This window comes from Haemaphysalis longicornis, unplaced genomic scaffold (genome assembly GCF_048455015.1).
Source record: "Haemaphysalis longicornis isolate Haplotype H1 unplaced genomic scaffold, Haemaphysalis longicornis Haplotype H1 scaffold_7, whole genome shotgun sequence".
Taxonomy (NCBI): domain Eukaryota; kingdom Metazoa; phylum Arthropoda; class Arachnida; order Ixodida; family Ixodidae; genus Haemaphysalis; species Haemaphysalis longicornis.
The window spans coordinates 181,682,605-181,743,552 of record NW_027526422.1 but is presented as its reverse complement, the minus strand read 5'-3'; the positions used below and the strand labels follow the sequence as shown (position 1 = coordinate 181,743,552).

The following is a 60,948-nucleotide window of genomic DNA, read 5'->3' as shown; positions in this document are numbered from 1 at the left end:
CAAAATAAGTACCGAGAAAAACTTCTCGCCGCCGGCACGACCTCCTCGCAGCTGCGTACGCAGAGCCAAGCCTTGCCTAGCAATGGCGTCACTGCGCCGACGCGGCGGCTTGCGTCGGCGACGCACAGCTCCTCGGGACACTGTGCCGAGCACATCGATTAGACTGCCGTGCCCTGGCCGAGCAGAGCAGGTTTACTGCCGTGCGAAAGCGCACCGGCATCATGTTCTACGATATGGTGCGGTTGACGAACTTCGAGTAGCACCGAGTTTCTGCGGAAGTCGATGCACCGACAGGCGTAGGGGGTGGCCGAGCAGCTGCGTGCCTCCTAGAGCGGTGCCTTTGAGGTGCGGTAGAACGCTCCTGTTTTAACTGGCCATGGACATTTACAACCGCCTAAACTATGACCCGCCGTACAACGACTACGTGATTTGCGCTAGCAAGGGCATGGCCGACGTGGCTGTCGGCAGAACCACCGTGCACTCGGCCTTTGAGCATTCCCGAAACCGGTGCAACGATGGAGGGCTGCGGGACGGCGAACCCAACACGTTTACGACGGTGCTCAAGACGGGGTGTGCGTGATAGCCGACGAGATTAGCATGATATCCCCAGATCAGCTGGACGCCATCAACACGAGGCTTCGCCACATTATATACGCAAACGTATACGGTGAGGCGTTTAGCGGGTCACAACACTTAGCCTATCCTAGCGAGCTCATCGCAGAACCTAACAAAGCTTAGAAAAGCCTAGCATAACCGGAAGAAGCTAGGTCGACCCCCAACTCCGCTGTTTGTGCATCCTTGCACCACTAGTCCAAGCTGCGGCATTTTTTTTTTCAGTCAACAGGCTGTTTATTTCGAAGCCGCCTGTAGAATAGCGCCGCACATTTCTTGCCTAACTCCTCCCAGGTGGCGCCTTCTTCGCGGAGAAGATGCGCGAGACGAAACCCGTGACCATGCTGGACCCGCTGCAGAGCCACTACGGTCGCTGGGTGGGCTCCCTGATGTGCCTGCCAGCCGTCTGCGGTGAGGTCTTCTGGTCAGCCGCGGTTCTGGCGGCCCTCGGTGCGAGTGTTTCCCAGGGAGGGCCTTTCTCGCGTTCTCTGCGTTTAGGTGCTTGTAAGTGTGGAACAGTTACCGCGCAGTTAGCCCCGTCACTTCGCTACTTTTGCGAAAATCACTTGGGAGCTGCTATTATGACCTCGGCCTTATTTGTAACGTGCAGTAAGCTGCTCTCGGGTTCAATTTAAGAACGGCAACGGAAGTTGCTACTGTGTCTCCGGATTTTACTCCGCACGGCGCAAGTAGTGCGTTACTGGGAATATTTTGGACATGGCACGAGCTGTTTCCGTGATTTTTTGGACTTAATATGCTTATAAACTACTTGAGCGACGAGAAACAAGCTACGTCAGAAAAGGCAGACGATATCACGCATTCAAAGTAATGTCCTTTTAAAACGCGCGTCCCCGTTGACATCCGGGTCTGTCGCTTAGGCGGAGTGACACCGTACATCAGCTAGTGCTGTTCTTAACTTGTTTCCGAGTAGAGAGACAGCAGAATAGTAGAGGTAACTCTTCTACTGCATAAGTTGCTACCCTACTTCCATGGCCGAATATTTTGACGAAGCTGATGCTCACTTGTAGGTGACACTGCGCGGGCCATCATTGAAGTGGACTCGCGGTTTTTCATCGTCGTGTCAGCGATGATCGTCTTCTTCTACACGTCCCTGGGAGGTCTGTACGCCACCACGTACACCGACCTCTACCAAATAGGCACCACCGCCGTATGCCTGGCAAGTTATTTCACGTTTATGATGCGTATATGAGCAGAATATCCCTGCCTTAATCATCCTTATCCAGAGTAGCTTGTTGTTTCTTCTTGCCAGCTGCCTTAGTCAGAACTGGCTCGTCACTTAAGGCTGTCATGATGAAAAAAAAAAAAAACAGCGCAAAGACGACGAACTCAAAAAAGAAGGGAGGCAGGACAGCGGGCGTCGTGTGTCCCTTCTTTTTCTAGTTCGTCGTCTTTGCGCTGTTTTTTTTTCCATCATGAACAAACACCAGCTAGCCCAATTGAGAGCCCTTCTTGAAGCATCGCCTCCTGTATTTTTACAGGAGGCGATGCTTGAGGCTGTCCCTTAAGCCGGGAGCGTTATCAACGCGATAGCGTTATTGGGCTCATTTTTCAACTTCCCCGTGGCTGCTAGTCGTCCGTTATCAGCCGCGCTCATCAAACGTCCAGGGAAATACGTCATCGCTGCCAACCGGAAGCTACGGCTGAGGCAGCCAGATGCGAAGGCTCGCCTAAATATTAGATGCAGAGCATCTCATTCACTCGCCTTGTCCCTCCGGCGTCGTCGTCGTCGTCGGCGTTGTCCGCCCCTCCCCCATTCTCCTCGCCGCGCCAGCTGCGCTCTCCGCCACTCACCCCCTCTCCTCTCCGATAGCGAACACTCTCTCGCGAGGGGCATTGGATTGGATTGGCTTAACTTGGCTTGGCTTGGCTTGGATTAGATTGAATTTGGATTGGATTAAAGTGGATTGTGTTGGATTGTGTTGCGTCATAGCCGCGGCACGTTGCGTCATAGCCGCGGCAGACGCGCTGGGGCCGGCGCATGTGCAGTACTCTCTCTTCCGCGGTTTCCTCTCCTTCGGGCGCGCTGCGCATATAACCGGTGTGCCGTTCTCCGGCGAAGCAACATCCACGCTTGGCTCAAACACCTATAGTCCACGCCGCTTTACAAGTACGCCAACGTCGTCATCGACTGGGACCGGCTTACGCAGTCCCCTCAACGTTATGCGCGCTATAAAACGCGCTCCCTTCGCCGCTCCGCCTATGCGTCGCATCTACACAGGGGTTCCCGCGAGGCGAGGTGGGAGTTTTTGAATATGGCGTAGCGGCAACTCAAGTTTGGAGAGCAGGACAACGATATTACGGTGGGCCGAAAGACGGGACACGCCTTTTCGGCAGGTGTCGCGTCTGCGCAGTGAAGTTAGTTCTACGCCCTGTCGGTAGCAGCACGCTCAGCAGACCGGATCGCCAGCCGTGCCCGCAACTGACGCAATCACACCAAAGCACCTGTCCAACGGAAACTCACGTGCCGAAGCCACCCTGGGCTACAAGGCGCGCAGTGTTGGAGGGCTCCGGATTAATTTCGATAAACTGGGGATCATTAACGTGCGCTGAGATGTCGACACACTGTAGTTTTGTTTTCGCCGTCCACCATGAAAACTGCCGCCGCGACCGGTAATCGAACCTTCGTCCTTGGGCTCAGTAGCGAAATGACTTACCACTGAGCCACCAAGGCGTGTTTTCCACCGGTACTGATACCGGCACCATCATTGGGACACCAAAGTCAAACATGGGGCGAAGGAATAACGTCCGTCTCTCAAAAACCAAGGAACGCATACATTACAACAGATACGATCTAAAGTAAAACCCAATATACAGCGTTCGTTACATAAGTTTTCGAACTATTTCAAGCTACTTACCAATCTGGACGACTCATCCATAGAAGACCTCACAGCTTACATGAACAAAGTATGGGACAACGGCCGTCTTCCTCCTACGTGGAAAAGCGCTCTCATTACGTTTATTCCCAAACCCGGAAAGCAACTGAAGCTTGAGAACCTTAGGCCCATTTCTTTGACCTCGTGTTTGGGAAAACTGCTCGAACACGTAGTGTTGAACCGCCTGCATCGGTACATGGAAGAACACCAACTCTTCCCCCATACCATGGTGGGCTTCCGGCCATCACTATCAACACAAGACGTCATGCTCCAGTTACAGCATCAAATCATAACTGCGCTGTATCCCCACTAGACACTCGAGCAATCTTGGCCTTAGATCTGACGAAAGCTTTTGACTCCGTGCAACATAGCGCTACTCTCCACAACTTGAGCGACCTCCACGTGGGCAAGAAGGCCTACAACTATATCGCGGATTTCTTAGCGCAACGAACCGCACAACTAACCGTACCAGGCCCCCAGTCGGACCCCATACGCTTGGGCAGCCGCGGAACACCACAGGGCTCGGTCTTATCGCCCTTTCTTTTCAATGTGGCAATGATTAAGCTACCGGTTTTACTACGACAAATTCCAGATGTAAATCACAGCATTTATGCTGATGACATCACGATTTGGACCGTAGGAGGAAGCGATGGGGACATACAAGAACGCCTGCAGCAGCCGCTGACACGGTTCAAGAATACGTAACCCAAAGAGGCCTCAAATGTTCACCACAAAAATCGGAAGTCCTCTTCTACAACCCAGCTAGGCCCGGCCGGAGACAAAGACATGACCCCAACATAGAAATCCTGCTGCAGGGCAGCCCAATACCCAGAACTGAATGCATACGAATTCTAGGGCTCAGAATACATGAGAAAGGAACCAACACGGTTACCATACAGGCACTGCACAATGCAGCCGTACAAATCGGCAGACTCATCGCCCGGATTGCCAATAAACACCATGGCCTCAAGGAACATAATCTCCTTCGGTTAGTTCAAGCCTTTATCATCAGCAAAATAACTTACGTTACTCCGTACCTGAAACTCAAGAAAGCAGAAAAAGAGAAAATAGACCGAATTATTCGCAAAGCCACCAAGGCGGCTGTAGGCATTCCAATGGCTGCCTCCACAGAAAAATTACTGGAGATGGGCATTCACAACACGTTGGATGAACTTATAGAAGCACAACGCATTGCCCAATACAACAGGCTGGCGGGGACCCCAACTGGGCGGGCCATTCTGGAGTCGCTGCATATACCTTTCGCGGACCAAAATGGAACCAAAGGCGTCATTGAAGCGGACCTACGAGACAAAATAAGTGTGGCCCCACTGCCTAGAAATATGCATCCGGAGTACCATCAAGACCGCCGGCTTGCCCGTGCGAAGGCGCTCCGCAAGCAGTAAAGTGCCAACCCAGCGGTATGCTATGTCGACACGGCGGGCTACCCTGGCCAACGTGCGGTAGTGGCCGTGGTGGTAGATCAGCAGGGAAATGCAACCTCATCTTGTTCAATCCCTACGTCCAACCCAGAAACGGGTGAAGAGGTGGCCATAGCTCTTGCAATTACGGGCACGCAGGCTACTACCATCATCTCGGACTCGAAGGCCGCCCTGCGCAACTATGCGCGCGGTAGGATCTCCACCACAGCCGCCAAAATCCTTACGAACAGCGCGACCCCAGTTTCAAGGCACATCCGCTTGGTATGGACGCCAGCTCACTCGTCTCTCCCGGGGAACGAGATGGCACATGAAGCAGCCCGAGGACACACTACTAACCGGGCTGACTTCGAATCCGACAGCGTGCCGTCTGTGACGGGGGGGAGGGAGAGACTGGCAACTTACCGAGAGATTACTCAACATTATAGGCTGAGCCGAATGAAATTTCCGGCTGCCCACACTGCTCTAAATAAATGGCAAACAGTTGCTTGGCGCAGGTTACAATCAAATACGTTCCCTCACCCCACCCTGTGTCACCGCAGCTATCCGGATAGGTACACGGACAGATGCAAGTGGTGCAACATTGGAGCAGCCACACTACAACATATGGTCTGGCAATGCCCCAATAAACCACGGGCCTTTGAACAAGTAATACATATAAGAAGTAGTGAGCAGTGGGAGGCCGAACTGCTCAGCTCTCTTCCCGGGATACAAGCTGCTGTCATCCAACTGGCAGAGGACGCCGCCAGGGACCACGGGTTCCTGACCGCCGTCTAATGGGACGAAGATACCGGACTTTTCCGCACGCTACATTCGTCTTAAAAGGGATGACAATAAAGTCTGTTCTCTCTCTCTCTCTTGATATTCCCGGAGTTATGCTTCCACCGCAAGCTGTGTTTTGCGAACATCAGGAGGCGCTGGGCGGGAAAGATGGCGGATTACCGGATAGGTATGCAGGGCCTGATGGACATATGCGGGGAGGAAGCGACGCACCTTGGGCTATCTTTTAGCAGAGAAAAATCAGGGATCGTGGTTTTCAACCACGACACGGAGCACAAATCAGTATCAGCTCAACAAGTAGAACTACCACGGGTAAAGTAGTATAAATATTCAGGAGTATGGCTTTACGACGGCACAGATTACACGCATGTGCATGAGTCCCACCTCAAAACAAAATAAAGGCGGAACGCGAGTATAATGAAACACTGTGGGGCTACAACAAATGCGAGGTGGTAAGGGGAGTCAGGAAGGGGGCCATGGTACCAGGATTGACTTTCGGAAATTCGGTTCTGTGCATGAAACCAGAGACCCACGCGGGCCTGGAGGTAAATCAGAGGGCCGTAGGTAGGCTGTCCCTAGGGGCCCACAGCAAAACTACAAACGAAACGGTACAGGGGGATATGGGCTGGTCATCTTTCGAGGCAAGGGAGGCGCAGAGCAGGATAAAATTTGAGGAGAGACTACGTGACATGGAGGACAAAAAAAAAAAAGTGCCCCCGTCGCATGCCCCCGGGCGAGGGACACGAGTAAATGCAGAGCATTGGGGGTGGTCACGTGCCGTAGGTTGTGGTAGTTGGCAGTGGTAGTTGTAGTTGTTGTTTTACGGGTGCGTCGACGGCGCTTGAAGGGCAAGTACGACGAAATGCACGAGGCGTTGGAGCACGGGGAGTTTGCGAGCTTGGACGAGTTCCTGCGCGCCTTCGACGTGCGGTCCGGGGAGGAGTACCCGGAGATTCTGCGGGCTGGCGCGTCGCGTCCGTGCGTGCTTCACGCGAGGACCCCCGCCGAGAAGCGCGTGAACGCGTTCAACCCGTGGATCGGAAGGGTTCTCGACTCCAACATGGACCTGCAGATCATCTTCGACCACTATGCGTGCGCGGCGTACGTCGTGGACTACGTCAACAAGGCCTACCGCGGCATCTCGTTCTCGTAACGCGGGGTCCGCCTCTCGCCGCTGACGTTTCGAAGCCGTGTCTCGCTCTCGATTCGATGGATCCGCAGCTCGACGCTGACGTCTGGCGGCGGCCTCTCGTTCTCGACGCTCGGGATCGGCCGCTCGACGCTGACGCTTCGCCGCTGCCTTAGCGCGCGCAGTAGAGGGAGAGGGTGTAGCACCTGCTGCTGCAACGCCTCTTTCAGCGCCGGAGCACGCGCATGCGCGCCCGCACCTGTTGTTGAGAGCGGACAACGCCGAGGGACGACGGGTGACAGTGCGAGTTAAAGAAATGCTCTGCATTTAAAATGGGCCGCCAGGGTGTTTAAGTACCTGTATATGAGGGGCATGGACACGAGGTGGAGACGGAGGACCAGACAGCTGACCAAGCGGTGCGGAAAGTCGGTAGAGGAAAGTGGGGTATACACAGCAGTTAAAAAGCAGGTAAGAGCAGCAGAGACGACGAATTGGGTGCAGAGAATGGAAGGGAAAAAATCCCTGGAGCCCTATAGAACAGAGAAACGAGAAATCAGAAAGGAAGGTTTCTACGGCAATACGCGTGGCAGTGCATTGCTTTTTGAAGCACGGGCGAGGTGTCTGAAAACACGGGCATTCACGACTAACTACAGGCAACAGGACGAAACTTGCGTATGCTGCGGCAGAGATCGGGAAACCATAGCGCATATTGTCATAGACTGCACAGAGATACGACGGTGACGGGGCGATGGGGAAGCGACGTTGACGGAGGCTTTGGGATTTGGTGTGACGGGGAGTCTCAACTTCAGGGCCATAGAGGTGACGAAGAGGCGGCTGGAGTTGGGGTGGAAGAAAAGTAGGGAAGAGAGTGGGACGTAGGATGAGTAATATACCGAAATAGAATCAGAAGGGGGGAGCTAAACAGGAGTGTAAGAGCAGGAAGGGGGGGGGGGGGAGGAAGCGATGGTAGATTAGAACCGGGGGTGAGGGGGGGGGGATAACCGATTAAGTTAGGGAAGGGTAGGGCAAACAAGTAGAATAACACAGGCAAGTCGGTTGGTGACAACCGACGTCCCGATACAAATCATCATCACCATCAAACGTCACCTTAGTTAGTTACGTATGTCCTCCTAGAGAGCAGAGATGTACGAATGCTCGGGGTGGCCCTGGAGTCGATCTCTAAATCGACCTAGGAAAACTTTAGCTAAGTTCCCACATTATGAACGCTCAAGCAAGAGAAGAGCATCAATGAGAGAAGAAACTGTAAGACTCAGGCGGCCACTCATGAGCCGGATTTCAGTGTTCCTACCGTACCACTAACTTATCCGAACCGAAGAAGATCAAATAAACACCATCACCACGACAGCGTATAAGGCAGCCGTCCACCTCGAAATTTTTACCGTGAGACGAACGGACACCCGGTGGGCCACCAGGGTAATAATATGGACACTCAGAGACGGGTCTAGAAGAAGGTGAAGGCTATGAAAATTCGGAGTCAAAGAATAAGTCGGCCAGCACAGGAGCGGGTTAACGTCAGTGGTAGAGGCTTTCGTTCTGCCGTGCACCTAACTAGGCTTAATAGGCTGTTGATGATGATGGCGGCGATGATGGTAGCGATGAATAGGTCCTTAAATCGTCTTTATAACGCTTTGGAAGAAATCAGAGAAATCACTTTCCTGGCAACGGTGTGGCATGTAAAACAAAATCGAGGCGGGCCATATCGTATGGAAGACAGGAACGCCCCCTTTCCCCCCCGCCCACAAAATTATCATGGTCATGTTACCGATCCAGCGAATCCGCATAAAAACTCTTATAAAATCCGCATTAAAAAAACGAAAAACATGGTTCCAAACCTACATGTTTGAGAGGCGATATGGCAGGATCAAGTTACTCCGAGGAAAGTCAAGCTTCATGAGAACACGGTATAAATCGATTCCGGTATGTACGAAAGTAGGAGGCAGGAATTGTAGTTGACTACTCTTGCAATCTTTGTGGCTATATGAACCCTCCCTTCCCCCCCAACATACGGGAACGAAGAAGCGGAAGTTGGAGCCAACGTCTCGGCAATCTGACTAGCGGAAGTATCAAATAGAAGCGTAACACCATTACACACTCTCAAAGGGCGTTATACTGCTGGTGGCAGGCGAAATACCTAAACGCTTTGCTAAGATACTACCACCCACAATGAAGAAAGTTAACGACGACACCAGGAAACCCGGGCACAAGGGTTTGAAGAGATCGAAGCACCGACCAAGAGGCGCGCGAACTCGCACACCATGCTACTTGCGACCACGACTACCGCACTTCCCTCCCAGAAAACAAGTTAAGAACGTCTCGTATCGCCTAGGAACACGGTTTTCTCCCCTGGCTACAAGGGAGTCTCAATGCAGAAGAATGGCAAACCCTGCGGAGGATAAACCAACACAAGTATCTACAAATAAATGCGGGCGAAGATGTTGGGTGGGAACATATCATACATTAACTTGTTACTTTGCTAAATTCGGGGAGATATCCACCCTCTTTCACCCCTCTTCCATCCAGGAATGGAATGGGAATGGAATGGGATGTTTTTAGGCTAGCTGTATCGATCTTAAGTTGCGGCTTACAGCCCAACCTGCTCTTGAACTGGCATCCCTACAACCCAGCGGCCAATTGCGGTCTTTAGTGTTTCGACGGCTGCGGTGAACTCGTGGATGAAAGTGGTGACTCTAGCCGAATCCGCCAAAAGAGAATCTCTAAACAGGTAGAATGTTTCTGGCACCTAAAGAGTGCACTAAAGCGATTATCTATGCCGTATTCTGCAGCCGCGCAATCGCCAAAACCCAGAGCAGCAAGTACGGCCCCTCTTCTCCGCCACTGATATTCCAACCTCTGCTGCCATGGACAGTGATGCTCCGTACTGCGGCGAAAAATTCCCATTTCTCTGTTCGGAAATTCCCTATGTTTACCCTATTTTATCCGCAGGTTTCTCAAGAATTCCCTGCAAAATTCCCTGCGTTCTCTTTTTTCAGCTGACAGACCCTTACTGGCATTTCTATTCGGCTGATGATGATGATGCTTAGTGGCTTCCCCTTTGTAACGGGGTGGCGTTGCACAGCGGCCTTAGTCGCAACGCCACTGTAAAATCACCTCGCCAAAAAATACAAACAAAATAAATAAGAAAAATTATGTTAAAATAAAAAGAAGATACTTGTACGAAATTTTTGTGCTAGACTGGCTTCTTTGTTTGCATGTCTTCCCAGATTGTTCTCTGCTCTTTTCCCACCAACATTCTAACCTTCTTTTACTAACCTCTACTGCTGTCCAATTCACTTTTCCGCTAACCTTAAAGCCAAGAGCTTCCAGAAGCTGGATGGCTCCATCACTAAGGACTGGACGGATACTTTTGCACTCCTTTACAATACGTCGCATGGTTTCTGGCTCATTTCCGCAGCCTGCGCATAGTTCTTCCTGTACCGGCTCACGGATAAGTGTTTTTGTCCGCAAGCAACCCGCCCGGGCTTCAAAAAGCAATGCACTCCCTTTGGTATTATCGAATAATTTTTCCCTTGTGATCTCCTGCTTCCCGATCCTGTAGATATCTAAGGACTTTTTCGCATCCATCCTCTTTTTCCAGGTCGTTGTCTCTGTTTCTTTCACTTCATTTCTTATTGCCTTGGTCGTTTCCCCTGCATTTCCAGGTTTCATATACTTTGCCCTGAGCCTTTTGGCTCTTTTCCTCTATTGTGTGTCTACGCTTTTCATGTAAAGATACCGTAACACTTTGGCCGCCCATCTCTGATCATCCATATTTCAAGGTCGTTCTTCAAAACATATTTTGCTCTGTGCTTCTCTCACTTTGAAGGATGCCCATCCCATGTCTCCCTGCACTGCCTCATTTGTTGTTTTACTGTGTGCTCCTAATGCCAATCGACCTACGGCCCTCTGATTTACTTCTAGCCCTGATTGAATCCCTGATTTGACACACACTACTGCGTTTAAAAAGGTGAGTGCTGGTACCATTACTCCCTTCCAGATTCCTCTCACTACTTTATATCTGTTGAATCCCCACAGTGCTCTGTGCTTCATGATAGAGGCATTTCTTCTGCCTTTGATTCTTAAATGCTCCTCATGAGTTTTTAGATACACCTGACCTTCGTTTAACCATATGCCCAGATATTTGTATTCCGTTACCCACGGTATTGCTGCTTTTTGAACGAATACCGATTCGTTACGGGCGTTGTCATTAAAAACTAGAACTCCCGACTTAGCTGTGCTAAACTCTAACCCCAGTTCAGTGGCTTCTTCCCCGCAGATATCTGTGAGCTGTTGCAGACACTGTTTGCTATCTGCTAGTAGTACTACGTCATCTGCATATATCAGTCCCGGGATATGAAGTTCCACTTCGTGTCCTTTGCGGCTATAACATAGATTGAAACCTATTTTACTGCCTTTCGGCGTTAGCCAGCGCCACCTATGTCTACTTTACGTAGCCTTCCGGACGCAGACGCCGATCGTTCAGAGAACGAGGGTTTCAGCGTGAACTGAATTCCACTACATCTGCCACTCAGCAACCTGTGACAATGCATTTCACGTTTTATAGCAAACAGCATGGTTAATTTTTATGCTGAGGATCTACATAAAAACTGCCCGTATGAAAAAAAAAAAAAAACAAGACATTGCTGGGTAATAGAGGCAAGTTTAGCAGCTCAGCGCTGGTACTCTGGCGCCATATCTTGTTGACTGAAAGCACGCGGACTACGCCGCACCCGATTTGTATATTGCGCAGAAAAACATGCGAACAAGCTCCAGCCCTTCCCCCGCCGCCGCTTCAGGCTTTAATAGCTCTTCCTCATGGAGTGTTCTTCCCTCTATGCTCACTTGGATGCGTGTGGCTTGCGGAGACACGACTGCGGACATTTGAACACAAATCTCACGAAGTGTTAAGGAAATTTCTTGAAAGAAAACAAAGTAATAAATGATGCGAAGTCCGGTGACTGACATTATTTTCTCTTTTACCCCACGACTCCGAAATTTCCTGCATCTATTAAAGATTTCCTCTTTCCCTTTCGGCCAAAATTACAGCTGAAAATTCCCCGAAAAAGGGAAAATTCTCGGCACGGAACATCACTGCCCGTGGATATCTCATCTTACTAGGAGCATAAATTAGCAATTTTTGGAATGCCAGTTGCGAGCCTCAGACAAAACAAAACGTAATGCGCCCATTGAAAAAATACATTTCGGTGGATTGGAAGTGATTATGACACGGCCACACTTTGAAATTCCAGAGCAGCCGCATTATTTCACAACGTTAACAGAGCCGTGATGGTATTTCTCGCCCCCTCACGCTCCGACATTTCGGCTTAGGAGCGCGCGTTTAATTCAACGTTTTACTTTCCTCGAACGAGATGCGCTGTGAGACATGTGACATGGATTGCTGGCTGCCCGTGCCGTGAGAAGCGTGACACGCATGGAAGACTTTCAGGGATTGATTGATTGATCAAACTTTATTATGCGAAAGAGTGAGCCCCCTCCGGTGGGGGGGGGACCCGTCGACGGGAGCTGAGCCTCATTCACAGGCCCCGTACCGGGCTAGCAACTCCCGCCCACGGGCCGCTAGGCTCGCGTGGACGTTTGCGGAGGGCTGAGCCGAAGGATCTCCCATCGCTCATTAAGGGGAAGGGGGTAAGGGTATTGGTGTCGGGTATTGGTGCCTTTAGTGCGGTGCACTCTAAGATGACGTGTTTTAACGTTCCTTTACTAGTGTTGCAGAACGGGCACAGCTCGGAGTATTGGTGCGGATACATCTTATGTAGTAGTGTTGGGTGGGCCAGAGACCCTGCCTGTATTCCGCGTATTATCGTCTGGTCCCTGCGGGTGAGGGAGTGATGAGGCTCAGGTAGCGTTTGTCTATTTTCCCTGTACATTGTAATGATATCTGTATACGCAGTGATTGGTGTCAATGAGTCGACCCCCGTCTCCTCCACCTCCCGGCGGGACATGTCTCGGGCGTAATAGTCGGCGATGTTGTTGCCGACCAGGGAGGAGTGCGCGGGGGTCCAAATCAGTTCGACTTCGTTGTCTGGTGTTTTGTGCCGTTTGAGGACGCGTGCCGCCTCGGAGGAGATCAACCCCCCGCGGTAGTTCGCGTAGGCTTTCTTGCTGTCTGTCACGACGTGCGTCGCCCCAGGTTGGATTAGTGCCAATGCGATCGCCATCTCTTCAGCGTTTGTTGCGTTTCTTGTCCTCGTGGACGCCACGGCGACGAGCCTGTCTCTTGTTACTGCCAAAGCGGCCTTGTCGCTTCCCTTGACCAGGGCAGCGTTGACGTACATGACATTGGGGTTGCCTTCCAAGCGCGTTTCCAAAGCCTTGGCGCGCGCTTTTCTCCTGTCGTCATCCTCCCCCGGCGCCATGTTGCGTGGGAGAGGTTTTGTGTTGATCTTGTCTCTCCAATGTTCGGGGACGCGGCCGGACGTTTGCACCGGTTCAGGCCTCCATCCGATCTTTTCCAGTATCCTCCTCCCGTGTTCGGACCCGCTGAGACGTATCATCTGATTGGAGAGGTGCGCCTCCACGAGCTCGTCCACTGTGTTGTGGACCCCCATCTGGTACAGCCGTTTGGTCGACGTGTACGCGGGTAGTCCAAGGGCTTGCTTCGTGGCTTTTCTCAAGATGACGTCTAGTTTTGCCTTCTGTGTTCCGGTTAGGTTAAGGTATGGAGCCGAGTAGGTGGTTCTGGTAACCACGAAGGCCTGAACCAAGCGCAGCGCGTCGTTTTCCTTGATGCCCCGATTCTTTTTTGCTACGCGGCGGAGCATGCCGAGGACCTGCTCCGACGTTAGGCATATCTTGTCCACGGCCGCGTCCGCCTTGCCGTCGCTGCGAAGCAACAGCCCCAGGATCCGACACTGTTGAGAGGGTTCGACTTGGATGCCGTCGATCTCGATCTTCAGGCCGCATCTGCTCCTCTTGCCGACGCCCGGCTGGACTACTAAGAGCTCGGACTTTTGGGGGGCGCAGCTCAGGCCGCACGACTTGGCGTACTTGTGGACGGTCGTCGCTGCGCGCTGCAGTGTTTCTTCCATCCACCCCTCCGATCCGGCCCTGTTCGTCCAGACCGTGATATCGTCGGCGTAGAAAGCGTGGTCTAACCCTTCAATGCGTTCCAGCAGTTTAGGCAGGGGTAGCAGGGCCAGGTTGAACAGCAGGGGCGATATTACGGATCCCTGGGGTGTTCCGCGTTCTCCTAGCGTTATCGGGTCCGTCTCCGCGTTGCCTATCGTCAGAACGGCCGCTCTGTCCTCGAGGAAGTTGCGGACGTAGTGGAAAGTTCTGGTGCCACAGCCGGTCCCGTTCAGGTTGCGCAGGATGCTGGCGTGGGTGACGTTGTCGAACGCCCCCTTGAGGTCGAGGGCCAGGATTGCTCTAGGGCTCAATCTGGTTGCTTGTTTGATGACGAGTTCGTGCAACTGAACCATGACGTCCTGCGTACCGAGATGTTTGCGGAAACAGAACATGGTCGCCGGCATCTGTCCTGTTTCCTCGAGGTGTCTCTGCAGCCTGTGCAACACCATCCTCTCCATGACTTTGCCCACGCAGGACGTCAACGATATGGGTCGCAGGTTCTCGATCGACGGTGGTTTCCCTGTCTTCGGGATGAAGCGGACCTTGGCCGTCTTCCATTCTTGCGGTAGTCGCGACGTTTCCCACGCCTCGTTGATGTGTTGCAGTAGCTCGTTGGCCGTTCTGCCGCACATGTTGAAAAGCAGCTTATAGGTAATGTTGTCCGCCCCGGGCGCGCTTTTCCTGTTGCTTTTGTCGATGGCGGCCCATAGCTGTGAAATTGTGAAGGGTTTGTCCAGCTCCTCGTTAGGGGTCCCCTCGTACACTTGTGGTGGCAGATACCGCCCCTTTTCGGTCTGGAGGAAACGCTTTTGGAGGTCCCTGAGCAATTCGGCGCTATCCCCGTCGTAATTATTGATGACTTTGGTCAGGTTCCGATTCATGGTCGACTTGCTTTGTGCGGGGTCGATGAGGTGACGCAACAATTTCCAGGTCTTGCCCGCCGACAATTGCCCTTGTAAGCCTTCGCACATTTTATGCCAGTTTTCCCGGCACAGTTTGGCTGCATACGCCGCTATCTCTTTGTGCAGTAGGCCGATGCGCCTAGCCAGCTTCCTGTTACGCCGCTGGCGCTTCCACCTGCGAGTGAGCGAGTGGCGCAACGCCCACAGGTTGGAGAGCCTGGCGTCCACGAAAGGCGTGTCCACCGTCGTGGTGATCTCTTGCGTGTACTTTTGCAGCGTGGCCTGCTGTCGTCTGGCCCAGTCTTCGTAGGATTCCGCAGACGGTTCGGCATCTTCTTTTTGCTTCCTCTCACTCGTGTGCTTTCTCATCTTATCCCAATCCGTTATCCTCGCCTTCCCGTACACCGCCTTATACTGAGGCCCGAGGACATCGATCTTGATGATTTTGTGATCCGAGCCGAGGTCGGCGTCGTCGCACTTCCACCGCGTCTCCAGCGGCCCCGAGGACCACGTGAGATCGGGGGTCGTGTCGTTGGTCACGCTGTTACCCGTTCGGGTCGGGATTCCCGGCTCGTTGATGAGGTACAGCTCGTGCTTTCCCATGGCTTGGACGAGAGCCTTGCCTCTCTTGGACGCAATTTTATAGCCCCACATGGGATGAGGCGCGTTAAAGTCGCCCATGACCAGGAGCGTGCGGCTTTTTGCTAGTCCCATCGCGTCCTTCAGTATGGCATCGAAATCGTATTGGTGCTTGGCTCCTGGTCTACAGTAAACGTTCAGTATAAATAAGTTCAACCGTCACTCTTTCGACCTCCGACTCGCGATGCTCGAAAGCCAGCTGCGTGAGCAGCAGCGCGTTTCCCAGGAATTGCAACAGCAGATTCAGTCTCTCACCGAAACACTCCAAGCAACCACCACCTGTCTTACCTCCCAACTTGCGCAGCTCAATCAGCACCTTGCCACGTTCACCACAGCTCCCTCTGCAACCCAACTCATGCCTTTGGCAGACTTAGTCGAAAGCACGTCCACCGCCCAGCACACTCGATTGGTTCAGCTCGAAACCTCCATCCTCAAAGTTCTTACCGCGCTGAATGCCCAATCCGAGCAACTTAAGTCCTTTGGTTCCATTGCTATTTCTTTACAAGAATCACTCCCCCCGGCTAAGAAAAAGGACCGTCCTTCTACATCCACCGCTACCTAGATGTCCAGTGCTGAGGGTTTGGAGGTGGTGCAGTGGAACTGCCGAAACTTACGCAATAATAAGACGCCTCTCCATCAGTACCTCCTCAACCGCCATTTTCTCCCTCATTTTCTTTTGATACAAGAGGCCCGTGCCACTAGTGCCATCCCAGGTTACCGCGCCCATCATGCCGCTACAAGCACGCCGCTAGCATCCATTTATGTGCGTGGCGACATGGTCGTGGAACCACTGGACATACCCTGTACCCTTCTCAAATATTTAGTCGGCGTGGTCTATTATGATCCTTCTTCTAAAATCTCACTGGCCCTTCTCTCTCTCTACAACCCGCCTGTAACTTCCTCTTTATTCAGTGCGCTAGGCAAGTTCCTTCACTCACTTCCGTCCACCACCAATCTAATCCTTGGGGGTGACTTCAATGCACCTCACACTCTTTGGGGCTACCGGCAGACCCTCAAACCTGGCCGCCTTCTCCACTGTCTTGTACAGGAACGCCACCTCACCCTTCTTAATACTCCTTGTTCCCCTACCAGAGCCGGCACTACCTCACAGCGGCCCACGACACCCGACCTTACTTTCTCTCGGGGGCCCCTTTCAGTTCAGTGGCGGGTCACAGCGGAAAACCTCCTCAGCGACCATTTTCTGATTCATCTTTCCATATCTGTTTCCCACATCCCGCGACGTCGCCTCGTCACTCACATTGACTGGGACGCCTTCCGCACGGCTCTGGCCTCCCACTCTTTTGAGTCGTATGAGAACTGGACGTCGGGCATTGCCGCTGCGCTTTCGAGCAGCAGTCGTCGTGCTCGCATCCGTCATCCAATCCAAGACCCTGACCCTCACTTTCTCCGTTTATAGAGCCGGCGTAAACGACTGCAGCGCTCCTTCCGCTCCCAACCCCAAAATACTCAGCTCGCTTCCAGAATCGCTGCTCTACTAGACGAGATTGTTGCCCACTGCGCTTCCCTCGAACATTCTCGATGGAGTGCTCTCTGCGGCAATCTTGACTCTTCTTTGCACTCACGATCCACATGGTCTCTTTTTAAATCTCTCCTAGGCACTAAGCCCACGCTTGCTCCCACTTTAGCTAAAGCTCTTGCTCAAGGAACAGCCTCCGATCTCTTCAACCAACTAGCCTCTCTTTATCTCCCGCCCCCTCTTACTCCTAGCTATATGGACTACTCAGGTGAACATAATTCTGATCTGGACCGCCCTTTCACTCTGCGGGAGCTCGAGGCGGCCCTGGTTGGAAATGCTAAGCGTTCTGCTCCTGGAGAAGACGCCATCACATACACGGCTCTCCGCAACCTCCCCGACAATGCGAAAGAGTTCCTCCTCCAGATTTTTAATCAAGCTTGGGACAGTGGCAGCCTACCTAGCTCCTGGACGTCTTCCCTTATTACCATGATTCCCAAACCTGGAAAACCTCCTTCCATCGCTAACCTTCGGCCTATATCCTTAACGTCATGCGTTGGTAAGACCCTTGAGCGTATGGCTCTGACTCGCCTCTCTGAATTTCTCGAAAAGAGGGACTTCTTCCCTCATACTCTCATCGGATTCCGTCGCCGTGTCGGTGCTCAGGATATGTTTTTGCTTCTCCAGCACACCTTTCTCTCTTCCACCCCCACCCAAATCCACGCTCTGGTGACCGTCGATGTCCGTAAAGCTTTTGACGGTGTGTGCCATGACCATATCCTGGCACAGCTTGCCGCAATGTCCTGCGGCTCCCGCATGTACTCCTATCTCCGCTCCTTCCTCTCTCACCGAGTGGCTCGCTTTCAAGTCGACTCTCATCTGTCCGACCCCCACCACATCGCTCGAGGCACTCCTCAGGGTGCTGTTCTTTCCCCCACCCTTTTCAATATTGCTATGACTCCTCTGGCTTCCCAACTATCTGAAATCCCTGATCTTCATCACATTTTTTACGCCGACGACATCACCATTTGGTGTTCATCTGGCTCTCCGGGCCATGTGCAGAGCACCCTGCAACGTGGCTTGGATCTCATCGACTCTTTTCTCACCGCTGTTGGTCTTTCCCCTGCTCCGGAAAAGTCCGAGCTTCTCCTTCTCAACCGTTCCTCTTACCAGCGTGCCCACAATTCCCTCATCTCTCTCCATATTTCTGGTTCTCCCATTCCTGTTGTAACCAAATGCAAGGTTCTTGGTTTTCCTTTGCATGCAGCCAAGAACATACAAGCCCTACACAGCGCCGTCGCGACCTGCCACTCGGTAACCCACCTTCTACGTCGTGTGGTCACTCGACGGGCGGGTCTTCACGAAGCTAATGCCTGGAGGGTTGCTCACGCCCTCGCGCTCAACAAGTTCTGATACTTTATCCCTTACATCTCCTTCACCAACACTCAACTCAATACCCTTGAGACCGCCTTGGGGGGACTCTACAAAGCAGCACTGAACCTCCCTATCACCACTTCTACAGATAAGCTTTTTGCCACGGGCCTCTTTCATTCCCTTCGCTCTCTCCTCAATCTCCATCGAGATTCCCAGATTTCACGGCTCTCCCTTACCCGTCAAGGTCAATGGTTACTGGTTCAGGCGGGTATATCTCCGATTCCCGTCTCCCCAATTACCCCTCCTGACGCAATTTCGGCGCCCAACCTTCGTATTCTCCCTCTCCCGTCAAACATGTCCCCTGTCCTTCATGCAGGTCGTCGTCATGCGGCCGCGCAGCATCATTCTCCTCTTTTCGCGACCCAGGGAATCGCTTACACAGATGCCTCCTTTGTGGCGCCTCGAGGCTCGTGCGGTTACATTCTGTACCACCCTCACCTTGCTGAAGCAGAAACCCACACTAGCGGCCCGTACCTTCACCCTCCGGAAGCAATGTCTCTTGAGGTTCTCGCCATTGCCCATGCCCTTCAGTCCTTTGCTTCTCTTCCCCCCGTCCCCGAATACAGTCTTTTCTGACTCTCACGCCGCTATTATACAGATACAAAATCGCTTACTACCTTCTATCATTCAACAGGAGGTCGAACGAGCGGTCTCCGCTCTACAGCCATCCATCGTTTTCCTCCGTTGGGTCCCTGGACATTCCGGGATTGACGGCAATGAGTTGGCGCATCAACTCGCCCGCGAAACTCTTCACCGGGCACCGTTGATCCCCTGGCCCGGGCCCTCGGAGGACGGTGCGAGGCTCTCCCTTCGCCGTACCATCAAGGAGGTCTACCTTCAGCTCCGTCTTGACAAACGCCTCTACCCGCCTCCTCACCCATCACTCACCGTAACGGAAGCTCGACTCCTCCGGCACATCCAAATGAATGCCCTGATCACTCCCTCCCGCCTTTTCCTCTATCGCTATAGGTCTGACCCCTCTTGTCCCAACTGCCCCACTGCCTACGCTGATCTACCTCATTGCTTATTCTACTGCCCGGTGGCTCAGCTATCCGACTCCTATCCCTCTCCATCCCTTTCCATCACCACCTGGACCGACTGGCTCGGCTCTGAAGGAGAACAGCGCAGACTGGTCGCCCAGGCGGTGGACATGCTCGGCCTGTAACTTCGGCCGAATAAAGGTCTTTTCTCTCTCTCTTGCTGCGCCCAATGTCTCTCGCGTGCAGCTCGACCAGCGTGTGGTCGCAGCCGTGCTGCGCCGTGATGTGTTGCGTCGCAGCGACCGTATTACGTACGAGGACGGCGGTGCTCTTTTCGGTCGGGTCGGTATATGTAATGTACCCCGGCATGCAAGGCTTAACTTTGGTCTCTTGTAGCGCTATGACAAGGGGTTGTCGGTGTGCGTCCTGGCTCCCTATGTGAAGGATAAGCTCCCTCTCCTTGGCTTTTATGCTTCGGCAGTTCCACTGATATATAGCGGTCACCTCATCGACGACCCGTGTCCGATTAGATTTGTTGCGTTGTTTCGGCTTCATCTTTCTGGTTGGTGTCTAATCGTCCCCTTCTCTTGGCAATTGTTTCCTTCAGCCGTTCTGCTCGTTCCTTCTTTAATGTTCCGTATTTCTGCTTGATTTCTAGGGCGTTGAGCCTAGCCGCCAGGCGATCGTGCTTGGCCTCAATCGTAGCTACCCTTTCTTCAAGCCTGCTCAGAGCCGCCAAGATGACAGACTCGCCAGGAGTTAGCTGTACCTGTTCTTCCTTCTTTTGCTCTTGTTGCGGTGGAAGCTCCTCGTCCTCCATCGCTTGAACTTCCGAGTTCTGCGTTGCTCCGGCGGGTACCGCGGGTGGCGACCTTCTCCTCGGCAGCTTGCGCGGTCCCTCTCCTACCGGGTTAGCTAGTGTTTCTTCGTGTATCGGTGTGTGCTGCGCGGTGTTGTTATTCGTTGCTTTCTCTAATTTCCTCATTAGTTCGCGAATCTGTTCATTCTGCTTCTCTATGATCTTCTTTAGCTCGTTCACTATGGTGTTATCACCGTTCATGTTGTTACCCGGGTTAGAGGGTGGGGAATCGGGGAATCGAGCTTTGGGAGACCCGGCGGCCCAGCCCACCTTGTTATCGGCGACTCCACGCTGGCCTCCTCCTGGCTCTCCCCGCGATCTCGAACGTCCGCGCTCCACGGTCGGCTCCGCGTCGCCCCGACGTCTCGAGATGCTCCGCGCCGACGATGCCATTCTCCCGGCTGTTTTCCAGCACTGGTTGCCCGGGGCCGGTTGCCTCGAAAGAGAGCGCCCTCGGTGCGTGCTGCTTCCTCCCCTGGCTTGAGGTCCGCGGCTGACGCTCCTCTCCCTCCGGAGTGGTGGAAAGTCCTCGTCCCTCAGGTCCCGTCGTTCTTGCCGGTGTTTCCGCTCCCACTGTCGTTGCCTGACGACGTAAGGTGTCTTGAATTTGTTCCCGCATTCTCTGTCTCTGGTGACGTGTTCGCCTCCACAAAGCCTGCATCTCGGATTGCATTTGGTTTGGTGTTCGAGGCCCGGGTTGACGGTTCCGCAGGCGAAGCAGACGTTTGCGTTCGGGTTGGGGCAAACGTCGCCCCTGTGTCCTACTTGCCCGCACGTCTTGCATACGTCGAAGTGTTTTTTGTAAAGTCCGCAGCGTACGAGGACTGCTCCGTACTTGACGTAGTTCGGCACTTTCGTGCCCTCGAACAGGATGATTACGGCGGTCGACGTCCCGATCCTGTGCGCTTGTAGCGCCTGGGGGTTGTACATGTTCACGATGTTCGCGTTGATGTCTTCCTGGGTGTCCGTGACCGATATTCCCTTGATCACTCCCTTCACTGTGCCTTCCATTGCCGCTTGGTATGCCCAGACTTCGTGGCCAGTGCCTCCTATTGTCAGACACTTTATCCTCAAGTATTGCCTCGCTCGTCTCTCGTCCGGCGTGCTCACGACTATGATATTCTGCACGGGGTTTGGGCAGAATATATCCCCCATAGCCTCCTCTCTTTTGACGCCAGTAGCTGCCAGAATTGCCGCCATCAGCGTCGGCACTTCCGTCCTCGCAACGTTCAGCCCACCTCTACGCCTAATGACAATCTTGATATCTTCCCGCGGCATGACTCGCGGCATGCGTGCCGCCGTTGTGGCCGCTCTCGCTACTCTTTTGGCAAAACTTTCTCGTTCACGAGGCCTGGATTGTGTCGCCGGTTGGGGGGACTCACCGCTTTCGACGTTCTTGATGTTAATCCGAGCACGCTTGTCGCTCGGCAGGACCCACCCCGCCGTGTCGTCGGGCGCCAAGTCCTCACCGGTCACAAATACACACGATTTTCCGTCAATGTCTCTTAGTCCGTGTTGTTGGGCACTCATGGTGGTCTCCGCTTCCATGTCCGCCTCCATTTGGCTCACCGAACGAGCCGCCGAGGCCGGGAGGCCGTCCATCGCGAAGGCCGAACGGCCCCGCTAAGCCTAGGCGTGGTGGTGAAACTCACAGTCCCGTAGAATTCAAAATCCTGGGTCGATCTTCACAAATCTGGTGTCCAGTGATGCCGAAACACTTGCTGAACAATCTTCAATACTGTAAATCAAGCACCGATCGAATTTTCCTCCTCAAACTGGACATCGAACTGGGAGCCGATGTACAGTGCGTCCGATCACCTCGGCCGCTCGCAGCGCCCCCCCAGTTTCAGGGATCTCTCAAGCATTACAGACTCAGGTGGCGATAGAAGAAGAAGAAGAAGAAGAAGACTTTATTTTTAAGCAGACGTTGTTACAGTTCCTGCTGAAGGGGCAGGAACTAAAGGCATTGAGTGCCTGACGAGGGCTCCTGACCCTCTGGAGTTCACAACAGAGGAGTTCACAGCAGAGGAGTTCACAGCAGAGGACATGTTCAAATCAATTATGTGTGCTTATGGCCGCCATGCCGCCCTGCAAAAGTGGATGCCCAGTACAGCTGTTTCAGACCACTACAAACGCGGATGGGGGAGGGTATGAAATGCTCCTCGTTGTCTCGGAGTGCTTGTCGCTTGCACTCGGCTTCTCTGGCGGCAAGTGCTGGGGCCCTACGCATGCGCTCGGCGTCTTGGGCGACAACTGCTGGGTCCTGCCTGGGTTTTTCGTTTACAGCACGAATTTTTCCGACCAAAGCGAGGCTAACAGCTTTGCTGTAAAACGCGGTGTCGTGGTACCTGCGTGATATAAGAAACGATAGCGCAAAATTCCAATCAGCTACGAGAGCGGGTATGCATTGGCTCCGAATGCGGGTACACGTGTCGGCCCGCGGGTATGAGGTGGCCTGACGTCCCCACTGGTTATTACTCGTGGCTGTACAACAATAAAAAAGATCATGGGTCTTCTCCACTAAAGTGAAACCTGGAGAGGGGTGAAGCATGAAGTGTATAAGTGTACTCTTGGTGCCCAGACGCTTTTGCCAGCGGAGATGAAACCGTTTGGGGGGTAGAGGTATACAGCTTCGCTGTAAAATTCTTTTGTCTTTGAAGCACGAAGCTCTCTAGCACGAGGCTTAAACGAGTGTCCCGGTGTTTTGGTACCGTGAGAGGACAATTACGATGATGACAGGAGACGCCAACAGCCCCAGCACCTAAGGCGCTTCGCCCCTAGAAGGATGATAGCGCATTATAAATCTTTATGCGGCAAGAAGTTGCCGGTAGACTCAGAAAACACGTGAAAATGTAGAAACATAACCAGCCCATTGGCTGACGAGAAATGGGTGGACACGGGTGTGCCATGGCCCGACATTACTCCTAACGTCACGCTTTGGGGTCTAACGTCTTCAAGTATACCCGAAGTGTGATGTGCAATGACTGTGGCGTTGCTTGGAACGTCGTTTAGCTGAGCGTTAAGGTTGCCTTACGTTAATCCTGAGCATAGGCGTAACAAAAGCGAGTGGCGTAGGTTCTGGGTCATAACAACCGATAAACGAAGGAAAAAAATGCAAGGGGAAATGGTAATGATGTAAGGGTCGATGTTTCGCGACGTGCACTTAGCAACGCTTAACTCCGTGGCGCAAGACTTTTGACACTAAAGTTAGCGACGTAACGTGAAGTAACTCAGAAAGCAGTGACGCTCACGCATGCTCACTTTACAAGAGAAATCATGGGTGGCCCGATAGGTTTTATTTATTTATTTTTGTTTATTTATTTGTTTATTCACATCGCCACGTCTGGCATTACAGTGGATGATATCTGGATATCTTTGCCTGCACGATGTGTCACCAAGCTGCTGCCATTCCTTGACTTTGGTGGCGTCGATGCATATTTTTGCAGTTATCAACGCGTCTGATAGTCAGCGTCACGTTGCGTTCGCAGGTAGCTCGATGCAGCGACACCAAGAAAGGAATTTCTACGCAGAGGAATTGCAGGAATGGAACTGAACTTCCGGGCCGTTTCAGGAGAGGAAGTGGGCACAATTGTAGCATTCAGTGAAATTGAAATAAGTGGAAATGCGAAAAAATTTAATTCCTCGGAATGGAATTGGAACGGAATGGATCAGGCCATTCTGCAACGGGGTTGGCCATTTTCTGACAAACACGTGGCTCTGTAAGGAGCGCTTGCGACGCTGTCGGCGCGACCCGATAGACGCCCAAATTTTGCTCAGAACCCAGCACAAGCCAGCTTCGCTGAAAAATGCAAAAAGACCCACACCTTGACACAATTCGCCATAAAAACAAAAAAGGCCCGCTCGCTTCTGACAAGCCCAATTTTCCTCTCAATCGCAGACCATCTGCGTCCCTTTCTGCCTCTTGAGCCCCTTTGTGGGAAAAGTAGGACCACCCGACAACGACTGGGTTGGCGTAATCACGATCACCGATGCGACCCAGCTCTTCGACATCTTCCTGATGGTCGTCCTTGGAGGCATCCCGTGGCAGGTGAGGCTGCCGTTTCTAACGCGAGCCGCTTATTTCGCCGCGGCTACAAACAATTTTCGCCTTCGCTTATACGGGTGGCATGTAACTGCATTGCATGTAACTGCTGTGTTCTCCAATCCAGCGTAGCCCTGTTCCCTCAAAGTCGCGTTTTTGCCGCCCCGCGCTTCTTAATAATTGACGGAGCTCCACACAAACTCAATTTTTCTCCACATTTACCTATTTCCACTGATGAGTTTTTTGCGCAGTCTTGGCCGTTCACGATTACGCTCGCACTGTTCTCTTCTGCCTCGCGAAACTCATGAAAGCGGTGGCCCAGTTATTTGGTGCGCCAAAAAACACTCAGGAAGGGGAAACAAAGACCCATACACTGAATGTTGCCGATCAATGCCCATAACGAGGCGCTCGGTTTACGAATAAACAAAAGCCAATACGCCATTTCTTCTATATAGTTACATGCGTAATACTGAATGAGACTAAATGCAACTGGTGTTAGGAGGGGTTACGAACTCTGCTGCTGCAAAAATATAAAAGAACCCACACTATTTATACAACCATTTGTACCTAGCTGTCTTCTTTGTGCAGTCACTCTGCGACGTTGACGTTGTAAGTTAACAAGACGTTTTTCGCTCCTAGAACCAGAGCAAACCCACCGCGACCCGCCCCCTCCACCTCAGCCACATAGTCTGCATGCCTTCGCCCTGTCAGAACACACAAAGCTGCGGTGCTGATTAAGGCTTATTCTCACCACATCCAGCCTAAAAACTATATAAAAAACAACACCAACTCCATTACCAGGGAGCCGACACGCGTGCCACAAATCCGCTGGAAAATCAGTTTAAACCCTCCCTCATGCCCTCAAACACAGATGGCGACATTCATATTGAGCGTGGCCTCTATCGGCGCTGGGTCTGACGTCAATTTAGGGACGCGCGAATTTGTCGCCTGCTTCTCTGGCCCCGATATTCAGCTCGCTCTCTGCGCTCAGTCCACGTGCGATTCTCTTTGAGCTGCGTTTAACTTCAGTAGGTCGTGTAGTATCTTGGTTGCTATCATTTATCACTACTACACTTTGTGCAACTGTCCCTCGAGTTGTGCTGCCCGACTGGTGGCTTTCTTGTTATGTTGCTCAGGGTAGCCTTGTCTACTTCACAAACTGTAAAGCACACTGCCTAAAGGAGCCATGAAGAGAAAATGCAAGTTGGTTTTATTCGAAAGATTTCGTGTTTTATAGTGCCCCCAGCGCTTGTCCGGATACAAACGGTGCTTTATTCACTGAGAAATTAAACAATTTAGGTTAAAATTTTGATTTTCCCGCTCAATCGTGCGTTTTCGTGGTCCCAAATGACATCACAGGAACCGACCGCTCTGCAGCCTAGAGTACCTTCATTCGCGCATCCGCCGTACAGGGTAGAGACATGTATACGCTGGCGCCGCCATTTTCGGTTGCTCGCTCGCCGCCGAAACAAGTCATTGTGTCAAAACCGCGCTAAAATTTTCGCCGCAACGCGGTTTACTGAAGAAGTTTGAATCATATTGTCTGTTTCGCGTTGCTAGGTCTCGTGGGAAACGAAAAGAATAACGCGTTGAGCCCGTTGGCCCAATTGTGGCGGCACGGGACCGTTCAAAGGTTGTCTCCACCCTGTACAGCGGTGTTGGTTTGTTCCCGCGTTTCTTTCGCTCCGTAACCTAGATGGCGCCACCATACCGTTGGCAAGCGTTTGGTTTGTTTTTGCCCGCATTTAAACCTGGCTTGTTTTTGTTCTGGGCGAAAATATTCGGTCCCTGAAACAGTGCTCGCTCGACAAATGGGCTCACGTAAGACACCGTTGCTTGCGTCAATCGGCCAGTGTCGTCCGAGACAACCCCAAGCCCCGTAGTGCTGTGCAGCTAAACCAAGCATGCTGTGCGCAGTACGAACAGCAGAACGCATCAGTACTTCTATGTTTACATGTGCTTTCGTAACTTCCACTGTTTGTCCCATCATTCTTATTGCTTTGTAAAGAATGTGCCCTAAATTTAAGCGCAAATCGCTCGTTCGTCTAGTTTGTAAGCTCTACCTAATTTTCGTCTGCTTCTGCCAGCCTCCGCCAATCGCAGAGCTTAGCTCATGTGACATCATAGGTTCTGTTGCGGGAAATGAGCTGGTGGGTCGCATGACCATTCCCGTTTTTCCTAATTATGTAGCTTATTTGAGCGAAGTTTACGTTAAAAGTGGTGTCAGTATGATTCTAACGAGACAATCTTTTGAATGAACCAAACTTGTGTTTTCTCTTCATGGCTCCTTTAAGGCTCGTGCTGCATCATCCCTCTGTCCGGCGTCCTACGAAGCGTTCAAGAAAGGTTAACGAAGCCTGTCGCTGATGCAAGTTCGAGCAAGAAAACCAGGTCGAAACACAAAACAAAAGCAATCCCGTAGGAGGTTCACTTCCTTAAAAAAAAAGCATAAAGCAAAACAATTCATCTTATCGTCTAGCAGGTTGTTCGCACACAAACTATAAGCTGGTTGTATGAAAAATTTCTAAACGCTCGAAAATAAGGTATGTCGCCATTGTATGAGTGGAAGCAGAGTGGAACTTGTTATTAGGCGCGACGAACAATATATATCGTAGTACAGAATGAGCTATCTTCAAGATGTATTTGCATTCTGAGGCGCTTACATATCTTTACTCAGGCCCTGAAGCAGTACTGCGATTCCTCCAGGCTAATTTTTAGGACGGCTTAAAAATGGGACCGGTTCTCTGCGTCTTCGGGCGTGAGCACCCTGATCCTTTCGTTAACAACACACTTCTGTTCTTTAATATTTCAACTATTTCGAGGCAGAGAACAGCTGTAAGATCAACGAATGAGAGAATCATTTTTATGGGTATTGGCTCCATTGCAAAATCTTGACAGCCTACACTGGATTTTACTGTATTGCATACTCTGGCTCCGTAACGACATTTTAACTCATGTACGAGCGGTGCCTTGTCTTAAAATCAGTGTTGTTTGGCAAAAACTTTAACAAATCAAAAGAAAAAAGATCACTCTCCAAATTACATGTTCCTTGAAATTTTCACGCTCTCTTCGGGAGCTGTCACCTATAAGATGTTACCTGAAACGTAAGGGGGTACTCGAAGGAACACTGGTAAATATCTTCACTTTCCTGAACAGCTTCCGTAAGTCGGCTATGGTTCGGATGCAAGAAGGCAGCCACAGGGAGCGTATAGCGGGGAAGAAGATAAGTGACGTCAGTTACTTCTTAAGCGGTATGCCGGTGTCGCCGGGGGCACGCGACTGTGCGAGATACGTTAAATTTGTAGTGTGCAGGATCATATTTTAGTCTAGTGCCCTGAGAGATTGAAATAAATCTTCCCCAGTATACTATGCGACTTTGTGACTATGTGAGTACGTATAAAGTGACTTTACAGCGAGACCAACACGATCGTAACCAGCGCACTTTGTCGCCATAGTTGGGCCAAGAAATGGGAGTTAAAAACCTTTTCAATTTTGTTTCGTGAGCACAAAAAGACCTCGCTTAACACGTGTGAGAACTATACAAAGACGATTTTTATTGTCGCAGAGCTACTTCCAGCGGATTGTGAGTTGTGAGACTCACTACACCGCCAGGATGCTTTCCTATCTGTCTGCTGTGGGGTGCGTCTTGATGAGCATACCGGCCGTCACCATCGGAGCAGTAGCCAAGAGCACGAGTAAGTGGACTTCTCGAAGAGCGTCTTCAGTATGGTTCGGCTTAACCTTTCTGCATCACATGCCTCCGGACGGGTGAAGAGTCTGCAAGGGAAATGGTTTTCGGATTTTCTGCGAGGAGGAAACAGCCCAATTAGGGAGTGAACGAGGGAAGTGATTGCAGAGATGGCGAGTGCCATACTTAGGGTGCTATCACGATACTGGATCGCTTGAGTGTAGAGGTTCTTGGAATGGGAAGCAGGTTCCTCTTCACATATAGCTTTTTGATAAAGGTGCGCAGCTAATGGTGCCCTGGCCTCGCCATCAGGGAACTGCACCACTTAACCAGAACCAATCAACTATCATACAATTACGTTATAAGCTCAACTGCGCAATGCTGGTGAGCATCATTTTGCACTGCAAGGCATGGGGGCACGGCAAGATGAGATCACTTCGTAAATGAGCATTTAAAGTTCCCTACACTAACCGGCCGCAATACTGGACACCACCTGTGGTCTCTCTACCTCACAATATGCATAACCCTATCATTGCACAAGGCAGGCATTCATGCACACTGCGAGGAACCACCGTGGGTTCGAGCTAGTTGAGCACGCTCACGATACTGAAACGCCGTCGCCCAAATCAACACCGCCTCTGTTGGGCAGGTGGAGAAAGGGGCGACAAAGGAATATGCCCAGGGTACGGAGGGAAGACGTTTATTTTATACTAACATTCTAGTCACATATTTTACAGTCCCAATTACACAATTTGCAGTACAGGTACGTACTTCCCGTTAGGTGAAAGGGGCGATGGGGCGCCACGCGCAAGGGCGCACGTTTCGTCGGCGCAGAGCCAGTGGGCTCTTCTGTCAGGGCAAATTCCGGGGTGCTCGCACGTTGTGCGCGCGCGCATCGCCGTGCTGGCCGGATCGGCTCGCAGCAGCGAGGGAGACGGGGCCCATTCGCTCACAGGCGCGTACCGCACGGCGTGTTCGTCGAGTGGTAGGTACGGCCTTACTATATGCAAGCGTAGGGACAACAGGAGCAGCCTTGGGCACGGGCCGCAGCCGGAAGGGCTGGTGGGCTTTCGCCGGCGCAACCGAGTTGCCGCCGGCTGGTAAAGAAAGCGTCACATACCTTCGGCCAACGCCTTCGGCGTCCTGGAAGCGTCTCCCCGAACGGACCCCCGCGCAGGACGCGCGTTCGCGTCCTCGGCGAGAGTCGGGTTCGGGCCTCGTTCAAACGGACCAATGAGGTGAGGTTAGCTCCGCTACCAGGGCGGAGCGCCCGCTGCGTGACAGTGTTTTATCGCCGCAACGGTCTCTGCAGGCTTCACCTCACGCAAGAGTTTGAAAGACGGCTCGGCTCTACGCAGTGGCGCCAAGACGAGCCGGAATTTTGGAGGAGAGAGGGGAAGAGCGCCGCGTAATGGCACAAACCCAGTGATCGCGCAATGGCTCGGGCGCTAGGATCCCCACACTCCCCTCTCCTTAAATGCCCTCGCCGGTCTGAGAAGAGTTGACCGGCCATCGCCCAGGCATGCAAAAGACGGCGAAGAGTAGAAAAGTATGCATGCACAGGGCAGTCTCAGTCCCCAGCCCATACAAAATATTTACAAACTACACTACCAACACTACCCCCCTCCAGCACGAATGATACACACAGGAAACTACACGCGACACTGAGATACATAATCGGTTCCACATGCATACACAAAATGAAGCTATTGATATATACAATGATTACAGTGACCGCGAGACTATAATAAGAACAATAATGGTAATAATATATACATGCAGGGCGAGACTATGCTACATAGGGTTACAAAAAGAGCACACACTACGACTATAAAGAATTAGGGCAAAAGAAAAGACACAGGCATGCTAGAAACTACGCTGAGCTACGAAAATATTTTTACAAATTCAGGAGACGCGGTTCCGCGGGGCTTGTGCAAAGTTCCGCGGTTGGGAGCACGAAAGTTTTTTAGGGGAAACGTCCGTTGTGGTCAGTCAAGAAAGGAAGATGGTGGGCGCCAGTGCCGGAACGACCTCACCGTAGCGTCGAGACAGCAGCTCCGTGAAGGGGGGTTACCAGCCTGGAGGAAATGCGGCTTGAGCAGCCAGCCGGCAGGTATGATGACCGCGATGGCGCCGCTCAGGTGTATACCTCCCGTGGCACTCGATGGGTGCCCCGCCAAAGAGCGACGAGCGGCGCGGGTGGTGGCTGCCGCCCAGCGCGAGCGAGGCAGCTGCCGGACGACAGCCGTGGTGCCGATGACGCATGGTGCGGTTCCGATATGGCACCACATTGTCCACATCTGGAGAGGGCACCTCTTCCGCAGCTCGCAACTGGCCGCCCGTCCCGCTCTCGTCGGTGCCGGGCAGCCCGGCTGCATTCGCCAGCCTTACATGCCGTTGAACCCCCATAGTCAGCGTAACTGTTCCGGGCTCGGTCAAGTTCCAGAAACGGGCACCTGCGGACCCTCCACCACACCGACGAGACACCACGTGACGGCGGCCCGCACCGGACGAAGGCGAAGCCACTCGCGGAATGCACCGTTGGGTTCGCTGAAGCCGGCAGAGGCACACACCACACGCACTCACGAATACCCGCGCAACATGCGTGTCACAGTGTTCGTGCCACCGGGGCCAAGTTCCTTCGCCACAACGCGGTGCGCCCCACTCGTAGCATACGCCCGGCCCGCGTTTTCCAGGAAAACACAACCTCCCGTTGGCATTGAGTATATGGTCCCCCAAAGTCTGGCCTGCTCTCCCAACTTCACACAGTTCACGCAACGGCCTCCAGAACGCGCTGCTCGCCCGAACACAGGGGCCGCGGACGGCCGAAATCGGACACTTACAAAAACAAGCCCATTACTTCTCGAACCCCGCGCGCGAGGAGCAGGGGATGTCCTCGAAGACCGACCGAGCTTCCACCCTCTCACCCTCGCTCTCCCGCCAACACCGTACGCCCCGAAAGAAGCAACTCCAAAAGAATGCTAGCCTTTCTCGCTACGTAGAAGTAAATAAAAAGAACCATAGTACATACTTCGTCCTACATGTACAGACTAAGGAGGGTTCCTGTACTCAAACAAATAACTAAAAAAACGCATAAAAGAGACACTACTTTACATCGTGAAAAAAAAAGGTGTCTCCCAGCAAGGCCAAACACTCGGACCATACAGAACCATGTAAAAAAAGCAAAAAAAAAATGCCTTCACGCAACACGCTATGGTACAAATGGTCAACACAACTCCATCCTGCAGTGCAGTGCGCTAAAGCGAGAACACAAAATAATCACCCAAACAAATGGGTACTAAATACACCATTCGCCCTCAGCAGGCATAAAATGGAACGCGATAATACAACAACGCCCCGCAACATCCATACTTTTACAAACTGAACAAAAAGAGAAACATTTGCTAACAACTTGCTGGAGGGTAGCGGAAACTGACCACACACAATGGGCTGGGGCGGCCAGGGCGGCCAGGGCGGCCGCGCTGACTGAGACTGAAAGAAGTGGTCAGCACGGGCGGCTAAAGTACCTGCCCTTTAGTGTGCTATGATTACTGAGGTGACCTCTTCGTGACGTTATATTGATGAGCTGGCCGAGAGAAGCCTGGATAAGCGTGGGTGCCTTGTCATCACCGCGCAGAACCACTATGCTCTAGTGCTAAATAGTCAGCCCGTGACACCGTATAAGTAATAGCTCTGCTTGCTTCTCGGCAAAGATCCCTTGAAATCGCAAGCGACTACCCGCCAAGGACGCATACTGTCAAATGGCTTCACAATTCCAGGTGGCTTCCCACCGTGCGCCCTCGCCGTTTGACAGACATGGCAGGATCGTCAACAGCGAAAATGTCTTGCCTCGTCCCGGGCCAGGTCACGGAGCGACTCAGTTTACCAAAACTTTGGAGCCGCCTAAATGCCCGGCGAATGGTTCGTCATGAGCTTAGCGCAGCAGTGCGCAACTCAGACTTAGGGGGTTACCACACTGAATGGTTCAATTGCCTCATCATCGGTGGCTACGTAGTTAAGCACGAGTCCTTCACCGTCCAGCAGAAATGAGTCCCCCGGGGCGTCGGCGACACACGCTGACTTCAGCCCCCTCCCGCGCCTGCTACAAGACAAGTAGCATCTCGGCGCACGCCCGCAGCAGGACAAGCTACGTCTCGGCGTCTAAAAAAAATCAAATTAAAAAAAAAAATTAAAAAAAAAATGTCTCCCAGAGACCGTCGCAAATCCGGCGACAAAACGGGTCATTCTGCTAGCCGGCTACTAGCTCTTTTCGGCTCAATACAACCGCCTTGCAACGGGCATCGCTTCCCCCTGATTTTACAGCCGAGGCCCGTCCGCTTTCCCGCGGCATGGAGTTCGCGAAAAGCGCCTGCCCCTCTCTGCGGGGTGTCCGCGCGTCCTTTCTCAACTCTGGGTCCTCTTCCTCCCCTCAACGGCTGTCAATTTCGCCTCCTTTACGGGCACACGCTTTTGCGCCGCCGGCTAAAGTCACACTTGAACAATAAATCTCGATGGATTACGAAGCACGAGATAGCGCGTCAACTACCATGTTCGTGCTCTACTCTCAGGGGACGGCAACAAGCATATATCTCGCGTGCACTACTCCGAGTGGCGGCTGTGGCCTTTCTCCCGGAATACGTATACCGCCGCTCCAGTGGGGCGCGGTTGCACCGTCGCACTGCCCCGTGGGGCTGCGTTAACGAGGGGTGCACGCACACTCGCGTACGGAGGGGCAGTCGCCTCGTCCCCGTAGCAGCTACCGTTAGCGGATAATCATTAAGACTGATTCCGGTTGCGTACTCAGCTTAATTAGCGGCCAAAGGCTAATGACCCAATGGCCCCACGTTGGGCGCCAGTTTGTGGTCTCTCTACCTCACAATATGCATAACCCTATCATTGCACAAGGCAGGCATTCATGCACACTGCGAGGAACCACCGTGGGTTCGAGCTAGTTGAGCACGCTCACGATACTGAAACGCCGTCGCCCAAATCAACACCGCCTCTGTTGGGCAGGTGGAGAAAGGGGCGACAAAGGAATATGCCCAGGGTACGGAGGGAAGACGTTTATTTTATACTAACATTCTAGTCACATATTTTACAGTCCCAATTACACAATTTGCAGTACAGGTACGTACTTCCCGTTAGGTGAAAGGGGCGATGGGGCGCCACGCGCAAGGGCGCACGTTTCGTCGGCGCAGAGCCAGTGGGCTCTTCTGTCAGGGCAAATTCCGGGGTGCTCGCACGTTGTGCGCGCGCGCATCGCCGTGCTGGCCGGATCGGCTCGCAGCAGCGAGGGAGACGGGGCCCATTCGCTCACAGGCGCGTACCGCACGGCGTGTTCGTCGAGTGGTAGGTACGGCCTTACTATATGCAAGCGTAGGGACAACAGGAGCAGCCTTGGGCACGGGCCGCAGCCGGAAGGGCTGGTGGGCTTTCGCCGGCGCAACCGAGTTGCCGCCGGCTGGTAAAGAAAGCGTCACATACCTTCGGCCAACGCCTTCGGCGTCCTGGAAGCGTCTCCCCGAACGGACCCCCGCGCAGGACGCGCGTTCGCGTCCTCGGCGAGAGTCGGGTTCGGGCCTCGTTCAAACGGACCAATGAGGTGAGGTTAGCTCCGCTACCAGGGCGGAGCGCCCGCTGCGTGACAGTGTTTTATCGCCGCAACGGTCTCTGCAGGCTTCACCTCACGCAAGAGTTTGAAAGACGGCTCGGCTCTACGCAGTGGCGCCAAGACGAGCCGGAATTTTGGAGGAGAGAGGGGAAGAGCGCCGCGTAATGGCACAAACCCAGTGATCGCGCAATGGCTCGGGCGCTAGGATCCCCACACACCTAACAGCCCGAAATTTAGTATCCCTGCACGAATTCAACCCTCTCCCTTGTTAAGCAAATTCGCAGACAACGTAGGTAGAGAAAAGCTCCTTGCACAACAAGCACTTGCTTTTTTCACGCGATGATTCCACTGTTCCGATCTTTTAGTCCTACCCGCACCCTGGTAGCGAGTAGTATGGGCATCTGCGGTTGCACACATGCATACCTAATGCATTCTTCCTGGCAGGGTGGTAGGCTGAAGGTGGTGCAGGAGGGAGCGAGGCGTCAAAAGATCGCGTTGAGGTACTTTGAGAAATATACTAGAGCCACTTAGTACAACCCAGTAGAAACTCATGAAAACCAGAAGAACCATGCAGCTACACCGTTTACACTGAAGTCCGTTGGGGGCTGTCCTTGGGATGGAATGTAATGGTGAATGCCTGTGGGGTTGGCTTGCCTCGGATGTGAACCGGAACTGGAGCTTGCATAGCGCAGAAAGATTTCTTTCCCACATTTTATGTTTACCAGACTTCATAGCCGCCGGTTACATCGGCCCTGCCCGCCTGCGAGCCATAGACCGCGGCAGCGTTCTTCCGCTTACCATCCACCACCTGACGCCCGAGTTCGTCTCCATTGTGGGCTTGATCGGCATCACGGCGGCCGTCATGTCCTCCGTGGACTCGTCCATGCTCAGCGCAGCCTCCGTGGTCACCGGAAACATCTACAAGGTCATCATCCGTAAATCGGTACGCTGTCCGCGTTTGCTTGGACGGTTCAAAAAGAGAGAGAAATACAAACCTTTCTGGCCTTTTGAGGGAGGACGAAGCATGTATTACGTGACGGTGAAGTTGGGGTAGCCTCATACCACAGCAGTGCCCGAAGAAAGGCTCTCGATGCAAAACTCAGTGGTTGTGCTGTGCAGGTCCTATTGCGTAGGCCGTTATTTCCTTCCACTCGCTTCGTTTGTCCGGCACGCTTGGTCATACCGATTTTAGGCTTGCAACGAGGGAAGCTCAGTCGCAGAAAAACAAATTCCTAGTTTTGAGGGATGGTGCAGATAATGAAAAAGTCCAGAATGACAAATTTACCAGCTTTATTCAATCGGCAGTAGATATAGGTAATAAGGGACGAAAAATGAATTTAGTAACCAAAACTCCCAGAAAAATAAGTAGCTGTCCTTAAAATGAAGATTTCTGTTAGAATTGAGGGTGGAGAAACAAACTACATCCGCGAAGTGGTCCCATTAATTACCAAACGCACGATAGTGGCTATTCGTGCACCCAATATGGCAAAATTTGAGCATTCATTTAACAGGTGGGACATGTATGCAAAGCGTGCTTGGAGAACCCTACTTGAACAGTGCGTTTTGTCATGGCACCGTATTGTCGCTTGTTCTGTCGCAATGCTAATGAATGTGACGTACACGGGGGCGGTATTTCTATGCTCCAAACTTCGTGTATTCGGAGCCAAGCCTCGAACTGATCGCGTCTACGGTGCCCTTACTCATTTCGCAGGCGAATGACGTCGAGGTGGCCCTGATTCTGCGGCTGATGGTTTGGGCGGTTGGGTCCTCTGCTACGTACTTGGCGCTGCACGTGCGGTCCGTCTTACAACTCTGGCTGCTCTGCTCAGAATTCGTCTACGTGCTGCTTTTTCCTCAACTGCTGTGCGCCTTCTACTTTGAGAACACCAACGCATACGGCTCACTGCTGGGTGAGGGCACGACTTTCGTTGTCAGCGGTGTGAGTGAGTCTTTGAGTGCATCTAAAGTACGAGGGGTTGAGAAGTAAGGTTGGGAATGATAAGAAATAGCATTACGAAATGTGTTTATCCATCTACCCTCAAAACTCAGTGGCTCATCTAAAATGGAGGCCATGAAGACGTCTCAACCATCTTTGCAATTCCAAAAAATTCGGTAAACTTCGCAATAGTGGTGCGAAGACTGGGAAAACATCGATCTGGCAGTCCCACCTAGCTTATACTTGGTTGGGCTAAGTTTATGACTGGTTAGGCTTCAAGATTCATCTTCGCAGCGCACAGACCACGGGACTAAGGGGAGAATAACACAGGACAAGCGCCGATCTGTGCGCTGCGAAGATGAATCTGTACCAACTAGCCCGGTTTTCTACGTTACTTTAGGCTTCGAGACTCCGCCAAGTTTTAGCGTGGTATTATTGTTAGCCCCCAAAACAGCAATGAACACTCCGTCATTAGGGTACGTACAATGCAGGCGTGCCCAGAGGCTTTGCGGTGAAGCTCTAACGGTAACTGAAGGGACAGCGACAAGAGCGTTTGCTACGTTTTTTTTTAACTCGTGCGGTGGCCATCATTCGACTTGTGTGGTCTGGCGTGCAGGATGCAAATGATAAAACTTGCTTAACGTTTCCTCTTCTCGGCTTTTTGGCTTCTTTCATTTTAGTAGTATTATTTCTCTTTGCGCCGTCAAAACTGTACCACCCGTCGCAACAAGCGATAAACTGCCTCCCCACGACGCATTTTCAAAGCTGTGATTGACTTACTGACTGAACAAACTTTATTGAGGAATAGGAAAAGGAGGGAATGGGGTAGGGGATAGAGTGGAGCGGATTTCATGGGTGGAACCCCACGTCCAGGGTCCCAGTGGCTAGTGCGCTTGTCTTCGCTCTCTCCAGCAGTTTGAGTTGGTCCTGTAGAGATGACCTCGCCAGGACCGCCTCCCATGTATCCAGTGTAGTAGGCTGCGTTGAGGAGTTGCGGTGCCTTTTCCCCATATGATGGGACAGGACCATGTGGCGTGGAACAGCCTGACTGTCTCGCCGCATTTCTCACAGTTTTCGTCATGGTCTCGATGATGGTGTTGCAGCATCTTGGACCATCTGGATTTGTGTATGTACGTATTTGTGTAGATTTTTCGCTGGATTTGCGCTTCCGAGGCCGTGAGGTCTTTATGCGGATTCGGGAACTGAAGCCTCGGCTGCCGGGATATGCGTAGGGTTTCACCATAGGTGGACGCTGTGTAAGGTCGCTTGGCGGTCCCGTCGGCTGCGTGGTATATGAGTGCACACTCAGCCACATTGGCTGCCTCATTCCCTTCCAGTCCTTCACGTCCCGGGGTCCATGTGATGTTATGCAACTTTGACATTTTTTGTGGTAGCATGTATATGAGCTGTTTGGGTATTCTGCCAGCGGTAATTAGTCGTGCCGCATCTTGGGAGTCTGTTACGGTGTTAAGGATTCTTCGCTGTTTTTATCCCAGCCGAATTGCCAAAAGTATTGCACCCACTTCGGCTTGTTTGACTGCGGCGTTTCTCTGGGAGAGGTAGCCTAAAATTTACCACTGAGACCGTCGTTGTAGCATTGTAGCTTGCCGCGTCGACATACACTGTATTGTCGTAAGTGTTAAATTTTCTCCGGATGAAGCCCGTCCTAGCCTTCCTCCTCTCCTTGTGAATCTCTGGGTGCATATTTCTAGGGAGGGGTAAGGTCTCTATGTGTTTCCGCTGCTCTGGCGTTAGATCGTGCTCTGTTTAGGATTTCCTTTCCTGTGGGTCTCCGACCGCCCACAGTATGGCTCGTCCTGTCTTTGTTTTCCCCAGACGTTGTTTCTGAGCTGAGAGGGTGGCTGTCCTTAATTCTGCAAAGGTGATATAAAGACCAAGTTTATCCATTTTTCTCGGTGGCGGTGAAACGGGGAAGGTTCTGGGCTGCCTTGTAGGCACTTCGTATGATGATGTTGACTTGTTCATCGTCTGTGTTGGTAAGGTTGTGGTATGGCAGACTGTAGGCGATTCTGCTTATGGCCAGTGCCTGAACCAGGAGTAAAGTGTCTTCTTCTCTCATGCCGTTCCTCTTCTCCGTGAGCGTGCGAACACTTTTTGTGAGCTGTAGTGTCGTTTTCTTTAGTCTGGCTATAGTCTCGTCAGCTCTGGCGTTGCTCTGAACTATCATTCCGAGAATTCGTATTTGTCGTTTTTCCAAGATTGGTTCCATTCCAACGGTGAGCTTTATTGGGGTTTCATGGGCTGCTTTGTCGTAGCAATGCACTCTAATTGCTTCCGATTTTCTCGTGCGCATTTCAGACCATTGCTTGCTGCCAGCTTGATTACCCAATTGATGGCGTTTTTTTAGGTTTTGGGTTTTGGTTTGGAGTGATCCAGCTGTTGCCCATATTGTGATGTCATCTGCGTAGATAATATGACAGATGTCTGGGAGTTCTCGGAGCTTGTGTGCTATTTTGAGCATTGTGATGTTGAAAAGAAGCGGTGATATGCAGGAGCCCTGTGGTGTTCCTTTGTTTGAGTGAATGGCTCTGATCTTAAGTCTTCTGTGCCAACAGTAGCCATTCGGTTCGTGAAGTAGGCCAGGACGAAATCGTATATGCGCTTCCCGCACCCTATTCGATTTAAGACTTCCAGTATGGCCGTGTGGGAGACGTTGTTGAAAGCTCCCTTGAGGCCTAGTGTCAGAATAATGTTTTCTCGGGGAACTTTGCTATCTAGAACTGCTCTCTTAATTTGTATGACGGCGTCCTGGGTTGAAAAGTTTCGTCTGAAACCAATCATGCTGCCTGGAAACATGTTGCTGTCTTCCATGTAGTTGGTTAAGCGATTCGTTGTGATCCGCTCGTACACCTTCCCTAGGCAAGATGACAGGGAGATCGGTCTCAGGTGGTCTATGCTGGGAGGTTGCCCCGGTTTCGGGAGAAGGATCACCCTGGAGTGTTTTCATTTCGGGAGAACAGTTCCTTTGAGCCATAACTCTTCGTTCAAGAATTTTGTTAAAGGTATAATTCGGCTATATATAGGTTTCGAAGCATTTTATATGTGATGCCATCGTCTCCCGGTGAGCTGTTTTTTTTTTTTTTTTTCATAGATGTTACTGCATGGAAGACTTCTTCTCGTGTGATTCCTCTGTCTAGTATTTCATTCGGTGCTCCTTTGTACTCTGTATGATGCGATAATTTTGCTTCCTCTGCAGCTCCTTGTTTTCGTTTGAGGGACTCGAGAAGCTCCGCATCTTGCCCTGGGAAAGTGTGCGCGATTTTGCGGAGGTTGGGACGTGCAGATCTCTTCATGAAGGTTGAGTCCATCATGCCTCTGACTAGGGCCCATGTTTTGGATGTGCTGTGTGTGCCCTTGAGTTTCTCACAGAATGCGTTCCAGTTCTGCTGCGCTAGTTTCTGTGCATGTTCTTGGTCTTGGTATGTTAGTTTTAGTATTCGTATTTTGAGGTGTTTTTTTCGTTTCTGTCGTTTCCACCTCTTTGTCAGTTTCCTACGCTCTTGGTATAGCTTGGCTATGTAGTGGTCCACCTCTGGGTGCATCTCGGTCCGAGAAATCTTCTGAGTGTGTCTTGAGTGCGCCTGTTTGATTGATTCCGACCATTAAACGATGTCCTGTATGTGCTCTCCTTCATCGCTTGCTGTCTATTACTCCCTGAACTTGGCCCAGTCTGTTATTTTGGCCGCCCCTAGAGAGCTGCGGAATTTTGTTGTAGTGATAGATGCGGGCATTATGCAGTGGTCACTCCCGAGGGTTTCCATTCTGTTGGTCCAGGTGACATTTTGTTCCGAGTCACTCGTCAGTGTCAGGTCAGGGCTTGTGTCTCTTGTTCCCACCTGACCTAACCTAGTGGGTTGTGTGAGATCGTTTATAACCTGCAGCCCGTACACTTCCATGGCTTCAGCCAGCTTTTTGCCTTTGGGAGTATCGTAGCTGTAGTGCCAAAATGTATGCGGGGCGTTAAAGTATCCGATTATCAAAACCTTGTTGCTCTTCGTGAACTGCCTTGTCTCCCAGAAGAGGTCGTCAAAATCTTCATTGTATTTGCTCGGAGAGCTGTATACATTGAGAATAAAGATGCTTTTCTTGTCCCGTTTGTTTGGTATTATTTCACTAAGAACTGCTTCTGGAGTCGTTGTTTTCAGTTCGTGTCTTATCACTGTGACGTCCTTCCGAACGTAGGGGACGGCTCTGCTAGTACCCTCGATCCTGTCATAGCCCTTTATTTTTGCGTTGCAACCTACTTCTTGCAGGCTGTGATTGTGTCAGTTGTATCGCGCCTCCCTGTGACGCATTTGCAGAGCTGTCTGTGCTTGTGCAAACTGTCTCGTGCTTTTGACAGGTGACCACACCAGTCCCACCCTAGCGCGGTGAGGCAAAGCTACGCTATCCTTTGGCGCGCTTTGCCCCAGTCGGCCTTGCACCATAAAAATCCAAACATCATCATCAAAGCTACGGTAAACCTTCGATGGCGACGCGCTCGATGTCGTATTCACTCGGCGAGGTTTTCCTGCGGGCGTTTACCGGCCCAACCACCAGCTTAAACAGCATCGCTGTTAATAACTTTGCTGCACCCAGAGTGCATACTATCATGTTATGCGGGACCTCACTGGCCGTAATCCTCCCTCATCTTGAGCAGATGCCTTAGAACAAAAGGCAATTTTTTTTCCGAGCATTTTTATCTTTTCCTTCCCAAAAGACCTCGGAGTAATGGTGTCTTTCTCTTTCCTCTTTAGACGGGACCGGCCTTTGCCGAAAAGACGGTTTTAGTGCCGTGGATAGGTGAAGCAGGTGATGGGTGCCGACCTTTTCTATTAATAGCGGCGCCCCGCCCAACTCACACAAGTTAGTGCCCGAAAACGTTTTCTTAAGTAAAGCGTGGGACATCAGCCGAGAGGGACGGGTATCCGCACGCGTCTTAGCACTCTGGAATCCGGTCCGGCGACGGCAAGGAGCACGCATAAAAGCTACAGGACCGGTTCGGGAGAGGGGAAAAACGCGCGCGGGAACGCATCGCCCTCCGCACATGTGTCACCCGCTTCAAGGCCCATTTATTCCTGATCGTCACGATGTAGACGTGGGCGCTACAAAAAACCTATCGTTATCTGCGCAAAATAACGCGTTTTTTTGCACCTTTTCTGTAGCGCAGTATACACTGGCCGAGGTTGAGCAGTTTCGCGTGGTTCCTGGAGAGCCGTGCTGCGCATGCGCGAGGAACAATGACGTCACACGGCGCACAAAACGTTGCAGGCTGCCCCGCGTCTCTCACACACCCCACGCGCCCAGCGTCTTCGCCGACCTCAGTTTTTTCTCGTGGTGGCCCGGTCCACTTGATGATCATGCGAGGGGTGGCCGGGTGTGGAACCGATGGCTCGTGCGTCGCAGCAACACCGGCGTGCGCCTTCGGAACCAGCTTAGCTACATGGCGATTGGTGACGCTGCGCCGGAGCCGCTTGATAAATATACATGTGTCACATAATGCGTATACCGTGTGTGTGTCATTGAAGCAGCAGTAAGTATAATAATCAGCTAATCCTAGACAACCAGGAAAGCTAGTAATAACCAGCTGAACCTTAGCTCACGCTACGAATATCCTGGAATAGCCGAGCTAAGCCACTGCTAATTTTTTATGCTTGAGCTCCCGGTACTCATGCGCGTAAACACACAATTGCTGCATGGCTGGCTACTCCATTTATAAATTTGATGAAACGGCCACTGGCATTTCAAAAACCACGTACTCTGAATTCCTGGCGCAGTATATAAGGAAGGGGTCTACAGCACTCGCCCGGCTATATAAATGTGTACTTTGTGTTTTTTAAGGTGACATGAAACAACTCGAATGACGACTATTTAATATTCTGTGCTCATCGAGAAAAGAAAACAAAATGTCAGAGATGCTCCGTCTATGGTAACCACACTGTCATCTCAACGCTCATTGTTGTCGCTTTAAAACACCTGAATTACTATTTTACCGTGCACGCGCACAACTCAATAGTCGCACTCTATAAACATAATCTGGCACTACTCGTAGCGTCAATTCGCTGACACGGCGGTAACGCTTCACCTAATCAATTCAAATATATCGGCAGACGTAAGTTAAGGCGCAGGCCCAAGTGATGCTACGCTGACGGCATCGTAATACTTATCCGCACAGCTGACACGTGTGCCAATCTTGATCCGCTTGTGCAGCTTTCATGTTCGGCGCTTCGTTCCGCCTTCTGTCCGGCGAGCCGTCCATTAACCTGCCCACAGTGGTCCAGCTGCCGCTGTACGACGAAGAGGCCGGCCAGCGGTTCCCTTTACGGCTGACCGCCATGTGCCTGTCCCTGGTCGCGCTCGTGGTCGGGTCGTATGTGGCCGCGAGCGTCTTCGAGAATGGCTGGCTGGCCCCTGATCGGGACTTCCTACGGTGCTTCAAGGAGAAGTCCGCCGCCGATGCCAGGCGCGACGGACAGCAGCTTCCGACCCGCAGCGAGATGAGCCCCGCCAGGGATGATGAGCCTTCACTCCTCAGTGGCGCGGACACGGTCAGGAATAAGGGTAACGTTGACTCTGAAATCAACGCATCGGACGGCGGCGGCGTAGGCCTCAGCCGGAGGAAGTCGGACGTGGCGTCTGAGTCGACGCTTAAGGAGGAGGCCAAGTCCAAGACGAAGACTGAAGCGCTGCCCACCACAAACTCGAGGTCGCATTTCTCCCACCGGAAAGGGTCGAGCCACCGAAAGACGACGGGAAGCGTCAGCCGCAAGGCCGGCGGCCGCAGTGGCCGGTCGAGAATCCCCCCTTAACCCGGAGTGCATTTGGGCTCCAGAAGGAACTTGAAGGGCAAGCTTTCTGAGCCCCCTGGCCCTCGTGCCACCAAAGAATAGTTAGCTTATTTTATGCGTGTGAACTATATTCCCGTAACTATTGCTTAGAGAGAGTTAGAGAGAGAGAAATATTGATTTTTTGGAGAAGTTAGCGCCAACCGAACAAGGTGCTAGCTACTCCAAACATTATAGTTATAAAAAGGTGTAGTGACTGCCTTAACAAACCAAAAGTTAACACAAATGACGTTATAACTGCTGCAATTTCTTTATACGTCGAAGAACCCAGGTGCTGCAGCTTCGACCTGTCGCACCCTCGACTGTTGCGACAGCTGGCTGCACTACTTATTTGAGCACATTAGAGTGATTCACCCTCGCAGAAAGGCTCATTTCTAGATTTTCGGGCAGGTGTGCCGGTGATCATCGCCTGCGCAGAGCTTACAACTTGAACCTATTCCCCAGGTTTTCTGCAATACGCAACGCACATAGTTCCCGAGGCTCCGTTTTTGGTTATTTCTCCAGAACAATTGTGTGAATTAGTTCGCCTATAATACTGCATCGTGTAATGACAGCCGTTTCCCCGCTCCCACGCGGCCACAGAGTGTAACCAGAACATGTGATAAAGATTCTCATTGGCTGCATGTAGCTCTAAACCCCTTCGTAAATTCGCGTTGGTTCGACGGCCTTGAGACGTACTCAGGTGGATTGGCAAGACGCCAGCAGCAGTCGTCAGAAGACGCCTATGGTCGATTAAACATCGTGAGACGTAATGTTACATTTGTAGGTACCGCGTCGTCATTAAAAACATTAGGGGTGTGAGACCGGCACACAACGTTGAACCGCATACTCAAAGCCAACGGTGTCATCCTGTGAGGCGAGTCTGGCGCACCTCAGCGTGGAGTCACATAGAATAAAATACAATAGAATAGAAGTTGTTTAATTCATGTTCTTGATAGTACATGACGGGGTGAGAGAAAAATCTACTATGGACTGCGCTAAAGGTTTGCTGAAGTCAATTTAAATTTACCGCGTTCCACTGCTTCAGGCTGGCCGGGTGCCTCGACGCGTGTGAATCGAGGCGCCCTTATTCAATGTTTATTGAACCGCGTTGCCCTAGTCCACATGCGTTCCAAGCAGAACGTGGAACCTCTCTGGTGGAACCTTTCGTAACTGTGGCCGCTTGAATTCTTGGAATGCCGCCAGAAGCTATAGTGTTGCGGGCGACAGCAGTCGACAGTGTGGTTTTTTTTCTGCAGTAGGTGTGGTATTTCATTTCGCAAAAATCATCTATGAATGTTTAAAATACAGGAACACTGTAAATATCCCTTGTGTATTTGTTTTCTGTCTTATATTTGCGTAATTTTTTGTTCTTGTTCGACAATGTTGACAAGTATGAGCATATAAACCGGACTTAGACGTTGGGATCTGGCTGTGAGTATATAAGACTATTGTGCAGCTTTCGTTTCGCTTTTGCCGGGTGGCTGAATCGAGTCATACAGACAGACAGAAAGACATACAGACAGACCAAAATTTCTGAGTTTGAGTAGCCGAAGAAAGACTATCGTCTTTAAAATAGGTCGTTTTGCCGTACGAGCGGCGCCGGAGCAGAGCGTTCACGGGTGAATTCGCACCATGTAGAACAGGATTTCTGTATAAATGGACACTTTGTGGCTAGTGACACTTTTGTTTCGCTGATTAAAATATTTATCGCATTATCAACACAAGTGTACGTTTTGACATATTTGGGTGCAATTATCTGCAGTACGTGACGGTTCACAAACTGCTCCTACGGAATATCTTGGCACTAAACACATTAAAAGGAACGTTCACCAACAAGTTGTTCGTTTTGTGTCTTCACGTTTATTACGAACGTGCAAGCAATCCTTTGTTAGTTTTAGATTAATGTAGTTCTTTATATCTACGTTTCTTGCTTCCGTGTTTGTTAAGCATACATGTCATATTTGCTCTACATTTCCACATTTAGGTGTTCTTTCTTTCTTTGTAGCCAAGGCCGAAAATTACACGCAGTTACAGCAGCTCTATCAAAATTCTCGAAACGTACGATAATTTTTTTTGAATAAATATTTTATTTTCGTGTTTGGGGATAGTACGCACGGGTCAAGAACTTGGCCGGAACGTGTAACATGCATAGCTTTCAGTTAATATATACTAAGGGATAATAAATAAAACGATATCATTATTAGGTAAAGAATTATTACTGATATATTTATATTATAAATACGTAACTATAGTTATGTATTATGCATATTTTTAATCCAATGAACAATCATATATAGGAAGGTACAGGTACAGTCCGAGCCCCTCTGCAAGCAACATTTCTGGCTACGCTCCTGCGACACGCGCCCACTCCAGGGGATTGGCCGATGTCAGGCTGCTGCCGTGAGGATCTCCACATTAGGTGAACTACCAGGGACTGCGATGTCAACATTGTCCATACCAACACACAATTCTCTTTAACAACGTATCGGTACGAGCTAGTTGGTACTCCATTAGAACTCCTTAAGCGCAGTACAGAAAGCACAGACAAGAACCAGCGCTAACTTGCAACTGAATTTTAATAACAACAACGGTATGCATATAAAGGGAAAAGAAGAACACGCTAAATTGACTACGGAGTTTTTCACGTCACTGCACAGCCCCACGCGCACCTGTCATGCACACATGTATGGTAAATGCTTATCCAAAAAGGCCAGCTCTTTCGGGCTCAAAGATATGGACGTCGTACTGACACAGTCACCTAACTGCTGCATTTCCGCGGCCTCAACAATATCTCGCGTGCGCTGATCAGCGTCTGGAAATTTGACGGGGCACGCATCATACATAGGCTCGCACTTGCCGCACGCGAGAGATTGTTGAGGCCGCGGAAATGCAGCAGTTAGGTGACTGTGTCAGTACGACGTCCATATCTCTGAGCCTGAAAAAGCTGGCCTTCTCGGATGAACATTTGTCACACATGCGTGCATGACGGGTGCGGGGGAGGGGGGCGGGGCGGTTGCAGCGACGTGATAAACTCCGTAGTCAATTGAGCGTGTTCTTTTATATATTATATATTAAAACGACAACAGTTTTTTCATTCGTCACCTAATCAAGGCATGTGTATCCCCTGTGAAATTCCGGACACCACTGAACACATTATTTGGACGTGCCGCAGATTTCAAACTGAAAGACAGACTCTCCTAGACACCCTTTCCGCTAACTTACGACCAAATTCCTTAAATGATCTCCTGCGTCCCTCTTACCCACCTAACTTAGCGAAGGCGGTGTGGGACACTCTCCTGCATTTCATATCCCAACCCAATATTTTTCCCTTGCTATTTCCCACCCATACCCGTAGTGAACCTTAACTTGTCGCTACCCCTAAGGGGGTCTGATGCACTAGCAAGAGACCACCGGGTGTTTTTTCTACATTTCAATAAATGTTAAAAAATGTCCCGTGGTTATTCCAATTCAGTTGTAAGTTAGCGCTGGTCCTTGTCTCCCTCGTCCTGCATTTCCTTTACTGCGCTTAACGGAGCCACAATAATCGCACACCCACCCAGTTGGATGAAGCGGCGGTCATAAGAGGCGCATGGCGGTTTCATAACAGTCATCTTGAATACCACGGAAACATGCCCACCCGCTCATATGCTTTCAGAATTCAACTATGCCGACATTAGAGGAAGCCCGGCAGGTTTGCTGCGGTCGGGCAAGTCAAGCTTGGCTCCGTATTTCACTCCCCGCATTCGTACGGCAGGGAGTGTATAGAGTGTACGGACTGCCTGTATAGACTGCGTAGACTGTTGCTGCTCATTGTCGACGCTTGTGGGCACCCTGCTGCCTGAACAGCGCTGAAATGAGTTTGTGACGCGTGCATCTCCCCGTAGCCTCATGAGTGACAGGAAAGATACTGCTCAGTAAGCGCACATTGCCAAAACCAACGCGTTGTCACGCGCAATACTGGCGTCCGCATTGCAGCGGTAGTAGCTGTTCAGGTATCATGACGAGTCAAATGTGTTCTGCGCTAGTTTAAATTTCAATTTCGGAGCGGAAGCTACAAATAACGCAGCCGCTACAGGCGCCGTGGTGCAGGCCTGGGGATTGATTTAGCTCACCTTGGTAACCTTGCTCAAATATCAAACACACGGACACGGAATAACACACGGGCAGTGTTTGTGAAGTTGAAGCCAGTGAGACTCGCATGGCGATTCGTCCCACACCTTGAAGTCCCGATCGCAGCTGGTACATCCGACTACGGCGCACATTTTCTTCCATGACATACTCATTTTCTAACTGCACACCTCGCTGAGCACCGTGGAAGACTACGGCGGAAACGGAAACCGCCCGGTGCTAAAGGCAAGTCATGACGAGTGCGGCGCTAATGTCGCCTGTTGAAGGTCAGGCCAACTGCTCGCTGTAAACGGTCCAATATTCGCTGTTCTATGCTACTTGCTAGTTGTTCTTTTGTCGATGGTATGCAATACGAAATAACCATAGTTATCGTCAGGAATTTAAACCACTCTACCTGGCGATAATGACGAACGTCAGTACGATCGCGGTAGCTCGTTTAAAAGCAAGCCGATAAATCGGTTTGTTTTAGCGGATATTATTTGTTTAGTCTCTGCAAAAACTTCAAGCGTTGTTTTATTCAGTATGCTATCATTTAAACGCACCAAAACGTATTTGGGTTGAGTACAATCAAGTTTTTTCTGGCGTGTATTTGGAAACACCTGGCGGGCGGCACGGGCCGCCTGCTTCTGTACTATCCTGACGCGGCGGGCACGAGGGGGCGCGGCATGTCGTCAAAATCGGCTTCGCCAATATTCGGCTTCCAGAAGCTTTACGATATAAGGGTAGCGCAGAGGGAGTTAACTTCAAGGCTGTGGAGACGAATGAACTCAGAGAGGGGAATATTGTCTGGGAAAGCTTCCACCTGTAACAGACAGACAGACAGCATAACAATATTTGGCCTCTTTTGAGCACGAGTCCGGTGCAGTCGACCAAGCGAGCCAGGTTGTCTTGGACGGGGGGGGGGGGTTTGGGTCACGCAGGGCGGCCGGCCTCCCATCACTCCTCGCTGGTGATGGTAAGGAGAATGGGCTGGGACCGGTGCCTGGATAGTGGCATGCTATCAGATGCCCATACGATGTTGGATAGCGACAAAAAGATTTTGAGCCTGCCCTAAGAGCAGGGCTGCAAGTAAAGGAAGTGTATAAATATAGACATGTTAGTTTCCATGATAAAATGACCCTTCATTACCCCGTTACAGAGGGGTAATCAAACAATCAATAAATTTCTCCCGTCCGCGAAGGAGCCCTATCTGAGAGTTCCAGACTAGCGATTTCTTGTGGTGATGGGGATGGTGGTGGTATCGGTGATGGTGATGATGGTGGCGACGACTACGACGACAAGGATTATAATGATGATGCCCTCAACGTTTCTGGCTTGTTCCGACAGGGGGGCTTCGCCAGGGATAAATAGTTGATTAAAACCTTCGTGCCGCGAAAACAAACACACGAACACAGAAAGGCGTGACGGGCACAAGTGCTAAACTCAGATGATATTGTCACAGCGCAACAATTGATGGAGGCCAGTAGGAGAGAGGAAAAGAGGGTGTATTTCGGGAAACTTGTGCCTGATGCCTGGTAGCAGTCGCACCAAGAACACGCGCTCACGAAGGGGGCACCTTCTCGTCTTCTTCGCGGCTTAGGCGGTGATGATCATGCTTGTGATTTCCATGATGAGGATGAGGATGATGGAGACACGCCCGAACGGCGCACACCGGCTCCGGACGATTGGCGTCTGCGCTCTGTCGCTGGTTATTACAATATAAATAGCTGACTGTACTCCTACTGGACCTTGAAAGAACAATTCATTTCCTTGGAGAAAAAGGGCGTGAACTGAAACTACACTATGATATATTCAATACCAGAGTTATTCAGCAAATATGGTTTCCTTAGCAAATAAGTGACCTGCAACAACAAGATAGGCTTAAAGGAGCCATGAAGAGAAAATACAAGTTTGGTTCATTCAAAAGATTGTCTCGTTAGAATCATACTGACACCACTTTTAACGTAAACTTCGCTCAAATAAGCTACATAATTAGGAAAAACGGGAATGGTCATGCGACCCGCCAGCTCATTTCCCGCAACAGAACCTGTGATGTCACATGGGCTAAGCTCTGCGATTGGCGGAGGCTGGCAGAAGCAGACGCAAATTAGGTAGAGCTTACAAACTAGACGAACGAGCGATTTGCGCTTAAATTTAGGGCACATTCTTTACAAAGCAATAAGAATGATGGGACAAACAGTGTTAGTTACGAAAGCACATGTAAACATAGAAGTACTGATGCGTTCTGCTGTTCGTACTGCGCACAGAATGCTTTGGTTTCGCTGCACAGCACTACGGGGCTTGGGGCTGTCTCAGACGACACTGGCCGATTGACGCAAGCAACGGTGTCTTACGTGACCCCATTTGTCGAGCGAGCACTGTTTCAGGGAACGAATATTTTCTCCCAGAACAAAAACAAGCCAGGTTTAAATGCGGGCAAAAACAAACCAAACGCTTGCCACGGTATGGTGGCGCCATCTAGGTTACGGAACGTAAAGAAACGCGGGAACAAACCAACACCGCTGTACAGGGTGGAGACAACCTTTGAACGGTCCCGTGCCGCCGCAATTGGGCCAACGGGCTCAACGCGTTATTCTTTTCGTTTCCCACGAGACCTAGCAACGCGAAACAGACAATATGATTCAAACTTCTTCAGTAAACCGCGTTGCGGCGATAATTTTAGCGCGGTTTTGACACCATGACTTGCTTCGGCGGCGAGCGAGCAACCGAACATGGCGGCGCCAGCTTTACGTGTCTCTACCCTGTACGGCGGATGCGTGAATGAAGGTACTCTAGGCTGCAGAGCGGTCGGTTCCCGTGATGTCACTTGGGACCACGAAAACGCACGATTGAGCGGGAAAATCAAAATTTTAACCTAAATTGTTTAATTTTTCAGTGAATAAAGCACCGTTTGTATCCGGACAAGCGCTGGGGGCACTATAAAACACGAAATCTTTCGAATAAAACCAACTTGCATTTTCTCTTCATGGCTCCTTTAAATGCAGTTACAGATCCTTTGTGGGAAACCTAAATTTGTTCCTCAAGTGAGATGCAAGTTACTTTCTTTTTCTTCAATGCAACAGATGTACTTAAAAGGCACGTGTAATCGGTTGGCCCTCCCACTGTCTGTTGCACTAACTTTATTATCCGGTGCTAGGTTTTCATTACGGGGATGTTTGCCGAGCGGCACACTTGTTCATTTCAGAATCGGATTATTCACGTACTAGCTACTACGTAACCCTCTCCTCCTCAAACCTGCGCGCGTTTCTGCTCACTGCATTGTCTGCACCATCTTTTAATTACTTTCCACTTTTTGTACTGCGAAGCTGTATACCGCTATCCCCCAAGCAAATTTTCGTGTAGATGTCAGCAGAAAACTGTCATGATTAAAAATTGCCCCCATCTCCCCGCGAGGGAACCCTGGTGTGATGCGGCGCATGCATACGCGAAATGAGAGAGTACAAGTGTTTTAGCGACCACCACCCACCTCTTTATTACATTTAAGAATGATGACTTTATGGTCAGTAAAGTGCACAGTGAGCGGTTGCCGCAGCAGTGGTCGAACCTTGGTTTCATCGTCGATGTTCGAGAAGAACGAGAGCGAGCGCTGACTGAACCGCCGCGGAGTGATACCCGCTTTATATCCACAGCGCTTGAATGAGAGGAGACCGCGGGAGAGGGTCGCGCATGCGCGCACATGCGCACCGGAGCAGCTGTTAACGCAGCGTTAACGCAGCGAATCGCGCGCCAACCAAGCGCGCCAGCTGTCGTTATGCTAATGCGCCGGAGTGAGAGTGTTGCGCACAGCTGTGGGAGAGACGAACGGAGGAGAGTCGCGCATGCGCAGGTGGCGTGCGGATGGACGCCGACGACGCAAAGGGACATGCCTCAGAGCAAGAGATGCGCCGCATCTAAAAGGCAGAACAAATACTAACCAAGGGCCGCGGCGGCCGCTTTTCTGAAGGAGGCGAAAAGCAAAATCGCCCGTGTACGAGATTTCGGCGCATGTTAAAGATTCCCCGGTGGTCAAAATTATTCGGAGCCCTCCACTACGGCGCGCCTCATCGTCGGCGTTGGATCGGTGCGTTAAACCCTACAATTAATCAATCAATCAATCAATCACACACCTACCCAGGGGGACTGGCCATACCGGTAAAGGTTACGGTTGCGCAAGCTACTCCGAGTGCAAAAGTATACAGCATAGAAACCCGGAAGTCACGTCTCCACGCTCTCATGTATAACTAGAGAGACCGGTATAGCGCCTGCTTCGTTTTATTTCTGGCTACCGTCTGTAGAACACGGTAAATAAAGACGAGAAGAACAGCCAGAAGAACATACCATTCAAGCAAATTTTCGTGGAGATGTCAGCAAAAAACGATCATCTTTAAGAAGGCTTCGACACACTCACTGACAACTGGCACATACTTGCCCAGGGGGAGTGGCCCTACCGGTAATGATTACAGCTGCGCAAGCTATTCTGAGTAAAAAAGTATCAAGAGCATGCAATCACGTACTGACGTCACCACGCTTTTATTTATAAAAATGGGGACCGTTATAGCACCTGCTTCAGTTCATTCCAGTCTACCTTTGGTAGACCATGGAAACTAAATATGCCAGAAGAACAGACAGAAGAAGAAGAAGAACATAATGCAGTCGTGAATGTCGTCGTGCAGAAATAAAAAAAGGTGGTTAAGTACATTTCAATTGTCTTCGGTTTAACTATTTCTAGAGCCACGTGTCAGAATTCAAGTGACATCGCATGGGTAACAGTGGGTGTCGTTTAGCGCTTCGCAGTCCAACCAACTTGACAGCGTGGATTGGAGCTACATTTTTTCTATTTTTCTTGTAGTTTATATTTATTTATCTCTATGCTTCCCCTCTCTTTCCTTAGGCGGTGCTACGGTTCAGCGCGCGCTACCCTGTGCGTGCGTGCTGCAGTTTTCTGTAGTGCGGTGAAGCTCCCTCTGCTTGGTGTGGGAGCCCGCATTCCTCGAGCATGTTACCAGAAGTGCCCGCCGCGCGGGGCCCGCTAGCGGTTACTCATGCCGCGGCAGCTTCTGAAGAGAAAACAAACTGTTCTAGTAGAGACATGCAGGCTTGCATGTGTGAGCGGATGCAGACCGCCAAGATGTCCTTTTCCCCCTCTCACACTCAACAGGTTCCGGGTTCCACGTGACTCAGAAAGAGTGTTCTTCTGTGTCTGTAATCTGTTCGGGCCGTGTGAGAAAGCACTTGGGAAGCAGGTGAAGCACTACATCTTCTGTGTATAAAACCATGCTTTTGGCAATTCGAAGCAGTTTTCTTTGGGGCTTCAATAAGAGCGCCAATCTGTCCGTCGGCTGATCCTGTATCGTGGCTGTTCATCTTTCGCCATGCAAGAAACCAGTTAGGTTTTGGTTTAGTCTCTTTGTCGCCAACACCAAAGCAGCACTTTGCTCGCCGCTCGTGCACCACGACACCAGTACATGACGGAGGTGACAGAGCTCGTTATGGGGGCACCTTCGCCGTTGCAACAACTTCTACTTTTAATGGATTTATATAGAGATATTTTAAATACCGCGTATAGATTTTTTCAGTCAGCAAGCGAACTTTCCTAACTAATCTCGCCGAGTGGGTATGAAGCATTTTTCTGGCAGTCCCACCACCACCACAACCACGGCGCCCTCGTGCCCACCCATACCAAGCATCGAGATATTGGGGGTTTAATTATAGCGAACTGTCATTTCACGACCTCGTTCTTTTTTCTGGAAATAAATTACTGTTTTGAAGTCCTAACAAATTGCCATAAGGATTCACCACTGGCCAATCACCCCTTGCGGGTACGTTTCAAAAACTTGGGCATCATCATCATCAGCAGCAGCAGCTTTTCGGATGCGCTGTGAATCGAATATCAGCTGCCTTTGTCCCACGCCCTCTTCATCAGGTAGTGCGTCCGCCACAGCCGATATGCCATCTGATAGCGAAGATTACTTCTTTCGTTCGAGCGCCTCCCGGAACAGAATACTCATGCTGGCCGCAATGACAGCGCGACGGGGATGGGCTCCGCCCGCAGACTGGCCCGTGGCAGACTGGCTGGTTTTTTTGCGACCCAGTGCGCCGCCCAGAAACCGTACCGGCGCCATCTTTAGAACCCACACTTGCCAGGGGAACCTGACAATCTTTCTCTCGATTAACCGGAACCCCACAGGTAACGAGCTCCGTAGACGCGTGGCGACGGCCTTGGCAGCATACCTGACCTGCCTTACGACAAGCAGCCAAGAGGTGCACATCATGAAGCGCAGTCTCGACATACTGCTTTCCTGCAACGCCTGCCTGGGTGAGCTCTGCTTGATCACCGCGGCCAAGAGCGAAGACCTGACCGAGTACGTGCTCTGCAATCCTCTCGTGCCCCCTGAACTGTGCAGCGTCGTGTTCACGTCCCCGCTCGAAGCCATGCTTTGCCGAGCCACTGCGGCGGGTCTGCCGTGCTGCTACGGAAATATGGGCGGCGCAGCAGACTTCCCCTGCGTCAAGCTGGGTCTGTGTCGCTGCGCCATGCGCCCGCTCTACGTTGCCATCTACTTCAGCAACGAGCAGATGATGAGCACCCTGCTTCGCTACGGCGCCGATGTGGCGCCCGAGGACACCTGCGGCTGCGTTGCGCCCATCCGCGTGCACCCGCTGCTGAGGGTGTACAAGATGCTCTCAGTCGCGTACTGGCCTTCGACTGGTGTACCCGACAGGCACGTCAACAGCTCGGCGTCGATGGACATTGTTCACTGCCACCAGCTGGCAGCACTCGTGATGCCTTGTCGCGACGCGCAGTTGCGGGAGACCTGCTACGCTTTCGCCAAGGCCTTCACGCCCCCTGACGAGTACAAGAACCTACTGCGCGAGAAAGGGAGCCTGCGGCACTTATGCAGACTCGCAATCCGAGCCGCTCTGGCCAAGCGCTTAGCCATGCCCAAGGGAGTGGAAAAGCTGCCTCTGCCGAAGCTCCTGCAACGCTACATTTTGTACCAGTACGGTCCTGGATGTGTGTGATAGGACAACCCTGCATAGGTCGTACTGTATCCCTTTGGGTCTTTTAATGCTAATAAACTGGTTGTTGGTTGAAGCAACGGCGGTAGCGTGCGCACAATATGTAAGCAAACACAGCCAACAACGTCAAATCTTACCTTTTCTATCGGAACTCAAAGTTCTTCGCGAAATTTGGAGCACCAAATTCCGCAGGGATCGTACCCACCGTTTTTTTACCCTATTGCTTCCCGTTTTGGGCACCCACACGCTTGTTTAGACGCCTTGCAGTATATTCCCCAAGTTGTGGAGGTATTTACTAGAATGCCCTAAAGAATTTCTACTTCTGTTTCGAACATTTGGAAGATAGCGCACTTACACACGGACACTAAGAAAAGAGGCGACAAGCCACAGCACTCTTTTCTCTTTTCTTACTCCGTGTGTAAGTGCACTACCTTCAAGAGGTTCTAAATCCAATACCAACTAGCCCAGTTGTCACTTTTTCTACTTGTGTATCAGACAGCCAAAATGATGCTTGAAAAAAATGTACTTCCAGAAAAGCATGCGTGTGAGGCAGTGAAACTGACTTCAAAAATGATTGTTTTTTTTTTAACGGTGGCGTAAACTCTTCTAGGACTATTTACACTCAGGTGTTTCTGTCATTTATTATGTCTATTGTAGGCTTTTTTCAAGGAGAAGTAGGTCCTATCGCAGCTTGCATTGTCTCACACCTTCACCAGCTCGCTTGAAATTCTGGGCACAGTATAAAATGGCAATGGATGCCTGACCATATAGGTATTGTGGGAAATCAAAAAGCCGATGAATCGGCTCGTAGGGGCCTTAACCACATGAAATTCCGTAAAGTGTCCCCTACAAAAATAGAGGCTTGTTGTTGTTTTTTTCGTTTATTTAATAGCCTCAAGGCTTAGACACTAGGCGGGTCCGATCTATATCCAGGAAACTAGGTTGGCCTTCCGGATATAGTCCAGCAAGGAACGGTAGGCAGGACCATGAAGCCACCGATGGTAATGCGTGTCTTGCCGCAAATTTAGGCCTGCTGCCATCAAACATTTCCTTCGAATGTCCTCAGTTCAAGGGCATGTCCATATTAGGTGGTGAAGGTCTGCCGGAACCGTTTCCTCAGAGCAGGTTGGACATTTCACATGCCCTCGGTAATCACCTTTACATCCACTCGTGCGGGCAGGAGTAAGAGCCACGCCCAGTCGGATCCTTCGTAATACAACCTCCTCCATCCTGGTAAGATTGAGGGGGAGGAGAACCGAACACGTAGGTATGAGAGCACGCGTTCGGCGTCGAAGATCCTCCTTTGCAGCCATTCTTGTGGCCCATGGGTCACTTTGGAGCTGGGCGGGGGATGATGGGGCCGGGCAGTTGTGGACAGGAAGTCAGCCCGTTCATTTCCTGCAATACTGGTGTGACCAGAAACCCATGACACAACCACTTTAGATGGCATTTTGCTGTGGAGCTGGTGGATGCGTTGAGAGATGATGGGGGTCTGCGCAACCTGTTTCAAATAGTGGATCACTTGCGTAGAGTCGGTACGAATATTGATGGTTGTCAAGTCTTCATTTGAAGCGGCTGCGCACAGTAGGGCGTCATGTATAGCCTGAAATTCCAGCAGGGTTGGAGTGAATGTGGCAGAGGCGTAGGGAATACGGCCTTCGATGCTGGGATGAGTGGTGCTGGTCCACGCTGTGACTCCATACGTTCCTGTGCATGAAGCGTAGGTGTAGAGGAGGCATTGATCGTCTGGTTCCGGGTTATTTGGGAGGGGAGAGAGCTGTACTTTACCCTCCTTGGTCCGCCTTCTCTGTAGATGGCTTGTTTTGTTGGAGGTTATAATCTTTTCAACCCCAGGGTGGAAGCTCATCCTGACTTTCCCGGGGAGCCAAGGTCCCCGGGTTGAAGTGGGCGTACAGCGCATGGCCGTTCTGCAGACATGCATACTGCGACAGTCGCACAGGTCGGCGTTGATTTATGAGCTCGTCATTTGTGTTGAGCTGAGCTTGTTTCTGAAGGACCGGTATCGGGGTGATGCGAAGGAGACCGGTGATGGCTCTCATGGCTTCCAGTTTAGCACGTTGGAATACGGTTAGACGCTGAAACTGGGCTTTATAAACCAATCGTGGTTGGAGCACAGCACACGCCAACCGCCGAGCGACCTTAGTTCTTGCACCACCCGCTTTTGGCGCAATGCGGCGGATTAAACGAAAGGTATTTGCCGCCGTTTGCCTCACTGCTTTCAGCCATGCTCTAGCGGTACCAGCTTGGTGGTTATGCAGGCCCAGAATACGGAGCTCTGTTGCTTCAGCAAGCTGATGAGCGCCTATGCGTATGGATGGAAGGTGGACGGCGAGCTTCTTGCGGCCAGCTTTGTGACTGACTGTCATGAACTTCGTCTTCTCGGAAGATACAGTAAGACCAACCTTCGCTGCAAATGCCTGGATTACTTCAAGAGCCTTCTGCAGCGCCGTATACTGCATCTGTACGTTTTTGTGCATCGACCATACTGTGACGTCATCCGTGTACATGAGGAAGCGTGTGTGCTGCACAGTGTCGAGCTGCCACGTTAAGTGAATAAATACGACGTTAAAAGTATTGGTGACAGCACAGCTCCTTGGGGAACACCACGCACCGAGTGAAACAGTCCTACTGGCTTCCCTTCCACACAGACAGCAAATGTGCGGTTTTTTAAAAAGGTGGCGACATAATCGACCACACGACGTGGCAAGCCCAACTCAAGCATAGGACGTATGATAGCGTCGTGGGATAGATTATCATATGCGTTTGAAGTATTGGTTGCCAGTATGGTACGAGTGGCGTGGCTGTAGGAGGAAACATTCAAGATGCTTTTGGACAACATCGCCAAACCATCTTCCGTGCCAAGACCAGGACGAAACCCGATTTGTGTTGCGTGATATTTGCGATGCTTCTCCAGCCACCAAGAACGACGTGTCGCCAGCATTCGTTCTGCTAGTTTGCAGATGGTGAGTGTCAAAGAGATTGGGCGGAGAGTTTCTGATCAGTTAGGAGGTTTTCCAGGCTTATCTAATGGGATAACTATTGAGTGCTTCCATTCGGGCGGGATTGTTGAGGTTGTCCAAGTTTCAATATTATATCCAGAATAGTATTGAGGATATCGCCCTCCAGGTTTTGGTAAACCTCGTACTGTATACCATCCGGGCCTGGGGTGGTACGCTTTTTGGAACATTCAATAGTGGCGAGTAGTTCCAGAAGTGTAAACGGAGTCTCCAGGCCGTCCGTGTCTGCTGCAGGAGGAGGGAGATCTTGGGGAAGCGTGTGCGGCACATCGTGAGTAGGGAAGAATTGTCGAGCTGCCCGTTTGGCAAATTCTTCTGGAGTCTCCTGAGCCGCAAGGCGAGAGCTTGCCACCGGATCGGGTGGTCGACGACCGTTTTCCATTGCTCGGAATGTGCTCCAAAATGTGCGATTTGATGTTCGGTCATTCATGCCGTCGCACCACCGTGGCCACCTTTCACGGGAAAGAACCTTTTGGTATTGTCGGGCTTTGCCTGTAAGGCGGTTAACCCTGATCCTGTCCGGGAGGGAGTCCAAATCTCTTGAGCAACGATATCTGCTCTTTCCCGTGCCACCCATAAATTAAGGAGGTGCATGTCAGGGTTCGGTTTGGCCTCCTCTACCCACGTTTCGATTGTAGCCTCTTTTAGCTTTTGAGTCATTGTACTGCGTAATGTAGATGCCGATAGCGGCACGTCCGCAGTAAGGGAACATAATTTGTCCCAGTTGGTAATACAGGCCTTCCGCTTGACTTTGGAGGTAGTGCGCGGGCGTAGATGAATAAGTATGGGGAGGTGATCACTGCCCCAGGCGTCTGGCTGTACCTGCCAGTAGGGCGTCCGATTTCCCATCCACCACGTTAGATCGGGAGAATTTGTAGTAGTCGTGCGGGTAGGCGTGAAAGGAGCCTCGAGAAGCTGACACGCTGCGTCGAAAAAGGTTTCGTAAATTTTTGTGCCACGGCAGGAGGTCATTGCGTATCCCCATTCCATGTGTGGTGCATTAAAGTCACCACCGACCAGGATTGGGACGCCCGGGTACGCTGTTCGTAAACGAGCAAACCAGCCAAGTCGTATAATTCGGGCCGATGGCGCCGGGCGTAAATAGATCGAGACGAGTAAAACCGTACCGCGCGGAAGACGCACGTGAACAGCAACTACTTCCTGGTTGGTTTACACCAAGCAGTAAGGTCTATCTGTGTATGTGGGTATTGAGCGGATGCCGGGATGGGCATCCGTGGCATTCTTGCGCCCATCGGGTATGGTAGGGAAATGATACCCCAAAAAGCCAGGTAGTGGGTGCAGTGCATTATGTTCCTGCAAGAGCAGTGCCCATATCCGTAGCTTACCGTAGTGCACTCGGAAGTTCAGTTCTCCGATTTTGTCCAGAGCCCTCCACTACGGTTCGCCTGATAGCCCATGTGCAGCTTCGCCGCGTTGAACCCCACAATAAATCAATTAACATTGAGACAACGTTTTGTTTTAATTCCGTTGTCATAATAAAATAACGGTAATAATAAGGAACATAAAAACAGCTGACGATTAATATACTTTATAAAGCGAAATTTGTGCGCAGTGCGAACTGCAGTCTTCTCGGTCAAGGCGCATAGATGCTTTGTCTCGGGAAGTTATCGCGTGATGAGCGAACGCACGGGGGCGCCCGCTACTCTTCCGTTATCTCTCAGTGGGTCGCCGCAGGCGAGCATGTCATTCTAAATCATGTTTAAACCTCCGGCGCAAATGTCACGTGGTTCAGATGAGCACGCAGCGAGGAGGACGCCGAGTTGAGTTGAGCAGCAGGTACCGACACCCCAAACTCAAACGTTAGGTCTCCAGGGATGCGAACCTCTCTGTTGTGGTTGCCGCTAAAAGAGCTTGCGCACTAAAATGGTGCATATTCAATCGGTGTACGTACAGAATTTTCTGTTGACTCGCATATTTTGTGGTAACCTAACTGAGGACTGAATGCGCTTATTGACAGTGCGTTTAAGTTTATGAAAACATTTCTCGAGCCGTCATATCACGGCGCAATTTAGCTGCCCGCCAATCCGCCTGAAGAGGCTGATTTATATGCGCGGAGCTCGTACGTTTTATGACTAACGAAGCCACAAGGTTGGCAACTGAAGATATTAATGCGCGATAATAGCGCTGAAAAAAAAGTAAAAGCCTCTTCCTAAGAATGAATGAATGAATGAATGAATGAATGAATGAATGAATGAATGAATGAATGAATGAATGATGGTTAAAACGACAAGGTTTCTTCAATGCAAACTGGGTCAAAGTACCAAATCCAAACTACTTCAATCATGTCCGAATGGCGCAATTTGGCAGGCTTTGGCTTCATAACGTGAGGGTCCAGGTTCGATTCCCACCACGGGACGCGATTTGTTCTTTTGAGGCGCTTGTGTTAGTTGGCTTTTCTGCAGTGAGTTTTGAGGTAACGACGGACGGCACCACTGAGGTACAGAAAGCTTCGCTACAGAGAGAGAGAGAGAGAGAGAGAGAGAGAGAGAGAGAGAGAGAGAGAGAGATAATTCGGTTTGAGCGTGCTTTTAAATTATACCATTTGGTTGGGGTATTTTGTAAACGACTGGTAACAGTAAAAAAATGTTTCAGAGGCCCTTTATTGATCCTCTAATGCGATGTACATTTTAAAAGCTGCACACACTGGTCAAAGGCATATTTAACGCACGAAACCACACATTGCTTTCCTAATAAAAACAAATGTCAACAGCCACCAGGGACGAAGGAATGAAAATTGTAATTTATTGCGAGCGCATTAGTGCGCTATGCGAAACTGAGGGGAAAAAGAAAGACAAAAGCGGATGAAAATGCCATGGCCGATGGAATTTCACGCGGCCGTCTCATTGTTCGCAATAGTTTCGGTGAGGACTGCGGCGTCCTCCGCCGGAGCGGCGAAGACAGCGTCCTCGTCGGCGACTTCTCGGCCGGTGCCACCGCGGTCCTTGACGGCGCCCTCAACCGCGTCGGAGGCGCTGTCCACATCCAGGGTGGTGAAGACCTGCGAACGGGTCGCTTGTCGTCAGTCATGCGGGAATCGACTATCGCCTGGAGGCAGCATTGCCGAAATCGCGGGGGCATCGATAAGAGGGCTTTTGAAGCAGCCTAGCGGCTGTATTCATAACTTTGGCGATAAAGACCCCGCCGCCGTCTTCCCCTCGGGGTATCTTGCATGATACAGCCATGATACAACCCGTAACGTGGCGCTGCTGCTTCTTTCTTTGCCACTCGAGCGATCACCTCCAAATTATTTCAGTGCACGTTTCCATTGCACGTGCTCCAACTGTATTCTGGTAGTATCAGGTCACAGCGATATCTCGTTAATACTTCGGTCCCGGGAAGCAGAAAATAAATCGAATTGTCCGTCAAACCGGACGCCTTCGTTGAGAGAACATTTTGGGGAAATAAAGAAAATGCGTTTAGCCGAATCGAATCAAAGATATTTCACGGTATACGCAGCAGACAAAGAACTTCACGTTCCCGATTAGTTTTTAAGCTCCCGCTTGCGCCATGCTGCGGAGAAATTCATTGATGTTTACAATACACAAAGTAAATACTGCCACTGTAAAGTCGGAAGCTCCTTCATTTCTGCCGCTGTGAAGGTGGGCAGCTGTGAGCACATGTTTAAGTCTGAAAGGAAGTTGTAATCTCCCGCATCCAAAATTCTTTCCGTGTAGTTTATAACCTCCGGACCGAGATACACAAGAGAAGAATATATGTAACTCCTCCCTAGCTGAGTAGAGGTCGACAATATGACGCTGTTTACCACACTTTCCTAACGTTATCACGCGTTCGACCTGAAGAAACGAGGAGTGACACAGAGCTGTCTTCCGGGGGAAGTGCAATAAACGCGCCCAAAAAAGAACGCAAAAGGCAAGCGGTAAGTTTCGGGTAATGTGGAAGCACCGGCAAAAGGGATTGCCAAAGTTCTCTATCTCTGTATACCAGAACACGTGCATGAAATGCGGAATTAAAGATGCCTGGAAAATCCACGAGAAGGGTTGTTAAGACCGCAAACTTCGCATGCGCCAGTCATCTCACGATCCCAGGGAACCTACCAAGGCTTGCTACGCCTGCGAGCACAGGCCACTGTTTTGCTTCCCACAGCTATCCCCCCACCAAGGGCAACTGCCGCCGAGTAACATGCCATCGCAGTGGTGGTTGAATTCCTTACACCATTCTATCTTTGTAACTTAATAATTTTAGAATAGCGATGCACGACTACCCTACTATTTCGAAAACCCGCACACCACCTCCGATATCATTTGAAAGAGGTATGGAGCATGCATCATTTAAAATTTACACATATTTGAGAAACTATAACTGTAAACGTCATCCATCTAACCCGAAATCATGTCATGCAAATGGATACATGGGGCGAAATTGCATTTTCTATTCCTTCTTAAGCTTACATG

At 51.1% G+C, this 60,948-nt stretch overlaps 1 protein-coding gene across 1 annotated transcript; it reads left to right on the top strand.

The window, feature by feature from the left end:
* Window positions 1–376: 376 nt before the first annotated feature.
* LOC144146709 (high-affinity choline transporter 1-like) lies at window positions 377–42,904 on the top strand. The gene is made up of 8 exons (XM_077678637.1): window positions 377–572; window positions 907–1,062; window positions 1,641–1,789; window positions 24,145–24,294; window positions 27,854–27,983; window positions 34,313–34,530; window positions 35,299–35,497; window positions 41,734–42,904. Exons 1-8 carry the CDS (start codon window positions 377–379, stop codon window positions 42,330–42,332), a joined length of 1,797 nt encoding a protein of 598 aa, XP_077534763.1. The 3' UTR covers window positions 42,333–42,904.
* The last annotated feature ends 18,044 nt before the right edge of the window (window positions 42,905–60,948 follow it).

What these genes read in the sequence shown, in the direction of transcription:
- LOC144146709 (XM_077678637.1), top strand. Translation starts at nt 377, where the DNA reads ATGGACATTTACAACCGCCTAAACTATGACCCGCCGTACAACGACTAC. An exon ending in CGCGGTTCTGGCGGCCCTCG is followed by an intron (nt 1,063 to 1,640) that starts GTGCGAGTGTTT and finishes GCTCACTTGTAG; the next exon opens with GTGACACTGCGCGGGCCATC. An exon ending in TTGGAGGCATCCCGTGGCAG is followed by an intron (nt 24,295 to 27,853) that starts GTGAGGCTGCCG and finishes TTATTGTCGCAG; the next exon opens with AGCTACTTCCAGCGGATTGT.